Below are 72089 nucleotides of genomic sequence, written 5' to 3'. Positions count from 1 at the left end.
ATGCCTTTTATTTTGGCCTTCTTTGTGTGTGGAAAATTGTAATATTTAATAAGATGTAACCACTAGAGGGAGCTCATATTTTGCATGTTGTCAGCAGATGATCTTTTTTGATTTAAATATGCGCATATCTCTTTAGTAATTAACAATATTCATATTCAGCTTCCTGTTCATTAGACCTAATGAGAAGTTATGAGATGCAACATATTTCTGAATGATACTGTATAATACTGTATACTGAGGAAGGTTGAAACAGACAAGATTATTAATTGAATAAAAACAGAATCAAAGAAGACATTGAAAATTAATCAACTTGGTTTTTACTGAATGCAGTAGAATTTTTCCTGTCGAGTTCCATGAGATCAGATTTTTTTTTTCTGAGCCTTTTAATGACAACATGCATGAAAATTAATTTCTGATGATTTTTATTCAAGGGCTGACATAGAGAATGGAGTAACTGCTCTTTGAAAAGAGCTTCATAAGCTAGAACTTAAATGGTCACTCCGAGAAGGGTACCATTTAACATCTGCCAAAAGAAAGGTACATACTGATGGTGAAAGTGAGCTCAGTGATGATCCATCTGATAATGCAGAGAGCTTGCTCTTTACTTTTGCAGGTGATGACAAACTGAGAAGCTATGCCAGGGCTTTGGCAGTAAGGATTAAATAATTAACTAAAGCATTTATCAGCAGTATCATGCTGCTGCAAAAATGGCAAAGAGTAAAGAGACAGTTATGACATCATGACTTGAAATCTCAAAGCTGCTAATACTTATCATTGTGATGGAAAATGTATCACAAAACTGGACAAAAATTAGTGTTGTGGGCTGATACTTCATATGCAAATGTAGGAACATACACTTGTGTTTACACAGGTATATGATACGTATACACAGATAAATGATTTAATATGCTGTATTAACACACCAGAAAAAGGTAGTCTTTCCTGGGCATCAGCTGAATAAAGTGAACAAATTCCTCATCAGGAAATAAAAAATATCAAGTAAAAGCAAGTATCCTGCCAAAATAAATTGGAAGTCATATGAATTGTTAGTCTTATTAGTCTTCTTCAGAACATTACCCATGGCTGAATGCTCCCTAATGAGAACATTGTGTTGTACAGTATTTTTAAGACAAGGAATTACTAGGAAAAATTGATTTAATTTCTGCAGAAATTAATCTTCTGTGCAATTATTGTTTCATTATATGCACTTTTCTGTAAGTTTCATAACAGCTAATGGAAAAAAATCTGCTCTGCTAAAGGAGTTATAGGGTATATTTACTAGCATTTAATAGTTCTGTATTTAATAGCATTATTAACATTTGATTTTGCTGTTTGAGAAATGGCGTTTTACAAAATTTGGACTACATCTTCATTCAGGTATTTTGCCCATTTAATATAATGTTTTGGACTAAGTGCACTTCCATTGCTGGTAACAAAGCAGCTGGCATCTGGGGCAGAAATTTTCTTACTTTCTTTGTCATTTGTAGACTTTGAGTTTCAGCTGAAGTTTATATATGGTCCTCTTGCAAATGTTCTAACGGAAATATGAAGAATCTGGTTGCTCATCTTTTTAGTGACTAGTTCTTTCAGGTGCAGCGGAAACTGTGACACAGCTGTCACACCTTTTGAGCTGATATCAGACTTGAGCTTCTTGGATCCCTTCTCTTAACCCTACTCTTCAAGTGTGCTTATCCACTTGCATCTCATTGTCTTAGAGGACAGTAATAAGAAGGGTGAACAAGAATATAAATGGAAAATACTGAAAAGTAATACTACTGTTCCTGTCTTTAGCTTCAACCTTCAGTGGCAAAAACTACCAAAAGAAAAGAAGGTCTACAGCTAAAACTATCCAGTATATAACACAAAATGCTGTAAAGCAGGAATTTTCAGTAAAGTCACTGAAATTATGCTGTGGGAATTTCTGAGTCTGTCACAGACTGCTTGTGTTATTTCAATGAAAATTGTCAAGGAGAAATGACGACTCAAGAATTCCCATTTGCATTTCTTCATTTCAGAAAAATAAAACTTCATTTTTATTTATGAACTGAGGCTGATAAACATAATTTTGCTCTCAGAGATTGGTGAAAAGGTATGTTCATTATTTGGCAACTTCTCTCATAACGTTGCCATAGAAAATGAAAAAAATATTTTGGTACAGATGTGTAGAGGAAGAATTTTGGCTAGAAATTAGGAGGGCTGCTCCAAAATAATGCCTCCTATGTTGTTATTTTATCCCAAATTTCAGAGGAGGATGTTGGTGGGATGGCAGTAGAGGCTGAATCTTCCTACCAGTGTTTCATTACATATTTTTTGCTGTGTGACACATGGTTGTAGAGAGACTGTCCGACTAAAAGGTGTCTGACATGGAAGTGCACATGAAGCAATGGTGTGTCACTGAATTCTTCCATGCAGAATTTTTTTTACCTGTTGACAGTCATTGACTCTTACTGAATGCTTCTGGAGACCAGGAAGTGGATGTGAACACAGTGAGGCAATGGGTAGTGTATTTCAGCAATGGTGACAGTGATACTGGTCACACCCACTGGTGCATTACAGCTGTGGCACGCAAACTTTTGCTCATCATTGTTGAAAGTGCTCAGGTATTGATGGTGACCATGTTAAAAAATATTGCTTTGTAGCTGAGAATGTGTGTTATCAAATAGTGTTATTGTACTTTTTGTATCTATTGTAATTTCCATGGAAATAATTATGAGGCATTACTTTTGGAGTAACCTACATTTATATCATTTTAGATCTTATTATTATAATTGTCATGATAAATGTGAAAGTAAGAGGAAGATGATGCCTGTAATTTTTAACTAGAGCCCAATGAATCAATTCAATGGAAGAAATTCAATTCAAATATCCAATGATTTAGAGATGGCATAGGTGAACTGCTGATCAGTAATTGATTTTACAGTTATACTAAATGCAATAGAAGTCTGTTACACATTTTCTTTTGTAGGGAAATAACAGTAAATGCTTTATTGATTAGTATAGTGAGAGTATCCTGCAAGAATAAAAGTTTTTTTCTTCTAACTGACAATTCATGTTCTGTCTTACAAAAAAATGATTTGTGGCTCTGTGGTAAGGTTCTTGGCATTTACAATTGCTTTTGTGCTTGTGGAGTGAATATGTTCCAGAGCTGGATAGAGATAAATCAGTTTCCAAGGGGATAGAATGTCAAGTATAAAAAAACTACAGGGGATATCTGAATTGGAGGGGTAGCCACATAATACCTGGAAGCAGCTCTCAGGCTCTGACATTCAGTGGACTGTAACCAAGTGAGGAAAAAAAAAAAAAAAAGAAAAAAAAAAAGGGGGTTTACACAGGACTTGGGATTGCTTTGTAACAAGCGATTAGGGAGAGCTATCTAGTGTGATTACCAGCTGCAAACCCACATCTTTTTCAGAATGTACAGAACAGTTGAGGTCCCAAAGTCTTCAAGACACAGTAGTTTGGATAGGAGGTTTAACCATCAGAACAGGGCGTATGGTAGGTCTCAAACTCAGGCTGTGCCTGGCTTAATATATGTTGTAAATATACACTGGTTGTGTGTAAGAGTGAATTTGGAGAGGGCTCCCACAGTGAGTGCTAACCACAGATAAGATAGCAGTGAGCAACAGAGTAATAGCTCAGCATTTTTAGCCTTCTGCTACTGTAACTCCTGGGTAACCAAAAATATCAGCAAGTTACACATTTTGGTGTCTGTAAATAACTACCTGTAGTTACCATAATACCTACACTCCCACTTGTGAAAACACGAATTCCAAAGAGTTATGAAAAACAAGTAAAAAGAATATAAACAAAAAATTACTTATTTATTTAATAAAATAGTAGAATCAGAATAACTCAACTCAGAAGTGACCCATAAGAATCCTGGCTCCACAAAGGACCACCTAAACACTATGCCTGACAGTGCTGTCCAAACACTCTTTGAACTCTGGCACTTGGGGCCATGCCCACAGCACTGGGCAGCCTGTTCCATGCCCACAGCCCTGTGGTGCAGACCCTTTCCCTGACCCCCCCCCGCCCCTGCCCTGACACAGCTCCATGCCGTTCCCTCGGGCCCTGTCGCTGTCACACAGAGCAGAGCTCAGCGCTGCCCCTCCGCTCCCTGTGAGGAGCTGCTCACCATCAGGCCTCCCCCCAGCCTGCGCTGCTCTGGGCTGAACACACCCAAGGACCTCAGCTGCTCCTCACACACCTTCACCATTTTTGTAGCCCTCTCTAATAATTTCATCATCCTCTTAAACTGCAGTGCCCGTGTTCAGTCTTTTTAAAACAAAAATTTAAATGTATTTTAAAAGGAGGAAAAAATGTAGACATTTTTTAAAGCTTCATAATTGTAAATGGTGTTAAAGGTATAAGCTTTATCAGCTGCAATTAACCACATCAATAAACAGATAAAGTTTTGCTAATCTGGACCCTATTCATGCCTGCAAAAGTACTTATTTTATTTTATCCTGTATAAAAGCACATACCTATAAACATGCAGAGAAATAACCGTTAGTTTTTTGCACTTCAGTCTTGATGGTGTTTCTGCTATGGATTCCAGACTACAGATATCCCAGGTGAAGGGTATGGTGAAGAGTATGCTGTTCAAACTATGCTGTTACGCAGTGGTATTATGCAGCTGATGATGACAGCACAATTATTTTGGCCTCGTGTTATTAAGTTCTATAAACTCTGATGAGCTATTTTAATGAAAGGGGAAATAGAAAGTATATTTACACTGGAATGTGGCTATCTAATCTAACTTCCAAGGAAAAGTTTTCTATGCTTGCTTAGCAGAATTTTAAAGCAGTATCCTCTTTCTAATGATAACCTTCCTTTTTTAACAGTAGACTTGTGTCTTCTCTGTTATTCTACAATTCAGATTCACATGGTTATGCCAGAACTTTTAAATGTAAATTGAGTTCTGAAACTACCAGTAAGTGATGAGGTCTGTGTTTTCAGATGAGTGATAAGTCATCAAACCTTTAATTTTCCTGCTATCTGTTCTCTCTGGTAGTCCATTTACAACCCTTACTACGTGTACTTTAGCCGAAGAAAATTCTATGCTGTAGCAGTGCTAAGAAAACTGGCAGAGCAGAACTGAACACACAAATGGCTTATTGCCTAGCTTTACACAGTCTCAATTGGTTGATATGCTGTGTAACAATCTTAATATGAACCTATCTGAATCTGCTATTTGAGAATGTTTAAGAAGCATTAGATTTGAAAGATTAGCTAGAAAGTAAAATCGAGTCCTGTGGAAAGTATGAGTCTGTTTAAGAGCTGTTTTAGTGTATTTGGGAAAAAGTAATAAGATGCATGATAATGAGAGAAAACAAACTAATATTTTGCAATAATTTGGTGTTTAAATGCTGTTTATAATACATAAGTCTACGGATAGAATCATACAACCATAAAGTTATAGAATAGCTTAGGTTGAAAGGGACCTCAGAATTGTCTAGTTCCAACTCTCCTACCACAGGCAGGGTAGTTGACTGCTATATCAAGCATTTGATCAGGCTGCCCAGGGTCCCATACAAACTGGTCTTGAACACATCCTTGTATGAGACATTCACAACTTCTCTGGGCAACCCATTTCAGTTTTTTACCACTGTCTCAGTGAAAAACTTCCCCCTTGCAGAATCCCCCCTCCTTTAGTTTAAAACCAATCCCCCTTGTTCTTGCCTGTGTATGAAGTTGATTTCTCTCTTGTTTATAATCTCCCTTTAAAAATTGGAAGGCCACAATGAGGTTGCCCCAGAGTCTCCTCTTTTGTAGGTTGAACAAGTTGAGCTCCCCCAGCCTGCCTTTTTAGAAGAGGTGTTCCAATCCTCTGACCATCTCTCTAGCTTTCCTTTGAACTTGCATCAAAAGCTCCACATTTCTTCTGAGTTGGGGGCCCCAGACCTGGAGACATTACTCTAGCTGGGGTCTAATGAGGGCAGAGAAGATAGGGGCAATCGCTTCCCTTGCCCTGCCTGCCACTGCTCTTTTGACGTAGCCCAGGATACAGTTGACCTTTTGGGCTGCAAGTGCACATTACTGCTCATGTCCAGCTTTTTGTCCACAAGGATCCTTAAGTTCTTCTCTGCAGGGATGCTCTCAGTGAGTTCTTCTCCCAGTTTGTACGTGTATCTTGGATTATCTCTTCAAACTCATATCTCCCTGATTTAGAGATAATAATGTGTCATGGGACCATGTCAAAGGCCTTGCAGATGTCCAGGCTGGTGTCATAATAACTGTATGCACCAGTATAGATTGGGGAATGACCTGCTTGAGAGGATTTCTGCAGAGCGGAACTTGGGTGTTTTGATTAGCAACAGGTTGGCCGTGAGCCAGCAGTGTGCCCTAATGCCCAAGAAAGCCAATGGCTTCCTGGGGTGCATTAAAAGGAGCGCGGCCAGCAGGTCAAGAGAGGTGATCCTCCTCCCTCTACTCTGCCCTGTTGATGCCTCACCTGGAGTACTGTATCCAGTTCTGGGCTCCCAAAAAAGACAGGGATTTCTGGAAAGAGTCCAGCAGAGGGCCACGAAGATGGTAAAAGTCCTGGAACACCTCTCTTATGAGGAAAGGCTGACCAACCTGGATCTGTTCAGCCTTCAGAAAAGAAGACTCAGAAAGAGTACAGTGCCTATAAATATCTAAGATGTGGGAGACAAAGGGATGAGGTCAGACTCTTTTCAGTGGTGTGTGGCGATAGGACAAAAGGAAATGACCACAAATGGAAGCAAAGGAAGTTAAGCACAAATGTGACTTAGAACGTTTTCACACTAAGGGTGACAGAGCACTGCCCAGAGAGGTTGTGAAGTCTTCTTCTCTGGAAATGTTCAAGAACTACCTCTATGCCTACCTGTGCAACCTGGTCTAGGGAGTGTTCTTTGGCGTTCTAGGCATCATTCTTTGATGATCTGTAGAGATGCCTTCCAGACCCTACAGTTCTGTGATTCTGTGACAACAGTTGCCCTTACTTTGTCCTCCAATGCCGTCACTCCATCATAGAAAGCCACCAGACTGGTCAGGCCTCGTCTTACCTTGGTGAAGCGATACTGGCTGTCTTGGATCATGTGCTTATCCCTCATGTTTCTCAACATGTCTTCTAAGGGGATTTGTTCCGTAATCTCTGCAGGCCCAGAGATGAGGTTTATACACCTGTAGTTCCCTGGGTCTTCCTTTCCTTTCCTTTCCTAAAAATGGGAATATTCATTGATTTAGGACAGGGAAGATGCAGATAGAGCTCCTGCAGCAGGGGCCCTTAAAGCAGCTTTGAAGGAAAAGGGTCTAACCGTAGCAGTGACCAAAAGCACAGGACTTCTCTGCTACTGAGATGCTCCAGATCTGTGTGACTCACAGTTTCCACAAGAAATTCTTCACAATGATTTGCAGCATGTCTTGTGGGCATATCTGTACTGGCTTTTAACTAATTCAGCTAAGTACAGGAATGGATCACTATAGAGAGAAATGCTGTTCAGTCATTACCAGTTCTGGCCCAAGTTATATTCAGTTGTGGTGCAGCTTTGTAGCTGTGTGAGTTCAGTGCAAGCTCAGGCATAGCTTTCAAGCTGTGATCGGAGTGGTAACTGTGTACACATTCTGAGCACTTGACTATCAAGTGTTGGTTCCATTTCCTATATGTCTGTTGCTACATGACAGGCTGAAAGCAGGTGGTTGCCAAGTGCAACAAAATATTTAGACACATGCAAGCCAGCCAGGATCCATATCCTGTAATTAACGTTCCACTGCAGTTCCTGACAGTTCTTCCCTAATTCTCTTTAACCACTTTCAAAAGAACACCTGTTCATCTGCTTACATATTGATCTTATATTAAATATTAAGCCCCTCTTACCTCAGTACCTCAAGATCACATTTTACAAGTTGAGAGTGACCATAATTATCTGCAAAATGTGAAAACAAATGGAACAGATTATATAATACATGAAGAGATAAATTGCTCTGCTGTTGAAGTCTAGAAAAATTTAGAAGGAGGTGAACTGGGAGCAAAAGTAACTGATTTTATCTCTTTTCTTCCTATGACAGAATAAAACATTGGGAAAGGGAAAATAATCATGATTTCATATTATGTAGGACTGTTGGGTTTCTAAAAATAGATCTTATGTTATTAGAGAGAAGAAAAGATGTTAAAGGAAAATGCTAATAAGAACAAAGAATAAATTAAAAAATATCAGAAGAAAATGGAGTAAGATAAAGTCCTGCTTGGGAGGACTGATCTTTCTTATTCTATTAAATTCATGAAAAGAATAGTAAAGAAAAGAAAAGAATTGTAGATTCAAATTTTTTACAAGAAATAAGAACAGATACTTTCTTATCTGAGTGCATATTTGTCATGTGAAAGCAGCTATGAAATCTACTACTGTGAGTACCTACCACAATGGTTGCTCTAAGGTCGATGAAAAATGGCATCAAACTGCAATCAGGCTTGTTTCCGAATACAAGTATGTGTCTAGTTAATAATTCCAGTTAGCTACTAACGTTCTCTGTATTTTCAATAAAGTTTGATCAGAATGAATCTTGATTTTAAAGTTCAACTTCAAAGTCTTAGGTAGCTGCTGCTACTCAGCAATTGATTTAATATTGGAACATTCTATAGAAGCGAGTAAGGAGTCGAGACTAAATAAATGTGAAGTTTTTTGTTTTTATTCTCTTTGATTAAAATACTCTGACCTTTGGCAAGTCACTTTTTCCTAAAAAGCGTAAGATGATATATTTAGTTAGCTTTCTGAGGAATAATAAAGGAATTTTAAGTTGCATTTCATTAAATATTTTATTAATATAATATAATATTTTAAGATTTATGGAGAAGAAGACAATGCCATACATTTGTTATAGGTCCACTTCTTGCTTACAGTTGTGGGTCTTAGTATTGTTTGTATTAAATTGGAACTTTTTAATGAAAGAACTATTTACATTTAAAAAGAAGACCACCTTCTCTGATGGAGTTATTGTCTGCCACGGATTTCAAAGCTTTGAATTGAAAGTAGCACGCATTATGAATATACCCTCTTTTCATCATGAAATCCATCTTTTAAGAAGCTAAGAGCCTTCTAAGTAAGATACAAAGAACAGAATAGGTAAAAGAGTAAAAAAGCCTCTGAGTGCATTTTCAATTTCCTATCCTGAATCACAGTGTATTAGGATTCTGTTCTGTGTTTCCCACATTGCTATAGTAATGTGTTTCTTACTGCATTTATGTTTCTTTAATAGAGTTCAGTGTTATAAGATTAACCATTTTATTCCTGTTGTTGCCCATGAATAGCTTATGTGAATGGTTAATGTTCACTTAATCCTGAACATCATTTTTCCTGCGATGAAAATGAATTAAATTTTGTGCTAACTACATATGTTTTTGCTAATTAGACTTTGCTTACTGCTGTGCCTAATAAATTATATTACTATTATATTAATGGACTTTTATGCCTAGGAGTACCTTTTATTTTGATGAAATGGCTCTCTGCTATTGGATTGTACATGGATGACTCTCTGCATTTGAAAAGATTAAACAAAAAGTGTTTCAATTTATGCTGTATTACTTATCAATTAGTTAGGTGATGTGAATATTCTAACTCAGGAATCATCAGTTTGTTTTCCAGGATTGACTGCTCTCTCCTGATATTTCAAAAAAGCTCTGTAAATGTTATTTATTTTAAATATTAAAATTATTTTTCCAATACTTTTTTAGGCTACACTAGCTATTCTAACCATTCAAGAGATTTCAGAAGAAAAAATGCTTAGCTCTGATCTTGTGCAGCTTGCATACTTATTTTTGGGAGCTGAATTTTTGTGAAACAACATTTACTGAAAGGAAGGTGGAATATACTTGCATTTAATTTGGCAAGGAACAAATGGAAAATTGTAGCTTTTCTACTGTTTCCCTCTCTCAGGATATCTGTGTCATCACATCATTATGTACTGGAGAAAGCAGATTCTCATCTTTCCATATCCATTCCACATACTTCCTTGTAGTCCTCTTGCTCTCCTTTGGAAGTCACTAAGGCAGAACTTCTCAGCTTTAATGTACTGTGATGAGTTGAGTATTTATGCAGTTCAAAGTGTTTTTATTATAGTTGTGTCTAGGAATGTTCACTTTTGAACTTATGGAGCTCAATATAAATGTCTTCTGGACGTTATCCTTATTACCTTTAAGGATCCCATGTGTCTTTTTAATATCTTTGATGGTGATGTGTACAATGGGATTGAGCGTTACTCAGCAAATCTGCTGATGACACCAAACTGAATGATGCAGTTGATATGCTGGAGGGAAAGTATGTCATTCAGAGGGAACTGGACAGGCTTGAGATGTGGGCCTGGCAAGCCTCATGAAGTTCTACAATGCCAAGTGCAAGATCCTTCACCTGAATTGCAGCAATCTAAAGTGCGAATATAGGCTTGGCAGAAAATAGATTGAGAGCTGCCCTGTGGAGATGGACTTGGGGGTATTGGTGAATAAAAACCTGAATTTGTGCTGGCAATGTGTGCTTGAAACCCAGAAAGCCAACTGTCTCCTGGACTGCATCAGAAGAGGGGTAGTCAATGGGAGGAGGGAGGTGATTGTTCTCCTCTGCTCTACTCTCACATGGAGTACTGCATCCAGGTCTGGGGCAGCCAGTACAAGAATAGACATGAAGCTATTGGAACAAATGCAGAGGAGGCCATAAAGTGGACCACATACAAAGATCTGTCAACAATTATTTGGAAATTGTTTTTTTAAAGAAGCTTCAAACTGTACGTATTTAGAATATTACTTTTGTTCTGCCTGAATGTAAAGAAGAAATTGCTGATTTAAAGACCTATAATTTCCCTATTAGTGTTACTTTTCAAGAATGATTCTCTTGATTTATGGCATTGTTATCATAGCTGAAGCAGTAGTCATGCAGACTAGAAAATTTATAACTTTTTGGCTGTCAAGGACCATTCTGTGGTGTTGTATGCATTCTCCTTTCTCTTAAGATCTTAAGCATCAAAACTATTCCAAAGAGTAAACAAGTTTTCTGCCTTTTTCTATTAAATTGTGAATTGTTTCCAAATTCTCTGCACTTAACCAATACAGCCAAAGGTTTATATGTGTGAACAGATTAACACACATTTTGCCTTTTAAAAACTTGGGGTTTTAAATCTTCCTATTTTCCACAAACAAAATAGAAAATAGGAAGATATACCCTTAAGCTAGCTATCAGTAGATAACATAACCAGAGCCAAATATTATCCCTGCAGCCAATGAAATTACCTGTCTTGTTTGGATTTTGTCAGCTCAGTAGACTTTTGGATCTTATAAACTTAAGTTGACCTTATTGATCTTGAATTTTTTTTTCTTCACTGAATGCTACCATAAGTGAGAAACTTTCAGTGCTAATTTAATTGAAGAAATCTTACAACAGAGTTTACCCAGTTAATAGCAACATTCTGTCAATTAAAAAAATCCACCAAATTAATGTCATCAAAATTAATTTTAATTTTTCTGTTGTTATTAGTTACTATTTTATATATATGCTTTCTGTGAATTTCCTTATACTTTACTTTCCTACTCTGTTGAAAAACAGGTACTTTTTTTAAAATTGGCAATAAACTGACACATTGCCAATTTTAATCTTATTCCTTGGATTGCAATAAAAGTATAAAATTCAGTACTTAGAGATAAATATGTATTTTGAAAATAAGCACTAATTATAAAAATCCTAATTGAAAAGAAGCTCTTACAGCTTACTGCTTGAGGCATATAATTAGTAGTATAGCATGTGCTCATGTTAAAATAGCACACTAATGAAAAAAGCCAACCTAAAATGAGAATTACAACCCCATTCCAAGCCTCAGGTAACACTTGAGACAGACCAGTAAATTCCTCATTGTCACTACTTTTCCTAAGTTCTCAGTTGCTGTGCATTGAATTACTACAATTACTCTCTGTTTTATTAAATTGTTTATATATATATACACATATATATATAAAACTTTTAGAAAAATACATTAGATAGAAAAATTGCTGTTTCTATCTGTAGCATGTAGTTGTATTTGAAGATGATAGAATACATTTTGTTTATTCCTGTTGATATGCCCTGTTTGCTTTTCACTTTTAACTATCTTTTCACTGTTTAAATGTTTCAAAGTATATAGCAAATTCTGATTTTTTAGGACATGTCAATTTAAATCAAGACTTCTCATGTTTTCTTTCAGGCTTGCTACTGCAAAAACCTGAGGTCTAAGATGTCATTTACTCAGATGTAATTAAAGAACATTCAAGCCACAGTTCAGAATGTACAGTACATCTTAAGGAGTGGGATTGCAGATTCCAAAGTGAACTAGCATATAAAAATTGTTCTGTGGGCAAGTTACAGAAATTTGCCAATTAGAAATTACAAAACTTTTTCATCTTTCACTTAATTAGTTCAATTAAAAGCTAGAAGAATGTTCTTTGTTGTTGTTGTTGTTTTGTTTGTTTGTTTATTTGTTACTTCATTTCTCTTGCTTTAACCTGACCCTGCTGAGGTAGTGGGAAAATTCTTGATGAACCTGGAAATCATCTTTCTTACATGTAGACAGATTCAAGTTCCATTACCTAACCTGCACAATTGCAATGGTGCAGCTATTAAAAATACTTACTTCTTCTTACCACTATGTAGAATGGGAACTGTGAAGGAAGAGGGACTTCTTTAGCTTAGTCAATATATTTTTATATTCATGGAATCAGAGAATAGCTTGGGTTGGAAGAGACTTTAAGACTATTCTGTTCCAACCCCCTGCCATGGCAAGGTTGTGAATCACTAGATTATACAGTCCACAGTCCTATCCAGACTGGCCTTAAATACCTACAGGGACAGGGCATCCACAACTTGTCTGGGAAGCCTGTGCCAGTGCCTCACCACCCTCTGAGTGAAGGATTTCTTCCAAACATCTAATCTAAATCTTCCCTCTTTTATTTTAAAAGCGTTCTTCCTTGTCTTATCACTGTCAGATAGCGTAAAAAGTCGGTTCCCCTCCTTTTTATAAGCCCTAAATCAGGTACTGGAACTGTAATAAGTTATTATCCTCAGAGTCTTCTCTTCTCTGGATTGAACAAACCCAGTACCCTCAATGTTTTTTCATAGAGGAGGTTCTGCAGCCCTCTGAATATACTCATGGCCTCCTCTGGACCTACTTTAAAAGCTCCGTATCTTTCTTTGCAGGCCTTCACAAAATACTCCAGATGAGTATTTTCATGAACTTCATGAACGCATAGTAGAGTAGGGAGATCTCCTCCCTCACCCTGCTCACCACTCCTCTTTGTATGCAGCCTGGGAGATAGTTGGCCTTCTGTTTTGCAAATGCAAATTGCTGATTCATGTCCAGCTTTTCATCCACCAGGATCCTTAAGTCCTACTCTGCATGGCTGCTTTTAATGAGTTCTTCTCCCAGTCTGTATACATATCTGGGATTGCGATAACCCAAGTGCAGCACCTAGCACTTGACCTTGTTTAATCTCATTAAGCTCACATGGGTCCAATTTTCAAGCATGTTTGGATCCCTCTGAAAGACATGCCTTCCTTTCTCTTCAACTACACCATTCATCTTGGTGTCATCAGTGTACTCAATCCCACTGTCTTTGTCATTTTGAAGAGCACTGGTCCCAAGACTAATCCCTGGGGAATACCTCTCATGACTTGTAGGTTATTTTCTAGAAAAGTACTGCTTGGCAATCATTCTCTAAAATTAATTGGCACCTGGTGTCCTGTGAAAACAACTGTATCTCAGTTTAGATAAGCTCAAAGGCTACATCCATACTAGTAAATACATGTATGTGCCTGGGGATATTCCTACGTGCTGCAGTGTCTGAGGTGCCAACTGCATGGTCATTCTGTTTTGGAAACTGTCCATTCTACCAACCTGAGCCATTCTAGCTGCAGAAAAGTTGCTCAGAGGGTGCTACTTAGAACAGGTCATGCCTGTGCCAAGAAATAGTCTAATATTCTCACTGTGGCAGCTACATAGTGTAAGAATTAGCACTGACATGTTGAGGGTGGAAAATATGTCTACTAACTTGTCTATGTGGATGAAGTCCCTTTTCCTAATCTTGAAAGTTACACATTAAAATTCATGTTTAATTAAGGATACTTACAAATCCAATGATTTCTAGAGATTTTTCCTTTATCTGTTTACATTTTATTTCCCTTTCTTTCCTTCAAATTTTTTAGAGCGTGGAAAATGAAATTCACACTTCATCAATATTGCTAGGATTTTGCATTCAATATTTATTCGTGGCTTTCAAAATATAAAAAGGGATCAGTCCTTGTGGTTTTGTTGTATGTAAGTCTTTCTGACCATAGAACCTCAAAGATGTTTGGCAAAACATGGTTAATTGTTTTTTGTTTGTCGGTCTCTAGGTTAGTTGTTGGTTGGCATTTGCCATCTCAGTGTAGAATTTGTGAAATGCTACTTCTGAAGAAATATCACTTTGGATGCAACCACAAAGCTCCACAGTAACAGCAGAAGTTAAAACTTCGATTTTTAAGAAAATGTATTCTTTAGTCCTTGGCTACAGTTCCAGTATTTTCTGACAAATCATTACATCTAATGTAAATATGGAATTAATTTCATTTTATGCAGATTATAATTTTGAAGTCATTCACTATTTGCTCCAATAAGCTAACTATTAAATTATAGCCAGTTTATATTATTATTTATGATCTTGTCTGCAAAACAGTGAATTAAGATCACATTATAGTAATTCACAAGATCTTATGTTAAATTATCTTCTTTTATAAGCTATATATTATTGTTTTCAAAGTCACAGGAGGGCGTGTATGACAGCATAATATTGTAGCTATTTAAAGTGATTTCTGTGTAGTACAGAATTTACTGATTTCTGTATAATACTGTGTAGTACAGAAATTCACCAAGAATAAATCAGTTTACAAAATATTGTGTTTTATTTAAAGCAATATGTTTAAGAAAGTTTCATATTAAAGGTAAATCAGTTGCTCTGGATTACCTGTAAAAAGTTTAACTCTTTTGTTTAAGCTAATCATTCAAGGAGATCACTCTTGAACTTGAAATTTAACAGCTTATGTTGTACACTTGAAATTAGAACTATCCTCACTTCTGCTTAAGTTAAGGTCAAGTAATATGATTTTGTTCCTTGATAAGAGTTTGATGACCCATTTGTGCTAAAAGAAGTGACTCAGCAGAATTCATTATGTTAACTGACAAACAGCTGTAATGTGGTAATGTATATCTGAATGTTTTTAGCTCAGCATGTCAACTAAAGCACACTGACCTCATCACAGGTAAATCCTAATCTAATGCAGCAAAATCAGCAGCAGCTTGCTATGCTGAGAAGCTGTTTTGGATGAAGCATAAGTCTGTCAACAAAAACACTTATTTTTACTTGATGAAGTAAAGAAGAATTCACTTTCCATGATATTAGTATTTAGTTTTTTGAGTGCATGAACATCAGTATATTTGTATAGCAAAAGATTTGTGTGCACAGTACAATTTTTGCAAGAATTTCTACCTGTAGAAATATTGGAAAAATTTTTTTTTGTAGTTTTCTGCAGTTGTGTAAATACTTAACATCTATGATTTGATACATGTATTTAAATACTTTATTAGGTCTGTTAATAGATTGAGGATCATAAAAATACTATTTTTATTTACGCCATGGACAACAGGTTGGCCATGAGCCAGCAGTGTGCCCTAATGCCCAAGAAAGCCAATGGCTTCCTGGGGTGCATTAAAAGGAGCACGGCCAGCAGGTCAAGAGAGGTGATCCCTCCTCCCTCTACTCTGCCCTGTTGATGCCTCATCTGGAGTACTGTATCCAGTTCTGGGCTCCTTGGTACAAAAAAGACAGGGATTTCTGGAAAGAGTCCAACAGAGGGCCACAAAGATGATAAAGGTCCTGGAACACCTCTTATGTTTCCATTTATGTGGAAATGTGACTGACCTGGATCTGTTCAGCCTTGAGAAAAGAAGACTGGGAGGGGATCTTATTAATGTTTATAAATATCTTAAGTGTGGGAGACAAAGGGATGTGACCAGATTCTTTTCAGCAGACTGTGGGGACAGAACAAGGGGGCAACGACCATAAACTGGAGCATAGGAAGTTCTGCACCAAGAACTTCTTTATGGTGAAGCTGATGGAGGACTGGAATGAGCTCCTTAGGGAAGTTGTGGAGTCTCCTTCTCTGGAGACAGTGAAGACCTGCCTGTATGCCTACCTGCGTACAGTATGCAACCTGGTCTAGGGAGCATTCTTCAGCAGGGAGGTTGGACCCGATGATTTCTGGAGGTCCCTTCCAAACCCTATAATTCTGTGATTCTGTGAATCATATGAAAAGGAGACCATTTTCAGCATGTTTTTAGAGCAGGAAACAACCAAATGAAATTTATTTTTACTGATTTTGTACTATGTTGCTGAGATGTATTGTCTTTTCTATAATTCGAACAATGAGAAAAGATTTCTTAGATTGGCACAAAATCTGGCAGAAGTTTTGTCAAGTTTTTGTCTGAGACTGAAATCCCATTCTTCTTCAAGGTTAATGAGCATAGTATTTTATCTTACATTCCAGAGCAATGAATGTGGCTTTATAACTCTGTACTTCCTTTTATTGTTTGTTTTACTTTTCAGCTGTGAGTCATGTAACCTTTCATCTACTTAGATATAAAAACACTGTGAATTTCTTTTAATATATTCCCACTTCTTCATGCCCAGTTGCTCTGTATTTTTTTTTTGCAATACTTTTTGAACATTGAAATATATATCATCCTATTTATTGATTTATTTATTCATTTTGCTTATTGTAATAAATAATTCTTTAGTATTTTTTAATACACCTATTTTTATTTTCCAAGCAGTATAGAATTCACCTTGCTTAGGTGGAGATAATTGAAATTAGTTGTGTTCAAATTTATTCAACACTTATGTCCTGTCTGTGGAATAACTATTTTCAAAGTGCTATGTATTCAGGGAGTAAATTCTCACGAGAGTATAATCTCAAATGCTACTCTCATCTTTTATAAATACAAATGTCTATGCATTTTCACTCTAGTACAGAACACCAGAATTCCTTTCTGACAATGACATCAACTAACTTACCTTCCAAAACATTCCTTCCACATTAAAACTGCCTTTTTCTGTCTCCCAAACTATGCCTGTTAGGACAGAGAAATTGTTTTGTTCTATGCTGAGGGATTGTTCTAAGTAATTTAGCAGTGTAGATAATGGAGTTCCAATACCTTTGCCTTAGATCTGGTGCTTTTAAAATGATTGGTTGCAGTCAAGGAATTTGAGAAACACCTTCACCTGCCTTCAGAGGAGCATTGATTCTTTCTATCTTACCCAATGAAATTGCACAGATGCTTGAAATTCAAGGCAATACCCAGAATTTGTCTAGTATGAACAGGAGAAGATTTTGCACAATGAAAGATTGGCTGTCACTCTTATCCAACATAGAGTAGAAATTGATTTTGTTTTCTTCACAGAGCAACCTAAAGTTAACAGCATCATGCACAACCTTGAAGATTGATTCAACATTCTTTGTTTAAATGGATTCAAATATTTCTTCCTTCATAAACAGAATTATGTCCTTTAGGTTGTTTTACAGTCAAGTAATGTAATGTATAACATTTAGCAAGAATTTATGAAAATGGTGAAATATTTTTTTGTGTCAGATACAAAAAAAAGAAGAATGGATGACTGACCCACTGGCAAAGGGAAAGGTGACATCCAGTATACTCTCCAAAGACCATTAGATCTAGTTATAAAGCAGACAAATGGTACTTTGAGCAGTGGATTTGAACGGTTGTATGCTTCTCAACATCATTATTGTCCAGAATAGATTTTGGGTTACGGCATTTTACTGAGGAAAATGAAAGGTAACTTTAAATTGCTTTAAATTAGGCAGTGAGTTAAATTTGGTTCTCCAACTTTAAGGGAAATATTCCACATATTGAGCAATAAACAGGAGGAAGATGAAACAGCTATCTCTCTGCAATGAAAATGTGCTCCATGTAATGTTTTTGAAAGAGCTATGGCAATGTTCTGCAGGAAAAAGAAAAAAAAAGGATAAAACCAATCCTACTGGGAAGGAGATATGCCCAATATATGAACACCTTGTCCTCAAAAGAGCACATCTATATTCATTGTTAATTTGAATGCATGTAGAGAATTACATTTTTGAGATGTCAACTTCAAGAATAGAGAAAGCTTTGAACAGATGATTTTTTTTCTTGCAAGTTTTTCCAACACAGCAAGCAAAAAAATAAAAGATACTACTGAAAACTAAAAAGCTTGTTTTGCTCATGTCTTTAGACTATTCTTAATGGCACTACTAGTGACTCTCTTCTTGCCTTCTGTAGGAAACACAGCATCCTGATTTGTAGGAATTTCATCATCCACGCACAAATGAGCATAGGCAGCTTAACAGCATGCCTTTTGAATAGTCCTTTTCTGCCATCCCTAGGTTTGCAATATTCTTGTTAGAGCAATTTGAGGATGTCTGCTATTGCCTCCACTCTAGGCTCAGCAGTCATCGTTGATCATTTCAGTATCTTCCTAGCTATTCAGTAGATTATAGAGACAAGCACTTTTAAAAAGACTCACTTGAATTTTGCTGCCAGTACTTGATCTTTCTGCAAATGCACTTTGGGTACTTCACTATTCTTTTATTATAGAATCATAGAATCCATGAAGTTAGAAGAGACTTTTAAAGGTCATCTAGTCCAAATCTCTGCAATGAACAGAGACATCCACAGCTTGATTATGTTGCTCAGAGCCTGGTCTAGCCTGGTCTTGAAAGTCTCTAGGGATGAGGCATCCACACCTTTCTGGGCAACTGTGCCAGGGTCTCACCACCCTCACTGTAAAAGACTTTCTTTATATCTAACCGGAATCTTCCCTCTTTAATCCTGAAACCATTTCCCCTTGTCCTATCAAAACATGTTCTTCAAGGACCCTGTTAGCACCCTGTCCCTCTAATATATCTATGCTATCACACACCTTATCATGGGAAGGCTCAGTATCCCCCTAATTGCCTTATTAATGGTCAATTCATTCTCTTACAGAGTAGAGATGCTTGATCTCTGTGTTTTCTGCAGTCTTGATCTGGTGTCTGTTAAAGAAGTCAATAAAACCACAAATGTTTTTTTGTGATCACACTGTCCCAAATGCTAAGAGATCAGCTGAATGAAAAATTCTATGTATACTGAAAGATTTTCGGCTTTTAATGCAGCAGCACTTTGAAAAAAAGTCCTTATTATATTTTCTTTTTCTCTTTTTCTCTTTTTCCCTCCCCTCCCCTCCCTCCCGTTCCCTTCCCTTCCCTTCCCTCCCCTCCCCTCCCGTTCCCTTCCCTTCCCTTCCTTCCCTTCCTTCCCTTCCCTTCCCTTCCCTTCCTTCCCTTCCCTTCCCTTCCCTTCCCTTCCCTTCCCTTCCCTTCCCTTCCCTTCCCTTCCCTTCCCTTCCCTTCCCTTCCCTTCCCTTCCCTTCCCTTCCCTTCCCTTCCTTCCCTTCCCTTCCCTTCCCTTCCCTCCTTCCCTTCCCTTCCCTTCCCTTCCCTTCCCTTCCCTTCCCTTCCCTCCCTTCCCTTCCCTTCCCTTCCCTTCCCTTCCCTTCCCTTCCCTTCCCTTCCCTTCCCTCCCTCCCTTCCCTCCCTGCCCTCCCTGCCTCTCCCTGCCTTCCCTTCCTGCCTTCCCTCCCTTCCTGCCCTCCCCTCCCCTCCCCTCCTCTTGCTTTGCTTTTCAAAATCTAAGCCTAAGAATTTGTTCCCTTGCAATACCATGTAAGTAACTTATCCTTAGTTCTTAATAGAAGAGAATAAGAGTGAGTTACATTCAGTAGTACTACAGTTTGTAAGTGGACAATGAGAGTATATAGCAGTGTCAATAATCTGCCCATGTTTGGGATTTAAGTATGTACTCTCTGGGGTCCACATGAAGTGTATCCCTGAATAAAACTAATTTAAGGGTTCTAAATAATTGAAGATAAATTCTAAATAATTTAAAAGTTCTCTAGCTTATCTTGCTCTGTCCTTTTGCCTTTCTTTATACATACATATATATATATATATATATATATTATTTTTTTTTTTTTCCTTCCCTGGAACAGTGATTTCATGTGATGCCACATTTCTTGTTTCTGGTTTCCATGTCTTTTTCACTTTTAATTTTAATTTTAATTTAACCTCTGTACCCACAACCACATCAAAACACACTTTTTCCCTTCTGCACATTAGGACACTTTCATAGTGATACATTGTGTAATCTTAGGCCTCCTGGACATTCCTGACCATGGTTTCACGACTTTTTTAATGCTGCTTCAGCCAAGAAGCTCTGAATCTGCTTGGTGTGTTCACTGACATAATAAAATGAAATAGACTGAAATTACATATGAGGTGTATTTGTACCAGTAGTCTTGGTATCTTGCCTATGCATTTGGAATTCTCCTGTACCATATCTGTTCTAGTAGGGCACTAAAAATAAATACTTGGCTTTTATGTAGTCATTTAATTTAGAGATCGGTTAAAGGAAAAAATCCCAGGAGAAAACACATAACTTCAGAAGAAAGCACTCTCTTGTCATTGCCTGATGGGAATCTTGCCTTCAGTACTCAATCTTAGACCTCAACAAATGAAAAATATTTTCTTTGATGTCTCTGTTCTGGCATGTTGGGACATTCTAACTAAACCAAATCTGCCTAGCAAGAACTGTTATCTGGCATTGTGCAATACTGAAGGCACCATCTGTTTTGCAGATTATATCTATTCCATGTCAGTGCTAAATGGCACAATGTACTTCATCCTTGTACCTGATATACCAAAATTCTGGTAACGGTAAAAACGAAAGAGCAAATTCTCTTTTACAATGTTGTGGTTTACTTCTGATAGCTCAGCACCACAGGTGATTTCTCATGTCCTTTCTTCTGCAGAATAGGAGAACATAAAATGAAAATGTTCCCCCTGTCATCCCAGCTGGCTAGACTTTGCCATATAAAGTCAGTGTAGTTATTCACTGAATTCGCAAGTGACTGTCTGCTTATGAAGGCAGAAATCTGGAACAAGTAGATGTTGCATTGACAAATACTGCAATACATTTTTATCTCTTGATTCAAATCTGAACACTAATGTGAAGATTTCCATTTGTTTTTTACTTGTGTCACATAGGTAGAAAGATCGAGCTGCTTAAGAAAAGAAAAATGCAGAGTTTTTCAGTAGGAAGGTAAATAGAATTGCAGACTCACAGAATACTCATCAATACAGTTGCATCAATACAGGTTAGGGGCTGATTTGCTGGAGAGAAGGTCTGTTGAGAAGGAGCTGGGGTCCTGGTGGAGACAGCAGTGTGCCCTGGTGGCCAAGAAGGCCAGTGGTATTCTGGGGTGCATTGAAAAGAGTGGACAGCAGGTTGAGGCAGGTGATGCTCTGCCTCTATTCTGCCCTGGTGAGACCACATTTAGAATACTGTGTCCAGTTCTGGGCTTCCCTGTTCAAAAAGTTAGGGATCTCCTAGAAGGAGTTTGGTAGAGGGCCACAAAGATGATTAAGGGCCTGTAGCATCTCCCCTACGAGGAAAGACTGAGTAACCTGGGTGTGCTCAACCTGAGTAAAAGAAGACTGAGGGAATATCTAATTAATGTTTTTAAATATCTAAAGGGAGGTGGGAGGCAAATGGATGAGGCCAGGCTCTTCTCAGTGGTGTGTAGTGATAGGATAAGGAATAATGGCCTAAAACTTGAACAATGGAAGTTCTGTATTAGCATGTGGAAGAACTTCTTTACGGTAAGGGTGACAGAGCACTGGAACAGGTTGCCATGGATGTTGTGGAGTCTCCTGCCAAGGAGATATTTGGGACCCATTTGGATGCCTACCTGTGTGACCTGTTGTATGGTACCTGCTTTAGCAGGGGGGTTGGACTCAATGAACTCTTCCAACCTCTGCAATTCTCTGATTCTGTGAAAGGGACCCAGAAGGATCATCAAATACAACCCCTGGCTCCACATGGGACCAGCCAAAATGCAAACCCTATGTCTGAGAGGATTATTCTAATGCTCCTTGAACAGCATTACATAGAAAGTTTTTATGATGTTAAAATGTTAGATGTCAGAGAAAAAAATTGGGTGCAATATGTCCAAAGTGTATGTCCTCTACTTGGTAGCCAAAGTAAGCACTAGCACAAGAACTATGCACAATGGAGTGAGTAAAAGAGTGGCTAGGGTACAGGACAAACATCACCTCATAAGCCTGCAGCCAGAAGAGCATATAAGGTTAGCAAATAAGTTTGACTGGGAACTATTTGTCCAGTGAAACTCATTCCACCCTTGATGATACAGGCTTGTTGACACTGAAAGCAAACTGTCAGTCTATTACAGAAGGCTGGTGGGTGTGAACAGGATAAATGTCTTATGTGTTGGCTGAACAATAGCATCATCAGCCCTGTAAGGACTCTATGATATACTCGGTTAATTCTTTGAGTATAAAATGTTCTTTGCCAGGTAAGAAAATACAAACAGAAAGAACTCTTAACTCTGGTTTACTCCATATTTTGCTGTGATATAAGAATCCAAGGGTGATATTGCTTTGCTACACTTACTAGTTTTATAATTGTAACAGAAAAGTTACAAAAATAAATCATATAAAAACCCTTCAGATTTTCTGCTATCTTTAAAATTTGTATTTAAGATTACTAAATGGCTGCATTTATTTAGACTGCAAGTGAAAGCTTTGTATACCTTATCATTGACTAGAGATAGGTTGATGGCAGAATTTTAAGCTGACTCTGTCTAACTCTAACAAAAAAATAAATTAAAAAAATAAAAAATAAATAAAAAGTAAAAAAATTATAATTTGCTTCTAGGACATTCCACACCTCTTAGGCAGAGAAGCACTTTATACTTCATTTACCATATGTGATTTATTGAAATGAGAGGTCAGCTAAATGGTTTGTACTCTTCTGGATCACGTCCTTGCCCTGGGGCTGTACTTCAGTCAATAAGGAAACATGGTTTTGTTAGCAGGTAGATTTGCATTCTGTTTAACTCTATCACAGCTTTGGCATATGCAGTTTACATCTGCAGTTAGACACAGAAATAAGTGCAGGCAAATAAAAAACATTGTGTTAAGAATTTAAACGAATCACAGAATATCCCAATCTGGGAGGGACCCACAAGGACCGATGAATCCAACTCCTGACTCCACACAGGACCACCCAAAATGCAAACCCTGTGCCTGAGAGCATTATTCATATGCTCCTCAAACTTGGCCAGCTTGAGGCTGTGCCCACTGCCCTGGGGAACCTGTTCCATGTCACTGCCTTCTGGTGAAAAGCCTGTCCCTAATCTCCATCCTGACTCTCCTCTGAGGTTCCAGTGAAACATGAACTTTTACCAAAGACTTAAAGAAAGTGAATGGTTTTGACTTGTCAAGACATGCAGTGTAATACAGAATTCTTCTAAACAAAGCACTAAAATATGGGTCCTTTGGTTTACTGATTTGCACCCAGCTTTTTGCTCGCTATTTTGATGACGTACTTGTCTGAATTACAGGTGATGAGATAGTAGCATGCACTTTCTCTGCAATGTAGATATTAAACTCTGAGATTACAGCTCAGGATATTCTGTGATTTTACATGCAACTCCAAAGTGGCCAGAAAGAATCTGTATATGGAAACCTGGAGGCTCATTGCCGTGCTGTTTTTGCACTGCTGGAAGATAGGACTGAGGTTTAAGACTATGGCATCTGCACAGCGTTGACATTCCCATTCAGATATTATAGGTGAACCGTCCATCTGCGTTGCTACCGCAGTGACTGTGAGCTGCCGATGCCGTCAGCACCGCCGGGAGCACCAGCCCAGGGCAGCCGAGGCCCGGCACTCGCCGGCTCCTGCCTCGAGACCTTTCCGGCTCCGGCGGGGCCGCGAAGAGAGCCGAGCTGCGCGTCGGGGCCGAAGGAGCCCGTGTCCCGCAGTAACCCCCGCTCAACCGTATTTCTCGCCCGGGGCCACCGCCGCGCTCGCGGCCGCCGACAGCCACCGCCCGCGGCCCGCCTCCCTTCGGCTCGACGGGCACCGGGGCGGAGCGGGGAGCGGGGCCGGCCCGCCCCGCCCCGCCGAACGCCCGGCGGAGTGGTGCCGTCGGCTCGAGCCGCCGCCTCTCGCCCCGTCCCGGCCGCGGGCGCAGGAGCCGCGCGGCAACGCTGCCAGCGGGGGCGATGGACGCCGAGGCGGCGGCGGACGAGCAGTCTCGCCTGCGCGCGCTCTTCCTGGCCTGCGACGCCAACGGCTCGGGCCGCATCGAGCGCGAGGACTTCGCGGCACTTTGCGCCGAGCTGCGGGTGCGGCCGGCCGAGGCCGAGGCCATCTTCCAGCGCCTCGACAGCGACCGTGACGGGGCCATCACTTTCAGGGAGTTCGCCCGCGGCTTCCGCGGCGCTTCCCGGCGGCGGTCCAGCGGCGGCCCTGGGGAACCGGAGCCAGAGGACGAGGAGGCGGCGGCGACGTGGAGCACCTCGGGGCTGGAGCAGCCCTGGAGAGACTTCGAGGTGCGGCTAGGAGACGAGGCCAGGTACATCCCCAGGTAAGTCTGGGAGCACAAAGACCGCGCGCTGCTGCTGACGCTGCTAGGACCCCGGGCCGTGTGTGCCCGGTGGCTGCGGAGCCCCGAGGGCAGCCCAGCGCCGTTGGCGCGCTGTCCTCCGGGAGCGGCCCTGAGAAAAAGGCTTCGCGCTCTGGTTCTGGGATTTCCAGCTCATGTGCCTTTTCTCTTTCTCTTTCTCTTTTCATTTTTCTCTTTTCTTTTCTTTTCTTTTCTTTTCTTTTCTTTTCTTTTCTTTTCTTTTCTTTTCTTTTCTTTTCTTTTCTTTTCTTTTCTTTTCTTTTCTTTTCTTTTCTTTTCTTTTCTTTTCTTTTCTTTTCTTTTCTTTTCTTTTTCTTTTCTTTTCTTTTTCTTTTTCTTTTCTCTTCTTTTCTTTTCCTTTTTTCTTTTTCGTTTGCCTTTTCGTTTTCATTTTTTTTTTTTCTTCCTCTTTTTCGTTTTCTTCTTATTTTTCTCTGTGCACAACTTCTCCCTCTCACTGCTCTCCGATCAATCCACGCGGAACACTCGGGCATGCACATCGCGGCATCCCTGCACTCTGGCAACACGCTGCGCCCCAAGAGCCTCCGCCTCCGGTGCGGGTGGGATGAAGGGCGCTGTCGGGGAGTGAGGGTGAATCACCTCTGCCGGCATAGAGCCCCACGGCCGCGTTTCGCTGCAGGGCGTCGGCAGTAACCTACCTGAAACTAGAGGTGCTTTAAGTTGTTGCTAAATGTTGTCCGTAAGAATACCGGGTCATTCTACTGCACATAAAAGTTGCAATTTAAACTGAAGAACAGGCAATGGGGGTTTAGGGTCTTGGCGGGAGACCAGTTAGTTAGCCTGGATGTGTGGATATAAGCAAAGGAACTTAAGTAGAGCCGACGTGTGGGACACACAGGAGACAAGTCTTTAAGTTTTCTGCCACTCAAATCGAATTACAATTTGCTGCTTTACACATTCCAAATCAGGGGCAAGTATAAAATCCTGGTCCTCATACAGTGCTCTTCAAATTACTTCCTAGTCCAGTAATACGGTTTTAGCTGTTTCTAAAAGGCTGTTTATCTCTTCAGAGAACTTCTCAAAGAGTTACAGAATCCTCATGTCCACAAACTGAGGAGACTTTCCTTCTCTCTTTTCCTCCCTCCTTCCCTCCTTCCCTTTTCTTTCTTCCTTCCTCCCTTCCTCCCTCTCTCTCACTTTCTCACTTTCTCTCTCTTTCTTTTCCTGAAAGGAGCATGTAAGTAACACTGCTTATACTGGAATGTTCCACGCATATCAGTGACTTCTGAATGACCTGATCTTTTATACCAAGTTTCTGATGCCTTCCCTGCTGTAAATGGAGACAAAGAAAAGTAAAGCCTTTTGTTAGAGAGTCTGCAGCAGGAATTCAGAACTTAGCCTGAAGCCAGACAGTAGCTCAGTAGGTGATGTAAAATGTGACTCAGGACCAGTGATGGCGTGTGAAAGCCTTTCTTTAGGCACTAAGTCCATATCTGTGCAGCTGCAGCAGTGCAAGTGCAGCTGGACTCTTGCGGGAGTGGATAGCCGGAGATGAGAGCATCCCTCTGACACCTCACTGTATAAACATGTCATTTCATTATACTGCTTTGGGATTCTAATGTGTTAGATTGCAAACAGAGCTGAGCATCAATAATTAAGTATGTGTGTCAGGTGGGCTGTTGCTTGATGTAAATGTTTCCCATTCATGCTCAGCTTTGTGAATACCTTGGAACACCCTTCACAGTTGGCTGTGCTTATTAGGTTGTGCCAACGTCAGCCCAAGAACAGTGTGCCCTTTGTTTTCCTTTTTTTTCTCTCTCCTATCCTGAAGGTGTGGAAGCAGACTTTGTTGCAGCTCAGCTTTTTTCCATTTATGGCACACTTTTTGTTGTTGTTGTTGAAACATCTGTATACATTTTGCTTTATGTGAATAGTCCCACTGAAAATATTTGGATCAAGTATGTGAATAATAGTGAATATACTAAAACTATCAGAGGAGTTTAAGCATGGAAGGGTTTTAAATGGAAGAATATAACAAAATCATGAAAAGTACTTGCTTATTGTTTTACTTATTTATTTTTAGTTGCTTGTCAGTTCAATTTTTTCTTTATCTGTTTTCAAAAAAAAAAAAAACAGACTTACATTAGTGCGTAAAGCAGTCAGTGTTATCACACTTTATATTTGCAGTTACATGTGTTGGAAAATCATGAGGAAAAGTAACTACAAGGAAGATGCTCCTCCATTGGAGATGAGCAAAGTCTACTTTTTCTGATCTCAACCATGTAGGAATTGGGGGGTTTGTTCTCTCCAGGTACTGTGTGTTCTGGCCGCACTCTAGCACAGTACAGGCATATGCTTTCATACTGCTATGGTTTCTATTAACAAAAAGCAAGACATGGGAGATAGAGTGGGAGAGATGGAAATCAGAAAGGAATCTGTCTCTAGTACACATGGTTCATATTCTTTCTCTGAAAATGAGCTTTCAGATACCAAGAATAACCCATCGTAAAGGCACGTGTGCAAACCCCAGTAACACTGATTAATTTCTTAACTTAGCCCTTAATGGAAAAGTAGTCTTCAGATAGGCATTATTTAGTGTTAGGTACTGCCTAGTTCCAGAATATTTTGAATTCAGTAATATTTTAAAAATATTGTTACTGTGGGATGAATCATGCCCATCTGTAGTTTGGTGTATGCATTGCACAGTTCTGTGAGTTTATACCGTGATCTCTTGTAGTTAAATAAAGGTGAATGACATAAAAAAGTTTGTTTTCAGTCTAGCTTTTTCGCTCTCCATCTGAGGAGATCTTCAGGGCTGGGTTCAGTTATATGTCTTGGTGAGGGGTACACTGTGAGACAAATTACTGTTGTTCATCATCTTCGTGCGTACTTAGCAGACAATTGTGCCTCAAGCGCAAAAAATGTCAGTATAATGCGTGAAGCCAGATTTGAGTGGAATTGCATATAGAAGATTGCTTTTCTTTCTTTCTTTTTAAGGGGGGCATTCCTTTCATTTAAAATACAATTTCTTCTTCTTTGCTGTTTAACACAAATGATGGCAGTGCTTTTGGTTTCTATGATGTGAATTCCCAAATAGAGTATACCTGTGTGAGCTGCAGGAGATGTTTTTTGTTGTAAATTCAGACCTGTTTGCTGGTTTATTTCTCTAAAAAGTGTTTGCAGTGACACAGCAGCAGAAAAGGCATTAAGAAATGTATCTATCTGGTGCTCCAGGCAGGAGTACTCCAGTGTACTGCTTGTGCTGAAAGGCTTTAGCCCTTGGCTGTGTTAACTAGTGTTCCATTGCATTTTAATATGTGATCATCCTCAGATCTGTTTGGATTTCAGTGGTAATATGAAAAGGTTCCCTGTACTCCCTTACCTCCTTTAAGCATGTGTAATTGTCTCCTGATGGCACTGCTTTTCCATTCCTTATCATCATTGGAGCAGAGAATAATCCAACACCATCTGGCACTTCAAAAGAATTCTAATGAGCTCTATGACACATATATGTCAGTAAATCATAGTCAAAATCTTCTCAGGAAACAAGTTCTGAACTTTTTATTTTGAAGATCTTAAATCAGAAAGAAGTAGGATTTTGAACTGCTGCATATTGTGTACATTCTTGTGTATTATAGGAATAGATGGAATCCTTTTCAACAATAGCAGGTGATATTTGTGTGATATTTGGCAAATTGGATCTGTATAGAAAATGTGGATTTGAGGCTGTGATAAAATGAGAAAAGAGTTTTGTTTTTAACATTAACTGCTTAAAGTGTGAGGGCAGGAGGTACTCATGGCAGATACTGCTGGCCTGCATGAGAGGAGAGAAGCTGCAGAAAAACCAGTCCAAAATCTGTTCCACTTGTGCTCTCATGAGCCATGATGGATTTTTGATAAAGCCAATACAGAGCACAGCTCAGGTCTTGCTGTCAGATTGCATTTCCTTCCAAGAGATGGAGAACGCTGGAGATTTCCTTGAAAGTAGATATGGTTTCTCAGGAAGGCAATAGAGGCAAAGCCTGAGGAAAAGCAGCTGCTTGGAACTCCTTTACCACAACACTGGAAAAAGGATCTTTGCTGCAATAATCACATCTCATGACAAGGGACTGGCAAATGCAGTCTTGCTGAAAGTGTGACTGATGCCTTTCTATGAGCTAGAAGTCTTTCAGAGCCACCTTAGGCTTTCCTGCTTTTTTTTTTTTTTTTTTTTTTTTTTTTTTTCCTTTAACCAAAATAGTTTCTGTGTGAAAGAACTTAGGCTCTACAGCATTTGTTTTTCTGAAATTTTTGTAACTCAAGATCCTGAGCCATAAGTCCATCCTTCGGGATGTACTCCTTTTCCATAGACTTCATCTTTTCTTTCTGTCCCATGGGCTTTTTCTACTCCAGCTCCACTACCTGTTCCAAGCTACACCTTTGCCTTCAGGCAGAGAACAATGCTTATTCCATGGAAATATTAAAGTTTATTTCCCTGAGAATCAGCTGAGGCTCTCTTGCCTAGACTATCAAATGGATCTTGTAGATTTGTTCTTCTTTTGATACAATCCAATCTGTGAAAGGACAGGTTAAGTTGGTAGTGAAAAATGCTACTGTTTCAGGTTGAGAAACACCTGGAAGTTTACTCTGTATGAAAATTTCATGGAATTATGTGTTTTCTCAAGGCACTTAATCAAGAAGAAAGTATTAGGCCAGACTTGTTCAACTCACACCCTTGGGGCTGCATGCAGCCTAGCCAGCTCACCTTGCATCTGTCTCCCACCCCATGCAATCATAGTGGTGGCTCTGAATGGCTTGGCCCAGCCCTGAGTGGACTTCCATCCCTCAGAATAAGCAAACATTGATGTGTAATGTGCACCATCTGGGCTGAAACCAGGGCATGGGGAGGGTGCGGTGCAGTGCAGTGCCGACTTAAGTGATGGCAAATAACTGCACGCATTTTGATACGCTGGCTGAAAGTCCTGTGAACAGCAAAAAGTATGCAGCTGTGCTTTCCATTGCTGTAAGGGAATTTGAAAATAGGTTTCAAGAGCTCCAAAAAAGTAGTCAATTTTTTAATGTATTTGTGACTTCTTTTTAATTCAACATAAATATATTTTTAAAATTGAATCAGATATTCAACTGAAAAATCTGATCATGTCTCTCTACTAGACTTCTATGAGAGAGAAAGATATCCCTCACTTCATGATCACACTGTACTCGTGTCATAACTTTTGGCACCATGCACCTTTTTTGAAAAATTGTTTTCAAGGATGAAACACTGAAACAAGTAGGAATAATATTAAAAACATCTGGAAAATACCTTGAGAGGTCCCTAAGAACTGCAAACACTGCCACTGAACCAGACTAATGCAATAATTTCAGAAAAACAAGGTCAAATATCCCACTTGTTTTATGTTTTCCTTTCCTTCCTTTTATTGTTCTTTCCATTTTTTAAATAAAAATATTAAAAATTAAAATAGGTTTTGTTACTTATATGCACCAACTATACTATATAATTTACAAAAGCTGCTCTGAAAAGAATGCTGTTTATCTATGTTATTCTTTTGACCCATCACAACAGAGGTGGAGGTATGGCAATTGAGGTTAAACTTTCCCATCAATATTCCATTGCATTTTGTTGCTGAGTGACAGATGGCAGCAGAGGGGCAATCTGACAGAATAGTCTCTGACATGGAAGTGCATATGAAGTGAAGGAGTGTCACTAAATTCCTCCATGTGGAAAAAAAGGCACTCATTGACATTCATTGATTCTTGACAAGCATCTCTGACAACAAAACAGTGAATGTGAACACAGTGAGGTGGTGGGTAGTGTGTTTCAGCAGTGACAATGGGTCACTTCTGCTGTGTAGGTTTTTACGAATACAACATTTAGGCTCTTGTTCATTGCTGATGAAAATGCATAGCTAATAGTGCTGACTATATTGAAAAATATTGTTTTGTAGCTGTGAATTTGCTCTATCAAATAGTGTCATTGTACTCATTGTATCAGTTGTAGTTTCCATGGAAATAAATAAGAGGCACTACTTTCATAGCAACCTACCTTTATGTGACCAGCTACGTATCCAGCATGTTTGCATTTCTGAACAAGCTATTTCTTTATCCATGGTAGCTAACAGAGGTTATTATCTCCAGTGTAAGGACAATTGCCAGACTGTAATACCCCTTTCTCTTCCTCTTACTCAGGCTTTTCTGGCTCAGGTCACATTACATTTAATCCCTTCTTATCCATGTTAGATATGAGGTTCTACAGACAATGAGTGGCTTTATAAGCTACACTGGGAAGTGTGTTGCAATAGAGACCATTCTAAAGCTTAGAAACAGGAGCACATTCTGCACCTATAAAAATAAAAACCATATTTTTCCAGTGCCTGAAAGACTGTAACAGTATGGATAAGGAAGAGGACAGAAGTGAAGGCAAATGTCAGAAAACTGTCAAGAGATTCTTTGGAGTCAGTGTAAGGATTTTTGTTGGAGGACAAAAGAATAGGACCTGAAGGAATGTCATGAAGATTTGATGGGAGGGTCTGATTGGATATCAAGAAAAGGTTCTTCACCGTATGTTGGTAGGCATGGAACAGGCTCCTCAAGGCAGTGGTCATGGCCCAATCTTCTGAAGTTCAAGAAGCATTTGGATGCCACTCTCAGTCATATGCTCTGCTTCTTGTGTGGTCCTGTTTGGAGCCAGGAGTTGGACTCAATGATCCTTGTGGATGCTTTGCAACTTTGGATATTCTGACTCTGTGATTTGGTCAAGTTTTCTTACCTCTTGTTAAAATCTCAGCCCAGAGGGACACCTCTAGTCCCAGTGAGCTTATAGCTTATCTTTCTAAGTTGCTGTTTGTAAGTCACTACAGTTAAATTAGTGAGGAACTTAAGGGCACCCTTGAGCATTTCACATGAATTTTGTTGAAACTGAATCAAGAATTTCTGAATTTCCTTGTAGTACTGCAAAGACTACTGAACGTTTAACAGTCATCACAGTAAAATCTGTTTGTGAAATCTTCCTCAATAAATAATATGAATAACTAACAAACATGCAAAAAGAAATAGTATGTATTCAGTGTATTCCAGTGGGAGCTGGAAACATGCAAATACTTTTGGCAATGTCCATTGCAACCATTTTGCCCTGCTGCAGTGGCATTACTAATAATTAGTAAAGCATGTGAAAATAGAAGTGATTTAAAATATAGGAAGAAATGATTAACAACGATTTCTCTTAGAATCATAGAATCATATAACGGTTTGTGTTGGAAGGGACCTTTAAGATCATCTACTTCTAACCCCCTACTATAGCACCTCCCACTAGATCAGGTTGTTCAGAGCCCCATCCAGCCTGCCTTGAATGCCTCCGGGGACTGGGTATCTACAACCTCACTGAGCAGCCTGTCCCAGTGTCTCACTGCCCTCACAGTAAAGAATTTCTTCCTAACATCTAGTCTATATCTATCCTCTTCCAGTTTAAAACCATCTCCCCTTAATCTGTTAGTACATGCGCTAATAAAAAGTCCCTCCTCAGCTTTTCTGTAAGCCCCATTCAGGTACTGGAAGGCATAAGCATTTAAGTAGCATTCCATCAATTTTGTTGCATGACTAATTTCTCCTGTTTTTCTGTTGCTTACATCAGTTTTGAGTCATGTTTTTAACTAAGATTTCCTGTAAAGTTGCAATAGAAGTACTCAGGTGAGTATCACTGGGGGGTTTCATTGGCCAATTTGAGACTAAAAGAGTCTTGCAGGTGCTTTCCAGGATTCTGCATGGTTGTATTTCAACGGGCTTTGTTATGTTTTCTAACCGTCATAAAACAAGGTCACAGATATTTTGAGTCCATCTGCATGGTAGTCAGTCAATGGACCGAGGAGGAATAATAAATATACAAGATTTTTCTTTCATCACACAGAATTAACTCTCTTAGTAACTATTTTTTGCTTCCTACTACTGCATCTTAAAGCAAGCAGACAGTGGTATGGCAGGGGCACAGCAGTGTGGAGAGACTAATTTTTATCTTCAGTTCTAGTGTGTGTATTTGCATAAGCTTTTAAAAAAAGCTGCAAGGAAGAGTGACAGACATTCTTATAAGGAGAATAAAAATTGCATAACTTCTTTACAGTATTCCTTACAAAACAGATGTTTTTGATTCTAGAACAAAGAAGGCCAAACGAATGGTTGTTTCTCCAGTTCCTCAGTGTAAGACACTGCATCTTCTCTTGTGCTACTGCCAGTACAGTCCATGAGGCAAGAGATTTCTGGTGATAGATGTGTGCTGTTTTTTATCCCTGCACTCTTAGTACAGACTGAGATATGTGTAGTTTTATGGATATAGCTTCATTTTTATGTGAAGGCAGCAAATGACTAACTCTGCATAAGATGAGGTGAGAAAGATAAAGTGCTTTTGAAAAAGTTGATATATGTCCTTAAATATCCAACAACAATTTAGTAACTTGTGATTTGGAAAATGCTCAGGTAAACATTTGCTCAGGTAACAAATTGTCTTAGTATCAGGAAAAATGAGTTTTGCCACTGTTAGCTTTCTAGAAAATAAAGTCGTTAGTAGACATCTCCTTGCCAACACTGAAATTGAAGGTAAAAATATAACTTTATAACACAGATCTTGTGTTTATGTTTTTATTCCTTAAATTCGTATATAGAACCATAGAATTGTTTGAGTTGGCAGAAACTCTTAAAGGTCATCTAGTCCAACTCCCCTGCACTGATCACTACAGCTACGTGAGGCTGCTTGGAGCGCTGTCCAGCCTGACTTTACATGTCTCCAGAGACCATCCACCATCTCTCTGGGCAACCTGTTCCAGTGGCTCAGATTGTGCTGAGGGTATCTGCCATATAAGATAGATAACTTCTAATTGAGACTAGATATTAGGAAGAAATTTTGATATAAGAGAGATGAGACAGTGGAACAAGTTGCCCAGAAAGGCTGTGAATTCCCTCTCCCTGGAGGTGTTCAAGACTAGGCTGGATGGGGCTTTGATCGATTTGATCTAGAGGGAAGTGTTGATGCCTATAGAAGTGGAGGGGTGAAACTGGATAATCTTAAAAGGTCCGTTCCAGCCCAAACCATTCTATGATTCTTCAACTCTGCCCATCTTGCTGTGACTACTGTCGTTTCTGTTTAACACACCACACTGTTAAACAAATCTGTGAACACCCACACTGTGAGAAGTGGCATTGTTTAGTGGCTAGTTCCAAATATGCACAGCAACTGCTTCTATGTAAAATCTGAAATTATACTGGAATAGTTTGTTAGCTGTTTTAGTGATGTGTTTGCAGCTTTGAAGGACAACTGCTGAAGTGCTAAGAATTCATGAAATGCAGCATATGTTACCATACCCAGCTATCTAAATAAATGGAATTTCAAATAGAGGGATTATGAGAGATTGCGTTTTGTAATGTTTAAAGTACAGTCATGCTCCAGCTTCAAGGCTAATCAACAGTAATGGAAGTATGGTAAGAATGCTATAAATGGTATCACCTTGAGACACTAAACTTACTGTTTGTCCAGCTGCTTGTACTTGGAAGTCATTGTTTAAATACTACAAGTCTGCTATATACTTGCATTTTAACTGAGATATGTTGAACATGAATCACCAACGTATTTTGTGGTATTTACTGTCATCAGAACCATGCTGAAATTCTCTTTTGTGCAGCAGTCCTTCAGCACAGAAATCTCAAGTACCTCTGAATGTAGTACTGAGAAAAAAGAGTGTATATTTGAAGAGATAAGACTTTTTTTTTTTTTTTTTTTTTTAATCCTGGAGTGAGTATTTATCTTGGAATTTTAATGACTGTGATTGAAAAAGGAAAATGTCTGTGACTGTTTTTCTAAAGGTGAAATATCGAGTAAAAATACAGTGTACCTACCTGTGAATCTTAATATTACTCTGTTTAAGTATGTTATGAAAATGAAATTTTATGCATACATAGTCAGAGTACTGTGTTGAGTTTAAATTAACTTCTGGAGATGCTAAGTACACCTAAAACAAAGCCTTTTTTTTTTTTGCAAGAGAGAAACTGGCATGCACACACAAATTTCCCTGGCCTCAGAAAATCTATATTTTTATGAGCTATTGTTATGTTTCTGTGTATTAAAATAAACATCTGCATTTCAGCTACAAACAGATTTTATGGTTTCTTGAAATATTTCAGTTGTTTAAAATAGGACTCTGAGCTAAAACAATTATACTGCTGTTGTAATAAAAGAAGTTACTTTCAGTGGGAAAATCATATAGAATATACAAAGTTCTGGAATGCTGGTAATCTGAACTGTAAAAGTGCTTCAGGTGTGAAATCACAGTGATTGTTGATATCATGGTTGTAGTTAATGGGTTAATCATCACTACCTTTATGGAAGATAGGAAAATGTTAGCTGTCTAACAAGGAATATCTTTAAATCAAAGGTTAAGCTTTCCCATAACAATAAAAAGTGGGATCAGTAATTGCAAAACATTGTTTTTGTTTGCCTTTCTGCATCTGGTATGCTGTGGTTTCCTCATTACAGATCTGCTTCCTGCACATTTGTAGATCTGCTCTCTTTTTGCTTTTATTCCCACTTTGTTTTGTCTGTAAACTCTTGAATACTTGCTCATGTTTTAGTATATTGTCTGCATGGCAGCCAGCTTTGCTTGTCCTTGGGATTACTAAATTCTGTTGTAGAAGTTTCTCTTAGAAATTGCCTTATGGAAGTGCCACGTAATGCAAGCTGTGATATGGTATACTGTTTTGTGACCAGAAATCTGAGCTGTTTATCTAATAATATATGTTACAGTATTTTGGTGCTTATGCTATTATTTATCTCTCAATCTTGTCAACAATCAAATTGTAATTGACAATTAAAACTGTATACACTCACTTGAAATGAGTCCTGATCAAATAGGAATCAGAATATTTTATTCTTGCATTGGAGCAGCCTTTAAGAAGCAGTATAAATTTCAAGACAGCTTTTAATTACTCAAGGATCTACAAGGACTTTTTTCTTTTTCCCTACTGTGATGAGTCTTCTACACATGAGTCATACATGGAATTAACTTTTTACCGAAAATAATTTTTTTTTGTGATGTAAAACAAGGTTGTCATTAATAAACTTGTAGACAGGACCAAAATAATTTGTTTTAAATGAGAGAGCTATTTTCTCTGTTCTGCTACAACTCCCATCAGGTTATTCATACAAGAATTGTGAAGAACATCCAGTAGCTAATGGAGCACTGAGCTTTATGTGAGTAGCTGTATTTTCTTTCAAGCTTCCATGGGTAGCTTTTACATCTGTCAGGTGAGTTCGTAGAATCATAGTATCGCTGATGTTGGAAAAGACCTACAAGATCATTCAGTACAACCATTCACCTATCATCAACAGTTCTCACTAAACCGTATTCCTCAACATCTAAACATTCCTTAAACACCTCCAGGGTCAGTGACTGCACCACCTCCCTGGTCAGCCTGTTCAAGCACTTGACCACTCTTTTGGAAAAGTAGTATTTCTTAGCGTCCAGTTTTGCAGGTCATGCTTATTTATTTCCACATTATTGTGGGGTTGTTTTTCTCTGTTCATTTTACTCCCTGTAGTGATGTCACTGTCTTTTTTCTTTTTTTTTCACTTAGGTAGTTGGTATTCTTATCCCCTTTCATTTTTTTTTTAATTCAGTTTCTTATAACATAAAGCTCTCCACAGTGTGTAGTTTATCATTATAGCCACCAACAATCTTGATTTACATTATGGTTTGCTCCAGTGGCATACTCTTCAGTGTATCACAAATATAAGTAAAAAAAAATTACTTAAGCTAAAAAAAGTTTTTCTGCAGTAGCTATGTTAAAGAAATAGAAGGAGTAAAAATCATTTAGAAGAATTCAGATGTATCTTTGTTTTATATTCAAAGTCTATACTTATTAAATTTAAAAAATAGGCAATAAAGAGGTACACTTCAGTTTATAGCATTTTTCAAACCTCTACAGAGCATTGTTCAAAGTAAGTATGTTAAGAAACTATCTATCTTTTTAGACAGGAGCAAGTCAGTGTTCTGTATCAGAACATACACATAGTGGAACCAAGATTAATCCAGCCGTATGAGCATGTCATTAAGAACTTCATCCGAGAGATCAAACTTCAAAGCACAGAGATGGAAACCTTGGCCATTGCTGTAAAAAGGTATTTTGAGTTTGCTTCTAGTTCATTTACGCAGTTACTTTTCTGTTTATTCTATCTTGCTGGATTAAACTGCTGTTCGTTAGTGCCCAAATATGCCAAACAGAATTTCCATAAACAGAGATCAGAAGTTGTTTACATGCACACACATTTATGTGAGTATTCCCTGTTCATGTTTTGGGTAGGTCCTGGCTTTGTTCTTACATCTAATGCCTTAAGCATTTTGACTACTCTTCACATCTGTAACTTTCTGGTTTAGCATCCACTCCCATTCCAATTTTATTTTAAAAAACATAGTTTTTCTTTTACAGCTACAAGGAGATTAGCTCAGGACAGGATAGATGGTGCAAGTTGCTGTTGTTGTTGTCTTACAGCCTACCATAGGATAACCAGAGGGGCCTTTTATTTTTGTAATTTAATTTTCAATGAGATATCTTTCACAGTAATCATCTGCTATCAGCTATAATTTACAATCTAATTTGCATGTATTTTCAAATTGATTTGTGATTTTTGTTCCCAACCACATCAGTTTCAAGGTCTGGTCATTGTTAAACATTGTTTAAAATTGTTTTCATTGTTAAATGTCTTTCGTATGTTTGTCTATCTTATCCATTTCAGCAAACATATTTCACACAATTTTCTGTCAGGAACAGGGCAATTTCTAAAACAATATTTACTTTTGAATTTTAGAGTTCAGGATAAAGCAGCAGTTCAGCTCAGTGAGCTGGAAGAAGAGATGGAACAACGGATACAGGCTGCTGAGCAAAAAGTTAAAAAGGAAGTGAGTATTTTTTGTTTGCACAATTTCATAGTGACCAAGCTCTCTGTGGGTTTGTATAGGATTAATGGCCAGGTGAGTCTTTGATGCTGGTAGAGTAACCTAAAGACACTGTAAACAGGGCCTGGACGAAAAGAAACTAGCCATGAAGTGGGAAATATATTCTCATAATGCTTACCCAAAGGGGAATGACTGCTCAGAAATAAAGCATGAAAAGAAACTAACCTCTTTTGTAAGAAAATTTTCATGCAAAGGAGTTTATTCCTGAGAACAGTTTTGGTAAATGATTAGAAAAAAAAAAAAGTAACATTCCACCAGAAAATGATGGAATCTGCTTCTAATAATGGAAGAATTTAAGTAATTAATGCTCATATCATTTATTCCTCATTTTTTCATCTGACTGAAGGAATAATCTTTCTTTCCCCTGCTGATTCATTCTGATCCTGCAGTTGTGGTTTGGAGAATTCTAGAGGAGAGAGAGTGTTTGTGATAATGGAGTGTGAGGGCCTGGACCTCTCAGTTGATGGGGAGTTCACTTGTTTCAGCGTGCTCAGTTTTTAGGTGTTGTTTCAGCTCACTTGCAGTCTTCATGCAAAGTACAAGAATCCTTTTCCCCTCTCATATTGAAAACTTGAGTAGAACCACAAGTGTCTGTCTAATTCTAAGCAGAAAGCAGTATAAGATAATTGCTCTGCCTGTCTTGCCTGCTTCCTGTCGAAGTGTTCCTAAATTTATGTGATATACTACCTAGCTTTGTAGTAAGTGTACGAGCAACAGTTCATGCAAAATATTCTAATCTGGATGAAAGAAGTTCACTAGTTAAAATGTGTATTCTAGCCATGATCATTAGTTTGGTAGCAAAAACTATCTACTGAACCTTTACATATTTGGTATGTGTTCTTTCACAAAAGCATTTGCAAAATAGGAAGCAATGAAGTGCAGCCCAATGGGGCGAACTTAAATATCTCTTAGCAATTGAGCTGTGAAAGAAAATGGAATTCTGACAGATTTGCTTCAAATGTTTTTTTTCTGTACAAGAGGAAACATTCCTCCTGTCAAAGTCTGTTGTTTTCCTAGTAACAAAATACAAAGCATAAAAAAGATCCCATCCCAGCAAAATAGCATATGTATATTTAACTAATTACAATGAAACTTTCAGAACAGAAAAACTTACTATGGAGAATATGCATTTTTATTAGAAAACATAGGCATATGCTTTGGAAAATTTCTGTTCTGCATGAAGTGGTTAATCACTGGAAAACGCACTGTAAATCTTATTCCCTACTGTAAAAGGATGACCTGGATGTGTGCATTTGTTGAGTTTGAGAACATCTGCAATTAGGTGTGATCCTTACATAAAACCTGCTATCTATTATCTGTACATAGTTTATGCTTTAGATTCTAAAAAGAACCCTCATGATTCAATAAAATGCCTTGTAGTTTGCAGTGATTAAGCTAGATCTAGTCTTTGGATTGAAGCGTAAAGAAATGGTAGGGCAGCAGATTTTATCAGTGTTAGTTTTCAGATTGTCACTGAACTGGGATGGAGTTTTCACACCCAGATATCAAAGATGGGCTGTGACTTGTTTCCCACAGTGCTTTTCTCATTTTCACTCATGTACATTTTCTGTAGCTCATAGCTCCTCGTACTCCACCTCCTAAAACGCCCTGAGAGTAAATGTAAGATATTTACTTTGTGGGATTGTGCTCAGCCGTTAATCTTACAGCCTGTACTCATGACCATTGTTTGCTAGAGTGATCTCACGCCACGGTGACACCTGCCTCTGTGTGATGGTATCTTCGGCATGAGCCTATCCCCTGTTTTATTTCTTCAGGGAAGCAAATAGTTACCAACAATACATAAAAGTCTGGTACAGGGACCAGCAGTCAGAGAATCTAGCTTAAGCTGATTACTTTGACTGATAATCATTTTAACACACGGATGTCAGCATCTGACTGCATTCCGAACAAAGTCCACACTTGCCATCTCTTGTTTGGAAGCATAGCCTGCCAGTCTCTTAGCACGTCCTGCTGCTGCCATCTGTCCCCCTGACCTGTGAACTATACACCTCTGCACCCAGGAGTGCTAGGCAGAGCTGGGTGCATGCTTTTCCTATCAGTCCCAAAGTCTTCTTTGTCCCAGTTCCATGTCTCTTTGAATTAAAATGATTTCCCCAATAGTGCAGCTGGTTTAAGATCAACTGCTGTGTGAAACTCTCACAACTAAGAATGCTGCCATCATCATATCTTTCACCAAACATGGGCCTGTAATAGTGAAATGCTTGCAAGCAAAAAAAAATTGAAGAAAATGAGTAACTAACTAATGGTTGCACAGTAGTGCTGTTACTAGCATGTTGTATCCCACACCACAAAAGACCGCTTTGAAAATAAGGGTGCAATGCTCTGACCTGCATGTCTTTCTGTACAGACATCTGTATATATAATACACACCTACATAAGTGTGAAAATGAAAACTGAACATTTTTCTTTCGGGTTTGTTTAAGACGTTTAAAATGGTTAAGTGCAGGACACTGATATGAAAGCAAACACTGAATTCAAGGCTGAACCCATATCTTTGCTTTTACCTCAATGTTTTGTTTCTCTAAGTATTTTATAAGTGGACTGCAATATTAGAACCAGTGCCTGTGGATCTAAGGAAAGGGTGATTGACTTAGTGTGCAGACAAAATTATGCGCATTAATCTACTGGGAAAAACCAGTTTGGCTTTAAGTTGGTAGATGCATCTTTTAAGAAACATTTGAAACTTCTCTGAACATTTAATAAAAAAAGAAATATTATAGGAGAAACGAAAAGCTGAAGAAGCACTAAATGAGCTGAAGCGCCAGTATGATACTGAAGTTGGAGATCTTCAGGTGACTATAAAAAAACTTAGAAAGGTAAGTGGCTTGAACTCATGACTTGAATTTTTAGTGTAAGAGATTCTTACCTTATGAAGGGCCTTCTCCAAGATGGATATGCAAAATGTAGTCCTCTAAGTTTATGTGCCTAGATAAATTGCAACTAAAAATATGTTTTTTTGATTTATGTTGTAGTTCTGTGCTGTTGTATACATTTTGTATAATCTACTGAAATACATAGTGAAGAGACCTGATAGCCAAATTCTCTTACTAAATAATCCATCAAGATATTTCTACTGAAGTTAACTAGTCTTGTATGTGATACGTTAGAAACATTTAATATATTGCCCCTGATTGTATTTAATAGAATTAGAAACAGACTTGAAAGGTGGGCCTGAATCTAATGAGGTTCAACACAGCAAAATGCAAGGTTTTACACTTGGGCTGGAGGAATCCTCGGCATATATAGACTGGGAGGAGCAGTCCTTGAGAGTAGTCCTGGAGAGAAGGACCTGAGGGTCCTGATGGATGAAAAACTGAACATGAGTCATCAGTGTGCTCTTACAGCTTGGAAAGCAAATGATATCCTGGGCTCCATCAGAAGAGGGATGGCCAGCAGGGCCCAGGAGGTGATTGTCCCTCTCTACTCTGCTCTTGTGGGGTCTCATCTAGAGTACTATGTCCAGGTCTGGAGCCCCAAATACAAGAAGGACAGGGAGCTCTTGGAGAGGGTCCAGAGGAGAGCCACAAAGGTGATCAGGGGACTGGAGCACCTCCCCTATGAAGACAGGCTGAGGGAGCTGGGCTTGTTCAGCCTGGAGAAGAGAAGGCTGCAGGGTGACCTCATTGCAGCCTTTCAGTACCTAAAGAGAGCCTATAAACAAGAGGGGAGTCAACTCTTTGAAAGGGTAGATAATGGAAGGACAGGGGGAAATGGTTTTAAGTTGAAGGAGGGAAGATTTATGTTGGATGTCAGGAGAATATTTACTGTGAGTACTATGGTAAGGTGCTGGAACAGGCTTCCCAGAGAGGTTGTGGATGCCCCGCCCCTGGAAGTGTTCAAGACCACACTGGATGGGGCCCTGGGCTGCTTGGTCTAGTATTAAATGTGGAAGTTGGTGGCCCTGGCTGTAGCAGGGGTGCTGGAGTTTGATTGTCCCTTCCAACCCAGGCCATTCTGTGATTCTCTGGTAGATGAAGTTGGCAATACAAATGCAGTATATTGATCTAATACAGTGTTTTTGTCAGTGAGCACATTTCTTTCAGTTCTTATGGTTGAGATAATTTTGAGCTCTAATTTTAAACAGAAATTACTATTGGAATTAGTTATTACTAGTCTAAATCTAATTCCAATCTTATTAATTCAAAGCGCAATTGAAAGGTAAATTGACATCTTAGATATGAATATAAATTTGACCAGAATTTTTGCAACCGTTGAGGATTTATTTTTATTTTTTCACATTGAATTGAACTTAAAAGAGCACTGATAGAAATGGAAATTTCTCATGAGAAACATGAAAGATTTTAATAAATACACTATACAGAATTGACAGTACATGAAGTAATATATACTTATATATTTATGTTAGTGGGGATACACTTGTTACAGACTTCTCAATTGCTGGGTTTTGCGTTCCAAATTGTACACATTCAATACCTGTAGCTAATTCCAGAGTGCAAAGTAGAAATTAAATATTTGTAATGCATTAATGTAAAAAATCATACAGAAGACCAGAAGTTTTCAGAATAATGCACCCTACTCATAAAGCTGGGAATACTGTTGACTTTTAAATCTTTACTACCTGTAACACATTCTTGGAGTTATTTGATATGATTTTAATTACGTTTTATGTATTTTAAATGACAGTAATCAAGTATGTATGTTAATTGGGTGATTTTACAATCCTTGTAGGTTGAGGAGCAATCCAAAAACATAAATAGCAGGGAAGATGTGATTGAACTGAAAAAGAGAATACATGATATGTTGCTGGTAAGAAGTGTTTATCATTAATACATTAATTTAGCTTCAGTTTTATTCTTCTTTCAATACAGATTTTTTTTTCATATTTAATATTATTTAATAAATAATTAAATTTAAGTTAAATGCATAATTTAACAAATAAGAAAAGAGATAAACTTCTAAAGTTATTGATAGCTATATGAGGATCTCTAACGAAAAAACAGTTCTATGTAATGTTTATGCACATTCTAGGTATCACATTTAAAAATGGCTTAGAATGGTACAATCCCATTTTTGTGGGACTGCGAAGTCCAAAAGTCAAATTTCAGTGAATCTTGCCTACTGGTTCACTGAATTCTCTGATGTTTAATTCTCTTTTCCCACCTCTGCTGAGCTTTCCTAGTGTTTCATTTTTATGTATTATGTTGGTTTTTATTTAAGTGTCACAATATGCCAGCATTTTATGGAGATGATTGTGACGGCTAATATTTAATATCTTTCTTTTATACAGGAAAATCAGAAACTTAAGAAAGACCTCTTAGAAGCACAAACAAATATTGCTTTTCTCCAGAGTGAGTTAGATAGCTTGAAAAGTGAATATGCAGATCAGACTTTAAACACAGAAAGGTAAGTGCTTTTACTTGATTACCTTCACCAGGAAAAGAATCTTTTGTTTCATGTAGTTATAGTGTATTATGCCAGTAACTTACTCTCTAAATTTGCCATAGGCAGGTGAATATTTGACACCATATAAATTCTACCATGACTACTGTTCATTGTCTTGTCAAATATCTGAAAGAACTAGGTCTAGACGTAATGCAAACACTCACAATTGTTCAAGGAAATCTAATGGGGACTTCAGTTAGGAGTACAAGTTTTTTCCTCCATGATTTTCAGCCTGAAGAGTATCTCTACTAATATTAGCAAAAGTAGTTTGGGAAGCTGTCCACATCCATCTCAGCTAGTTCATCTAGAACAAATAAGTGCTGCTTCTAGACATTCAGGTTGATTTAGAAGAGTCTTCATGACAATGTTACTAAGCTATTGTCTTCATATAACATAAAAGGTATTTCAAGAGGCATTGTATCCTTTAATGTGATTATTTCACTGATCATAGAATCACAGAACTGTTTGAGTTTAAAAGGACCTTTAGAGGCCATCTAGTCTAACTCCCTTGCACTAAACAGGGACACCCACAGCTAGATCAGGCTGCTAAGAGCCCCATCCAGCCTTACCTTGAAGTCTTCAGGGGATGGGGCATCCACTACATCTCTGGGCAACCTGTTCCAGTGCTTCACCACCATTATTATAACAAACTTTTCTTACACCCATTCTAAATCTCCCCTCTTTTAGTGTGAAATCATCTCACAGGTCTCCATCTCAGCTGAAACCATGACATCCTCTTGAACCAAGGCATGCTGTGACAAGGCAGAAGCAGCTGACTCTTAGCTTGCTGAACTTGGGATGCTGCCCCTCATCTTGTGGGCCCATGGGATGCCCAAGACCTATCTGTCCAGCCCAACTCAACCCAATAACTCCACGCTGCACCCCTCACCTTTACTTTTCATCAACAGTTTTTGTTGAGATGTATTGGCAACGTTCAATGAAGTTAGAAAATGATTTTATTTTATGTAAAAATGCTTTTACTGCATTCTAGAAAGCAGAGATCTATACACTGAAAAATTTAATTCAGAAATACTTTGAAAAAGTCTATTGTGTCTAACACCAAATAAATTGAAAAAAAAAATCTTCTATGAAATGTAACTTTATTATTTATTTATTTATTTATTTATTTATTTATTTATTTATTTATTTATTTTGTAGAGACCTAGAAATGATTCGGGAGTATACTGAAGACAGAGATAATCTGGAAAGACAAATTGAAATCCTTCAGTAAGTTCTTAGCTGTTCCGATGTACTTTTAACAAACATAATCTCTACATAGGCACAGGTAAACATTTCTATAGTTATGCAAAAGACTGGGATGAGATTTGGGAAAAATTATCGAGTACTAAAATGGCTTCAGTTCTCACGGAAGGTAGTCTGCTGATCTATATAATTTCATCTTACATTTGCATTCTCTTTACTTGAGACTGATAGAATCAGAGAATCATAGAAACACCAAGGTTGGAAAAGACCTCCAAGATCATCTAGTCCATCTGCCCACCTATCACCAATAGGCCTTGGATTAGTAGAAAATGGTGCTTGTCTCAGCTGTGTTGGCACACCAGTGTGACTGCAATGGAAAGCTGTGGTTTCCTTTTATTGTGGATGAAGCAAGAAATACAGCCATTGAAATGACTTGGAAAAATATGGGCAAATTGCTAGGAGTCATTTAGAATGCATATTCCCAATAAAAGATGAAAAATACATTGGTGCAATGGGGATGGATCATTAGCACTGACAAACCCACTGCTTGGGACGGAGCACCTGCTGAGGTCAGCTCTGTCCACTGCTGCTGCCGATAGCTGAGCCCTTTGCTGCCCAGACAGCAGACTCCAACACCACAGAGCTAGGCTGTCTCCCATCTGAGTTGTGTTTCTCTCAAATGTTTTTATTTAAGCTTCTCATTTCTTCAGACAAAAAAAAAGATGTATGAGATTCCACTTCTACAAATACTTTTGGAATGGTATTAGTTGCCTTTCTGATTTTTCCTTTTAGCCTAACATAGTTGTGCGCCAGGCAACTACTATACACTCCAATTTTTGATAGCCTATTCGTGTACTGTTCATGCCTTCTAAAACCATATCTATTTTTTCTGCCCTGCATGTTACAGAAAGACTTGGGAAGACTTTACGGCACTTTTTTTTTTACATTCAGTCATCTGTTTAAGCAAAATTTCTTATCCCACATTAATCCTTAGTATTCATCTACAGCAGAATAAAACATTTTCTGTTAAAATGCATTTTTTTTTTTAAATTTTATTTGCTTATGTTGTATAGTTTTTAAGTTTAATTTGTTATAGTTTTATAAGTTAAACTATATTTCCTTGTTAGATCGGCTAATAGAAAACTACATGACAGCAATGATGGTTTAAGGACTGCACTTGAAAACAGTTTCAGCAAGTTCAACAGATCATTGGTATGTAATTCTAATTTTGCTAGGCATTAGGAGTAGCTATACTAAGCAAACTGAGCTGTATTCAGTGGTCTTTCTATGGGATTACATTTGTATGGTTGGATTTCAGTAGATTTTAAGGTGCAACAACACAGCTTTTGCTCCAGCAAAGTTTTAGGTGCTTTGGAAAATAATGAATTTGTAGCCAAATGTATCTGATGAGATGAACAAGTTAGCAGTTTCTTTCACAGCAAAGGAAATGTGTCTGAATTGTCTATATGGGAGCTCTTTAGCACTGAAAACATACATTTCTAGAAAACTACTTCTTTGTAATTGATCTGAACCTAACTTCAGCTTCTGTCCAGGCAACTCAGTGGGCTAACAACTAACAGAGACTGTTGATAATGGGGACCTTTCTCAGACCTTTTGGGCTTTTTTGGATTTTTTGGGCCTTTTTGGAACTATTAGAAATTATTAGAAATCAGTATTAGAAAGCTTTCTAAACTTTAAAACTATTAATTGGCAAACTCCTGCATCACTGGAAGTGCAAATAACTGTTGAAAAATAATTTAGAGAGAATAATGGTCCTACAGTAACAATACTGGACAGAAAGATTGAAGATAGAATTTTCTTCTGACATGCCCCAAAGCATACACAAGGAAAACAAATTCTGTCTCAGCTAGTGACATAATCAATGTAATAATCCTTTTGGAAATTCCTTTTATATATATCTAATGGTTGAATGCGGCCAGCAAGTCCAGCATTAAGGCAACAATGGAACCTAAATGGGGTACGTAGTAGCCTTTGGACATCTAATCCTATTTAAAGAATTAAGCTTATTTAAAAATAAGTGGTTGGATATACACGAAAATACACAGTAGTCATTTTGTTGATAAACACTTTAATCATGATGAAGTTGATGCTTATATTATGTTCATCAAACTTATTGTGCATTTATTATTTATCTATTGCAGCGGTTAGCAAATACCTCACCAGGAAGTACTGTTTCTAGAAGCAGTCCCAAATGTAGTGGTGGACAGTCTCCTCTGAACCTGCGTTATGACAGGTAAGCCAGATTTGCTTCTATTAACTTTAAAAAGACTAGGTCATCACAGATGTCTTAGAAGATCAAATATTGTCAAATAAAAGAGAAAATAATTCTTCCTGATTTAGAAGAAATATGTAGCAATAGCATAAGATCCATAGTATGGTGAATTCAACAGCAATGTTTTCAATGACATCAGGAAGTTCAGAAAAAATTTATTTAGTGGTAATGGTGAATGGTGAATGGAGAATTCAGACAACCTCTTGATGTTTTTAGTTTAAGTCTAAATGTCCTCTCCTTCCTCCATTACCTATATAACAAATATTGTTACTGGTCAGAGCACCTGTGGGTTCACACCTACTGAATGAAAGTCCTTGAATCATAGAATCATAGAATCGCTAAGGTTGGAAAAGACCATCAAGATCATCAAGTCTAACCGCAGCCTAACCAAACTACCCTACCTCTAACAAATCATCTACCTAAATCATGTCCCTGAGCACCACATCCAGACAATTTTAAAAGACATCCAGGAGTGGATCAACTACCTTCCTGGGGAGCCTCTTTCAGTGCTTAACAACCCTTTCTGTAAAGAAGTTCTTCCTGATATCCAAACTAAACCTCCCCTGATGCAACATGAGGCCTTTTCCCTTTGTCCTGTCACCTGCCACCAGTGAGAGGAGACCAACCGTGCTCTCACTGCAATCACCTTTTAGGTATTTGAAGAGAGCAAGAGGGTCTCCCCTCAGCCTCCTTTTAGCCCCAGTTCCTTCAGTCGCACCTCGTAGGGCATATTCTCCAAGCCCTTCATCAGCTTTGTTGCCTTTTGATGAGATCATGTTCAGGTCTTGCAGAAGCTCTCACTGATATCGCAAAGCTCTGGATTCAACTTTGAGTGCTTTAGATAATGCTATTTTGTGAAATTTTTATTTCATTTTTGTTATTTGAAATAACTGGAAATGCCATTAAGAATTTGTGTCCATATTCAATTCATAAATTCTTTTACCTTATTCTTTTTGTGTTACTTCAAACCCTACATTGATATTATATTTTTCCACTGAGAAAAAAATCTTTAGTAGGGATTAAGTTGGCTTCTGCTTTGCTCTAATAGTATCCACATTTGTTCAGAAATGTATTCTACTATCTGGTGTGGTTGCAGGCTATAAAATTTTGCTTGTAACAAACTGATTTCTTCTGCTATATGCAGATAATACCTGTTTCCCTCTATTGAGAAATTTTGAGAGATGCGATCATATCAAAGTTGTATATTAGACTGAATAATTTTCTGATGTTGGGGAAAAATTAACTAAAATCTCTCTGGATATTTAGAATATACAATCATAGAATATCCCAACTTGGAAGGGACCCACAAGAATCATCAGTTCCAACCCCAAGCTCCATAGAGGACCATTCAGACACCAATGATCTTTCAGCTCGGGTCCGTGCCCATTGCCCTGGGCAGGCTGTTCCATGCCTGCTTCCTTGTGGTGCAGAACCTGTTCCTAACCCGCAGCTGCCCCTCCCCTGGCATAGTTACATGCTGTTCCTTCAGGCCCTGTCACTGTCACACAGAGCTGCCCTTCTGCTCCCTGTGAGGAGCTGCAACCACCATCAGGCTGCCCCTCAGCCTGCCCTGATCTGGGCTGAACACACCCAGAGACCTCAGCTGCTCAGAATGATGGAATCACAGAATTGTAGGGGTTAGAAAGGGCCTCTGGTGATAATCTAGTCCAAATAATATGATGCTAACTTAAATAAACCAATATGGAATAGGAATTTCCCCCCTTTCTGGACAACCAAAGTACATAGCTCCTCACACAGTGTGCCATCAGACCTTTCCCCATTTCTGTGGCCCTCCTTTGGACCGTCTCTAATAGCATCTTATGTTGTGGCACCCAAAGCTGCACCCAATGCTGGAGGTGAGCTATACAGCAGAGTGGGACAACCACTTCCCTCACTCGACAATGTTGGTCCTGATGTACTGCAGGATGCAGTTGGCTCTTCTGGCTACTAGGGCGCACTGTTGGCTCACATTCAAGTTGCCACCAACCAGGAGACAATAATCCCTTTTTGCAGGGCTGTTCTCCAGCCCCTCACCCCACAGTCCGCACGTAGAGCCAAGGCTGCCTCATTCCGGATACAGAACCTGACACTTGTTCTTTCTCATGCCAAGGGTGACCACCCTCAAATTTGTCCAGATCTTCCTGTAAGGCCTTTCAACCCCTAAAGGGAGTCAACGCTCCTACCAGCTTAGCATCATCCACAAATTTACTTAGAACAGCTTCCATATCCTTATTGGAATCAACAGTGAAAACATTAAAGAGAAATGCCCTTAAAATGGAGCCCTGCAGAATCCCATTGGTGACAAGCAGGGCAACTCTTAGGCCATAGCCTCCCTTCGCCCAATACAGCCAAGTTCTGGTTCTCATGGGAGAGGTGGCATTGCCATGGCCTGCCAATTGCTAGAAATACAGGGATCCTGACAACAGAACACCACTTGCTGACAAACTTGTGGTCAGGAAGCACAGGCTTGAGACTAGGAGCTTCTTAGATTGACCCTTCCCTCCCACTGTGGGAACTTCGGCTTCTAGAGAGCTGCAGCGAGCCCGAACCAAGGGAAGTAGACTCACCAGAAAGTGATGTTAAGCCCATAGAGGTGGACCTACCTCCAGAGGATGAACCGATAGATCCACCTCTATCAGGCCCGGGCAAGCACTATAGCATTATGCTTGTCTGAAGACGTTGCTATATCCATTGGCGGCGCAGCAGGCGTTCTCAAATTCCATCTCAACGTTGAAGAGTCACCATTCACCAGAGAGCCCCTGGGCCCCTGCTGCTCTCTAGAACCCCTTCTTTCCCAGCCCCCATTCTCATCCTTCTTCAAGACCTTTCACTTAGTTTAGTGGTGTCCTTCCAAGTACTTTAGAAGAGAGTTTATGTGGTAGGAATAAAACTTAATAGGCATGATTAGGCATGTTATTAGAAATGATTTAGTAGTGTCAAAAGACAAAAAGAAATATGTCTCAAAATCTGCTAGTTTTCATTAGTTTGTCACCTGATAGCAGATTATCATTTTGAAATATCGATTTGTATTCAAACATGTTATAAGCAATTTACATTAGTAATTACCTTTTTTCTTCTTCAGCTGTGCAATGCACATAAATCTAACTTGCTTGAAGTGCATATGAAGTTCCTAGTAATGAATCCCTGCTTCAGGAAGGCTGAAAATTCACTAATAAAGGCTTTTATTTAGTGAATGCCTAACAAGCTTGACTTTTTATAGCATGAGACCTTCATTTGTATTTCACTGATTTGCTATAGGCTAGCAGATATGGGAATACAAAGAGCATGAATACTGTGATATTCCACAACAAAGATAGCACTTGTTCCTTTCATTATTCAGTAGCCTGCAAAGATGAAAATTAGACAGTTCTACATGTTATTGCATGGTACAATGAAGTCCCTAAAAACCATATATTTTGGCTCTTCTGTGGCATGCACTGGAAGGACCCAGCCTCTCTGGCAGAAATTTTTATAGACTTTTACTGATATTGTCTTTTCTAGCAGGGAAGTACTTCACATCTATTCTCATAGGACAGAGCGAAACTGATTTTTTTTGCCATATAAATTAACAAACATTACTACAGAGATTTATGCATTAAGTTTGTAATCTGGGTACCCAAGAACTATGTTTTTTAAAAAATTTATAAACGCAAAATAAGGTAGTACCGTATGTGTTAAATGTTATGGTTAGCATTTATAGGTATTCAACATTCTAGAATGGTATAGATTTTGTTGGAAAAAAAAACAAAGCAAAACCAAAACAATTGTGAAAGAAAATTTATTTGTTCTGTTGTTTTTATTTAATACTTGCTTTTTAGGTCATCTCCATCTTGTGTGGATGAAGATTACGATTCTTTAGCCCTTTGTGACCCCATGCAAAGAATAAACTGTGAAGTTGACAGCTTACCTGAGAGCTGTTTTGACAGTGGTTTGTCCACCCTGAGAGATTCAAATGAGTATGATTCAGAGGTGGAATACAGGCATCAAAGAATTTTTCAAAGACCACAGTGTATGCAAGAAAGCTATGGCGGTGATGCTTCTGATACAGACGTAAGTACAAGACTTAACTGCCTCACTAGCACCTTTGGTTGGAGGCAAGAATGAGATGGATTTTTGCTGATTGACCATATAGAACTGAGTATGTGGATTATATGTGCTTTTTTTTTGTTTGTTTAATAAGCTTTGAAATTATTGCCTTTTTTTCATCAAGAGAGGCCTTGAACACCTCCAGGGTAGGGTCATCCAGAACTTTTTTGGGCAGGCTGTTCCAGTGCCTCACATCTTTTCTCCAAGTGAAGAATTTCTTCCTAACATCTAACCTAAACTTCCCTTTTCTCAGTTTAAATTCCTTCCCCCTGTCCTGTCACTATATACCTGTGCGAAAAGCTGGTTCCCCTCCTGTTTCTAAGCTCCTTTCAAGAACTGAAAAATCTCAATGAGATCTTCCTGGAGTTTTCTCCAAGTGAAACAATCCCGGCTCCTGCAGCCTTTCATAGCAGAGGCACACCAGTCCTCTGATTATCTTCGTGGCCTTCCTCTGGACCCTCTCCACATTCTTCCTGTGCTGGGGGCCCCAGGCCTGGACACAGTATTCCAGATAGGGCCTCACAAGGGCAGAACAGAGGTGGACAATCACCTCCCTCTCCAGGCTGGCCACCCTTCTTTTGATGCAGCTCAGGATACCATTGGCCTCCCAGGCTGAAAGTGCACACTGCTTGTGCATTTTAAATTTTTCATCTACCAGGACCCTTAAATCCTTCTTGGCAGGGCTGCTGTCAAGGAGTTCATCTCCCATTCTGTACTCGTATCTAAGATTGCCCCAATTCTAGCACTTGGCTTTATTGAACATCATTAGATTCTCGAGGTCCCACTTTTCAAGCCTGTCTACATCCCTCTGAATGGCATCCCCTTTTTCTGTTTATTGGCTGCACCACTCATCTTAGTGTCATCAGCAAAATTACTGAGGATACACAATCTCATGGTCTAAGTCATTGATAAAAATCTTGAAGAGTGCTGGTCCCAAGACAGACCCAGAGGGGTGCTGCTTGTGACTAGTTTCCAACTGGATATACATCAATTGATAACAACTCTGCCTACAAGCATGCAGCCAATTCTTTATCCGCTTAGTAGTCCACCCTTCAAATCCATCACTCTCCAATCTAGAGACAAGGACTTGATGTAGGACTGTGTCAAAGGGCTTGCATAAATTCAGATAGTCTACATCAGTTGCCTTTCCTTTGTCCACCAATGCCATCACTCCATCATAGAAGGCCAAAGAAGTTCGTAGAACCAAGAAGTTCATATTCAGAATTTGCTAGTGTTTTCACAGTACAAAAAGGAACATGTAGAACAATACTGAAATACATCCTCTATTAGAGTTATCCTTTGAACTTGCTGTAGAAGTGGTTATTAGTGTTATTTATTTGGTTTAGAGAGTATATGACTTAAGAAAGGTGTTTAAATTCTCACAACAAAGAAGAGAAAAATCAAAGAGTTTCAGCCGGGATTGCACAGTTGATTAATCCAGTTGATTAATTGCACAGTTATTAAATCCAAACCGTTAAAAAAAGAGATTTCAATCAGTTTTAGCTGTATCATTGCAAGCAGAAAGCGTATTTTTGCACTGAACTGAACATGTTGACTTATACTTTCAGGTTCCTGAGATCAGGGATGAAGAAGCATACAGTCCTGATAACAGCAGTACAATATTAGACTGGAAATCCTCAAGACCAGTAAGTCGAAGCAGCTCAGTTGCTTCAACAAGGAAATACATATCTGCTCTGACTCCTCAGGTAACCAGTTCTCTAGGAAAAAAACAAAACACAACAACAAAACAAAAAAAAAAACAAGCAAACAAAAAATGAACTGCATTTTAATTAGTTTTATATGAGATTAATCAGGTGGTTTTTTTTTTTTCTTTTCCTTTTTTTTCAGTCAGATGCAACAGAATGTACTCCAAAATACCCAAGTTCAGAGAAGGCTTACAAGATTGTTCTTGCTGGAGATGCAGCAGTGGGAAAATCTAGTTTCCTTATGAGGCTTTGCAAGAATGAATTTAGAGGCAATACCAGTGCAACCCTCGGTACTGTTGTTGTTCTTCTTAAATACTAAAGTGAATATTACTGTTGTTATGCAAAGGTAGTGGATGAAAAGATTACCTCCTATGATTGCTAGGTTTTCTGAGTATACTTGCAGTCTTCAGATGGTGAGCCGTATTTGAGCACTGAAGCGTAGAACTGAGTAACTGGTATTTGGAGTGGATAATGGGATAAAACTCTGATCTAGTTATTCTTTGTTAAGCCCAAATTCTGTTGCTGAATAAATCAAAGTACCAATAAAGGGAGTTTCAATGTAATGAACTTAGAATTTATGTCCAGGCTTTGTCACAGTATTTATGGCCATCTGGTCTTCTCATTCTTTAGTCTTGCACAATAGCCTTTGTTGTATTTTTATATTGTTCTTTATATATATATTTATTATATATATATTTATATATTGTTCTCTCTACATATTGTTCTTTATCTCGATTTCTTCAAAGTGTCATTGGAGTTGGAGAGATTTCTGACTGGCTTATTGTGCATATTGCTTTCCAATCAAGTAATAGTTATGTATTTGTTTTATTGGCTCAAACTTAGGAATTTGTTATATTTTTGTTATAATTTATTTTTCCCTTTGCTGGGATTTGAAATAAAGTCTCTCTTACAAAACATTTTCACCTATAGGAGAGTTTTGCAAAATGAAGCTCAGGTGGATCTTGTTTGTTGATCATAATGCTAAGTTTGTATCAATGTTTCGGGGAAAATATCTGGTTCTAATATTCCTTTAAACATTTTTCTAAAGACAAATTAAATATGTATTTCCATATTCAGGGGATTATTGCAGTTCAGCGCTATATGAGTGGATCTCTCTATCTAGTACAAGCAATGTATTTTGAGATAACTGCTATATCCTCTTATATGCAGCATAACATTCAACTTTCTGTGGATTTTTTAAGGTTGTTAATGTGTTTTCTTAGACTATATGAATTCTTCTTTTCAGGTGTTGATTTTCAAATGAAAAGGTTAATTGTTGATGGAGAACCTACAGTGCTGCAACTGTGGGACACAGCTGGGCAAGAGAGGTTGGTGACTGCCTGCAACTTAAGTCATTTTAGTGTTTCGTTTTTTTTCTAAATTAAATTTGGATTTTTTCATCTAGATTTTTATCCTGTTGCTGTCTTTGTTCTTACAGATCTGCATTTCTGACAATTTATATTTGAGATACTTTTTACTTATATTTTCCTTGAAATTCCTGATCCTGATTTGCCTTGAATTTAGTATATGAAAAATCTTTCTTCTCCCAGAAACTCAAAAAATGCACAGGGGAATTGTGTAGATAACTAAGTATGTAAATAAAGTTCTTTGATTTTTTTATGTAGAATTTTCACAAAATTCTATGTCACTTACTTGCAGAGCCATTACTTTACTGATATCTTGTAGGGCTCATTACAAGTTTAATCTAACATTCTGGAAGTCATAGAATCATAGAATCACCAGGGTTGGAAAAGACCTCTCTGATCATCGAGTCCAACTGTCTACATATCACCAATATTTTCCACTAAACCATGTCCCTCAATGCAACCTCTAAATATTTCTTGGAAACCTTCTGGGTCAGTGACTCCACTGCCTCCCTGGGCTGACCTGGGAGTGCCTGACCACTCTCAGAGAAGAAGTACTTCTTAATATCCCACCTGAACCACCTCTGGTGTAACTTGAGTCCATTCCCTCTAGTCCTATCACTAGTTACATGGGAGAAGAGGCCAACTTCCACCTCACTATAACCTCCCTTCAAGTAGTTGTAGAGGGCAATAAGATCACCCCTGAGTCTCCTCTTCTACAGTCTAAATAATCCCATCTCCCTGAGCTGCTCCACGTCAGGCTTGTACTCCAGACTCTTCTCTGGTGTCACTGCTCTTTGAACACGCTCCAGGGCCTCAGTGCCTTTCCTGTAGTGAGGGGCCCAAAACTGAACACAGTACTTGAAGTGTGACCTCACCAGTGCTGAGTTCAGAGGGATGATCACTTCCCTGCTCCTGCTGGTAATGTTCTTTCTTATACAAGCCAGGATGCCATTGACCTTCTTAACCAACTAGGCACACTGCTGGCTCATGTTCAGCTGAGCATCAAACAATACCCCTAGGTCCATTTCCTTTACATAGTCTTCCAGCCACTCTGCCCCAAGCCTGTAGCATAGCCTGGGGTTGTTGTGGCTAAAGTGCAAGACCTGCACTTGATTTTGTTGAGCTTTATTTCGCTGTCCTCAGCCCAGCAGTCCATCCTGTTCAGATCCCTCATTAGGGCCTTCCTGCCTGAGGCAGATCAACACTTCCTGCTGACTTGATGTCATCTGCAAACTTACTGAGGGCGTACTCAGTGCCCTCATCCAGGTCATCAGTGAGATACTGAACAGGACAAATCCAAATCAGTTTTATCTATTCAGTGGCTCTGTACTAGTCTGTGTATATTTACTTTTACCTAAAAGAGTGCTTATGAGACATAGGAAGTTGGAGACACATTCATTCTCCTCCCACATAATAATTTTGTGAAGAATATTTTTATGTGTAATGTAATTACCCAGTTGTTGTAAAGTTGCTAAGTAGACTGCGCTATGTTAAAAGACGATTATAACTGGTGAATTAATTCCTGGAGTTATTTCCTGGAAGTTTATTGCTTCATATTTTTTTCAAATGTAGCAGAGTAATCCACTCTGCTACACTCTGCAGTGTAATTCCTTAGCCTTACACAAGTCTTTTTGTTTCCTTAAAAGATTCCGAAGTATTGCTAAATCATACTTCAGAAGAGCAGATGGTGTCTTACTCTTATATGATGTAACATGTGAAAAAAGCTTTCTTAATGTGCGAGAATGGGTTGATATGATTGGGGTAAGTATCTTAAATATCTGCAACTTTAAAACTATGTTTTGTTGTTCTAATGTCTGACTGTCTGAAGAAAGAAAGGATGGAAATCTTATTCTTTGCTTTAGAACCTTTTAGATTGTTTTGTTTAATAGGTAAAACTTGTGTAACTCAGGAATTAGCCAAACTGCAGTCTCTTGTGTAAGTGCAAACTAAATGGAAGTTCTATTGTTATTAAAGTATATTCTGATATATTTAGTGTTAAAATGAATGCATTTTTAATATGAAAGGTCATCACTGTTCCCGTTCACTTCCTTTTGGAAGAAACATGAGAGCCCATTTCAGATACCTTCCTGTGGATGGCTTGTCTATTCCTTGAAGCTCCCACATTTTAAATCAATATATTAAATTCTTTAAACTAGCCATTCTCCAGCTGAAATTTTCAGTATTTCTATCTGCTACTACTTGCTTATTTTAATACAAATTTGAATTTGATGAAAAGAATTTTTCTATTGTGCCACAGTTGTTTAATTGGAGGGAAAACGTAAGCAAAATTCCTCTTCTTAAGGCATTTTTTTTTAATAGTAAAATAGAAGTTGATTACTCTTCCCACAGTAGTTTTATCATAAAGCATTTAGATAGTAACTATTTCTGCTAGAACATTAAATTCATGGTTGTGTAACAGAGTTTATGAGTATGGATGCATATCTCTGCAGGCTGATGTTTAAACTGGCTTCTTGAAATATGTACTCTCTCTGAACAGTTATGTAACATATAAAATTATGTGTTTTTTGATAGTGCATAGGAATTTTTGTGGGAAGGAAGTCACTATGACATGATGCTAGTTAACTTTTTTTATTCTGAGAATTTTAGCAGTAAGGAAAAGAAATTTTTTTACAGGATGCAACTCATGAGAATATTCCAATTATGATGGTAGGAAACAAAGCAGATCTTCGCCAAGCATTTACAGAACAAGGGCAAAAATGTGTACCTTTAAGCTATGGAGAAAAGCTGGCTATGGTAAGATCAATGGCTATCTTTTCAGTATAAAATGGTTTTAATAACTTAATCTGGAAACTCTGTGAATAACTTGTAAACAAAAGTCATTTACTAGTCACTTGTTCAGATCTAGTTATTAGGATTCATGATTAATTTTCATGAAAGCTTTTTTTTTATTTTGATGCTGCTTGCTGAGCTAAATTTTGCCTCAGTGCAGCTAAGCTGAACTTTTTTATTTTCTGGGATATTCTTCTCAGCTTTCATGTTTCTAAGGTGAATGGATCAGGAGACAAAGTTTTTTAACCTCCAATAAGAAATTGGCAATAGAATTTTGCCACTGAAATGAAGCATGCTGGTAGGCAGATGATAATCTTAACCTGGCTTTGAATCATATAATATGTTAAGTTCTAAGGTCCTACAAGGATTATCAAATTCATCTCCTGTCTCCACATCTAATCATCCAAAATTCAAACCGTATTTCTGAGGGCACTGTCCAAATTCTTCTAGAACTCTGGCAGGATTGGTGCCATGACCACTGTAAATGGGAATCTTTTCCAGTTGCTATGGTTTCATCCAGATGGACAGGTGAATTCACAACGACTCTTAAAGGAAGTGGGAAGGAGAAAATATGATGGAAAAAGAAGGCTTATGTGTTGAGATAAGGATAATTTAACTAAAGGGAAAATAAGGAAAAAAAAAACAACCAACCATATAAAAGCCGTGCAGAAGCAGAGATGGAGAGTGAGCATTTCTTCTGTGTTTCCCATTAGTAAGCAGTTTCTGGCTATGTCATGGGAAGCAGGGCCTCCATATACATAGCAGTTTTTTGGGAGGACTCATTTTTTCATAACGAGAAGTCCCCTCTGACCTGCCCTCCTTTCTTTCCCCCCTTTTCCTCATTTTATTGCCGAATATGACATATGGTATGGTATGACATGTCCTTTTACTTTGTTTGGGTCAGCTGTCCTCAACCTACTGGTTTTGCTTGGAGTCATTTGGAGATAGTCTTTATGCTGTGCCAGTGTTGTTCAGCAATAATAAAACATTGATGTGATATCAACACTCTTCTTGCTACAAATGTAGAGCGCAATGCTATTTGGGCTGCTGTGGGGAAGGTTAACTCCATCTCATCCAGACCAAATACACCAATATGAACTTCTTGTGATGTAACTCCATCTCATTCCCTTGGATTCTGTCACTGTCACAGAGAGCAGAGCTCGATGCTGCCCTCCACTCCCTGTGAGGAGCTGCCATCAGGCCTTCTGTCAGCCTGCCCTGCTCTGGGCTGAACACACACAGGGACCTCAGCCACTCCAAATAGTTCTTCTCCTCTAGATTCTTTGCCATCTTCTCTTCTTCTAAATTGCTTGTACAATTTATTATATCAGGACAGGGAGCATGGCTGATAATTATGGAATTATGTTTCTGGTTAAGCTGTTGGTTGAGCTAGAATACTGGAATGATGCAGATTATGAGTGGATAACAGGCTGAATTCAGTAACCTGTCCTAGCAACTCTTTCTGTTTTGCTCACAGACTTACAATGCTCTATTCTGTGAAACAAGTGCTAAAGATGGATCTAATATTGTAGAAGCAGTTCTTCATCTTGCTCGGTAAGTAGTCATGTTTCTATTTTCAAAGAAGCACAGCTGAACATATTTTATAAAATAGACATTATATATAGATTTACATACAAAGACATGCATGTACATATTTAAAATTGTCCCAACATCAAGTTCAACAAATTAAATTAGAAAATGAATGCCATGTTGAATCTATAGAGACGTGTGAAGCAGGTTTTATTCTCAGTGTAGTCAGTGGTTTTGCTTACAAATGTTACATAGTTGTCTTATTTATCGATATTTAAATTAGAACTTAGTTATGGACCTAACAGTTTTAAAACTTGGTGAATGAATGATATGTTTAATGGTACATGGATTTACTTTCGTAATTCTTTCATATACATAGATCAATTTCTAATACTTACAATTATGCATATAATTAACTCTTAATTCTGTCACATCTATTAATACATGTTCAGTTTTGTTCCTGATCATTCTAGTCTCACATATTTTCTTTGATGTCATGTCACTTTCTCTAAGTTATTTAAAAGACAGAACTCTGCATTACATCCATTTAGCAAAATGGTGTTTCTGTGAAGAATGTGAATCAAACATTACACTTTTACAACTTTTCCAAACTGTTCTGTACTGCAGTGTTTTGAAAGGCTGGAAGTAAGAAATCCTCAAGCTCAGATTTCTCAGTTCTAGTCATCAAACTCAAGGCTACAATTACGACTATATTAATTAATTTTTTTTTTTACTTACTCATGCAATAATCAAACTTTATGACATTTGGCCAGTATTTGTTTATTCAGTGTTAAAACATGGCCTGAATAAAAATACTGGCTCTTTGGAGAGCATCATTGCTTCTTCACATTTGGTCTTCAAGAACACATGTATTTCCAAGAAAACAACTCAACTGGAGATGCTACATGAGCACAGGTGTTTTGTTTTTCTGTTAGTGTCAACATTAGTTGCTGATTGAAATGACTCATTTCCAGGAATCTGTGACTTAATAAATTAGAGAGCTTACTTAACAGTTACATAACATTAATCACAGTTGGAAAATTCTCTCTAATATTTAAACATGATAGATTTGTTTAACTGCCTCAAGGATAAAAATGGCAGTTTGGCAGTTGCAGCATTTCGTTTCAGAACCTCCAATTTTTTTTTCCTTTGGTAGGTTCATAGTTCCTTAAATGCTCTAGACATTACCTAGAGCCTTGGTCTGGAATGGTTGCTTGCAATTTCTTGAGTTTAGTAATACTTATTCTTTGAAAGAAACGTTTTATTTTGAAGCAAAAAAAAAAATTTTTTTTAAAAGTATCATTAGGGCAGATAGTCTTTCAGACTAACCTGTTACTTCTTTGTAGGATTCCTTTCTCCTGTTTGTTTTGTTGAATAATATGATGCTCTGAATTTAAAATTCTCCCAACTTCATGAATTTATTCTATTGATACAAGGAGGATTTATATATATATATATATATATATATATATATATATAATATTACACACACACACATATATATTTTATATATATATAAATATATATAATACGTATACATATACTAGTTAGCAAGAAATTCAAGAACTTGCTTTTGAGTTTCTAGGAGGCCTTATCACAGAGGCCCTGTAAAGATACAGAATTTCTCATACGTACACGACTTTTAAGTCTGTATACAAGACATCCAGTTTGTGTTTTTCTTCTGAGGATGAATTCATACTTGAAATTTAGTTTTTTGTTTTTTTATTTTCAGCTTTGAATATAACCTATTATAGTAATATACTGAAGCAAAAACATTAAAGAAAAATGAGCAAAAGAAAATAAAAGGGAAAAAAGAACATTGTGGAGTTCTTACATATCAGGAACCATATGTACAGTGATTTGTATGGAAATATTGATTCAATTTCCTGAACAAAATCTTAGAAGGCATGTTGATTCTGTGGACTAAAAATTCGGAAAGTATTTCCTGGGAGTTAGGTGATGTTGAACTGTGTAAGATATACTGGAAGAAACAAAATAGTAAATTTGAACTTCAATAAGAATACATTAATTGACTGCAATACATTAATTAAACTACATTTTTATTGTGTGGCTGTTTTTCTCTCTTGTTTTTTTTTTCACAGTGAAGTGAGAAAACGAAGTGATAATCAAGATGATACAAGGTCGGTAACCAACCTGGCTGGGACGCCCGTCAAAAAATCAGCACTCATGAAAAACTGCTGCAATGTTTAAGTCACAGACACTTTTCCTGGCATAAGCAATTTGTATTTAAAAAAAAAAAAAAAAAAAAAAAAAGGGAAAAAGAAGAAGAGAAGAGAAAAGAAAAGAAAAAAGAGAAGAAAAGAGAAGAAAAGAGAAGAAAAGAAAAATGAAGAATTTCAATTATGTATTCTTTTTACTATGGTTTTATACATTTGTGTATTTAGGAGTTGGACATCATGGAAAAAATCCAGACACTACTTTCTAGTAATCCATGTTTATACACTTGCTTTGACCCTTAGTCTCTGTTTTCACTCTTCTTAAGCAATGAAATCAATGAAGAGAGCTCAGAATCAATGCTACAGTAGTCAGTGCACTGTAACATACTTTATCTCTGAAAATATAACACTGTAACACTGTAATATATTTTATCTCCTTTACGTGGTTTCTTTTTGGGTTTCTTTTTGGGCTCATTATTTCTTACAGAATATGGTAGGACAGTATCATGTATCAGTCATAGGAACAGAAAAAAAGTTCTGCCAAGAATGTGAATTAATTTAATCTTTTTGCTGATATTTGTGTATCTAGTTTTTTGAAGGTCTTGACCTACACATTCATGAAAAATTTCCCAGGAAAACCCAAAGCCATTAAAATATCGCCCACTTACAGGTAAATCAAGTTCAGGACAAAAGGTGGAATGTTTTTTTAGGAGAAGACAGTGGCAGATTTGTAGGCTACTGGAGTAATTTTACAGCAGTGAGTTAGAATTTATTTAAATTATTTAAAGAGTTGAGTTCAGTTGGGAACTGAAAAGTAGACTTTATTTCTAATACTACACAGCTCAATAGCGAAAGAAACATTTGCATGGACTATTACAGTTCCAAATTCTAGAGAGACCTATAATACTTGTGATAAGCAGGATGAGATGAAATAATGTTTCAGTACCCTTCTGTTTGTTGAGACTAGATCATTGACAGTGTAATAAATAGAGAGACGTGGATTGTAATTTTCCTGTGTTTTTCAAAAGCTTTTCATTCAGACATTAATTGAGGGATTGTAATGGTACAGAGGAGTCTGTTCTAATGTAAATTCTTTATGCATTTTTCAAGTTTTAGGTGAAAGAATTATTGCACACACACAAGCATCTGTATGAACCATTCATTGAAAGAAACTGCTGGAATGAATGGCAGCTACCCATGTTAATGAGAATATTGTTGCCTGACTGTAAGAAATTTCCAAGATACTGAGCAATAAATGGTAGTTTTAGATGCAAGGGTTTCTAAGATCTGAGTTATTATTGCTTGTCTTAGTTCCCAAAATTCATATAATGTAGTAGAAATTGTAGATATTTCTATCATCATCAGTCATGGAATTGTAGACTCGTGGAATGGCTTGGATTGAAGGGGACCTTCTGCCCTAGGCAGGGTTGCCACCCGCACCAGATCAGGCTTCTCAGGGTCCCATCCAACCTGGTCTTGAATACTTCCAAGGGTGGGGCATCCAGACCTACTCAGGGCAGTGTGTTCCAGTGCGTCACCACTCTCTTAGTAAAATATTTCCCCCTAACAATGATTTTGAATCTCCCATTATTTATTTTAAAAATAAACCACTATGTAAAAATACGAATCTGTTTCCCCTTTTTGATACCATCTGCTGCTGCCAAGAACAATTTGGCTGTGGTAACTATCAGTAGCTGAATAGATCATATAATTTCAGTCGCTGTAGGCTGCTGAAAGATCACTGTCTACCTTCTTCTCTTCAATAGTGTAATTCATTTCAGAGCGCCCCTGACAAATGTGGCTTTCAGATCTTTGAAGTTAGCAATGTGTGTGCGTGTGCAGTAATTCCTTTCACAGCCAAGGTTCTTTTCACACAGAATGGTGTGTGAAGGTTCATACCCTGTGGAGAACCAGGTTGAAGGACATGAGTTCATAGATTTACTTTTTCTCTCTCCTGGATTTGGCCATCGGTATTTTGGATGCTTTTTCTCATTTATTATAATGAGCAAAATCTATCTTGTGTTGTTTGGCCAAGCTATATAAACTGAATCACTTTGTAAGCTACGTAATTTTAATGTGTATTGTGTAAAGCAACAGTGTTTTATTTTTAAATAAGATTCAGGGTTGGAAACTGATAACAGAAGTAGTTTTTTGATCAGTGTGCAATTGATTACTGGAAAAAGCACTACTAAATGGGGATATAGCTATAGCTCAGTTTGAACTGTTTTTAGAAATTCTGTGATGATCAGCTCCATCAAGTCTGAATCTTCACATACTACCAGGTAGAATGAATTTGTGTTAAAGCGAAAGAATTTGGAATAAAAATATTTATTTCAATGTAGAAACAAAAGCATTTATTTATAGATGGAAATAACAAATATTTAAGGTTTTCCATTGTTCTGCTTTAAAAAGTTACCTTGCCTTCTACCTGAAATGTAAAGTGAAAAGTATCAGCTTTATGCTCTGACATAGTTGCACTATTGTACTTTAAATGTTTTTATTGTTTTACACCATACTTGAGAACTATTCATTTAACGATACAAAGCTATTTTTTTAGTTAGTGGATGTATTCCCTTAATACATGTATTTATTCAGAAAGGAGAGGCTTTTCATGTCTTTCCTCACAATTTGTAAATATATATATATTTTTTCAGTTGATATGGAAGTATTATTTTGTCCTGTATTGTTTCTGACCTTTTCTAATTGTGGCATAGTGCACATTTCTGAGGCAAGAATTTCTGTTAAGACACTCTGGAAATATTGGGATCAAATGAGTGTTCTAACCACCCTGTGAATTACATTAGTGCCTTAATGCTGCACGTTTGGTTAATTATTCTTAAATATGTAATTATAGCCTAACATGGATTGGAGGTTTCAGTGTATCTATTTTTATACTGACTGCAAAATCCTCTTTTGTTTTAGGAAAAATAAGTAACAGTTTTGTATCTGCATGCGTGTTCCAAGGAAAATACAGGCCGCTCCTTCAAGGAGCATTATGCAGACGTGCACCGCTGCAGATGCCCAGTTCCTAATAGAGTCTGTGCCAGAGCAGACAATCTGTTGCAATATATGTCCCTGTACAAAAGTTTCCTTTTTTTTTTTTTCTTTTCTTTTTCTTTTTTTTTTTCCCCCGCCTACTGCTGTTCAACAGTGCAACAGTGCTAGGTAAACTTTCTAGGAAAAAAGACTTCAGTGAAAGATCCTGATTCATAAACAAAAGGGAGTTATTTCCTCATATAGTTTTCATAGACTTTACAGTCTTTATTATTATAAGAAGAAACTTCCAAGATGTTCCTTACTGTAATAAGTAATGAAAAAAATAAATGCAATATCTCATCTTCAGTTCAGATGTCCTTTACCACTGTTTTTTTCCACCTTTGGTGTAGCATGATGCTGTCCCTCTGATCATGTTCAGGCTTCTTATGGGTTGAAGAAACTTTTTTACAGCACTAAAGCCTATAGTACTTTTCTCCTGCTGTGTCAGTATCTGGCCAAATCCTTTCTTACTGACCTCCCTAGGACTGGTAACATTGTTATTGATCATTGCCTGTTTTTTTTTGTTTTCTCCCACGTTTTTTGTTTTGTGAGAAAATCTTCCCTGTGGTTAAAGAGAATTTGGCTCAGACGTATCCAGAATGCAGGTGAAAATGCATTATATTGTTTGTAAAATGGAGTCAATTTCCTACTGTTTCTGCCCTTTGAGTTAGAGCTATAAGGGAGTGTATATGAAATGAATCATATTAATCAAGTGGCTGAGTAGCCAATAAACACAAGCTGTTGAGGTTACTGCAGTGAAGTGTTTAAAACAGCAATGTATTTTCTTACTAGTATGGGGAAGAAATTCAGTGCCAATTGCACATGCCAGCTTTTAATTAAGCCAATATATGTAAATAAGGCTCTAAATTGTTAAAACTTTAAAAACTTTATACTGTTTACAATCAGAACTGTGGTGTGCATCTGCTGTAATTTTGTATATGTTTGAAAAGAGCTGCATTCTCTGTGTTGAAAATTACTGTACAATAAAGTATACTTCAGTTGCTTATGTTCTGTGTTGTATTTTCTTTTGTTGCTGCTCATGGGCAGTAGCCTAACATAGCATCTGTGACTAGTCAGCTTTATGCAAGAGTGATGCAAACACCAGTACCTATGTCTGCCCTAACTCTTGATCTCACTGAGCAGTTATCAGTTTGTATCTCTGCAGAGAGATGTTCCTGGCTGTGAATCTCTAACAAGGCTGGATCTTCATTCTTCTTGGGGGTTGGACTCCATGATCTCTGGAGGTCCTTTCCAACCCCTGTGATTCTGATTCTGTGATTCACAGGGATACTTTAACACCTCAGTCTTCACTAGTATGTGATAATAGTATCATTCAAAAGAAAAAGGTAATAAAAAAATAGGCCCATTGCAAATATTATCTATGTTGGACTCTGGATTTCAATTGGAAAATGCTTAGGGGTCCATAAATCAAAGAAAAAAAGGCCCCCCAAATATAAATAAAATGCTTCTTCAGATAACTGACAACTTTAAATGTTGATACAATTGGGACTTCAGAGAAAATTATTGTCTGCTATCTTCTTACAAATTAATAGGTACAATACTCCATAAGCATGGTTCTTATTAATTAAAAAACAGAGAATAACCTACAAGAAATATTGTAGACTTTTAAGTTCTCAGATTTACTGGCAGAACTGCTCTGATTTAGCCTGGAAACAGCAGCTGCCATTCTTTCAAGGCTAAATCAGAGTAACTTTCAGGGTTTCATCACCTTGAGTTCCTTGAGGTGAGTTTAGAGCAGCATTGGCTAGCAGTACACTGTGTACTGAGTATCATTCTTTGACCTTCCTGTCAGTTCTTGAAGAGTTTTAGATTTGTGATGTTTTCCTACTTACTCTGAAGTACATTAAGGCATTATGTTCTCATTCACATCAGTTTCTAGTTTAAATGGAATTAGAACAAGAGAGTGTGGATAGGGACAGTTTGTATAGGGTGAGACCAAGTCCCATCCTTCTAAAATCATGCACAGCTTTGCTGGTGGCTGGATCTGGAGCTGAAGCATAAATGTATTGTCTCTGATGGGCTTTGGAAGAATAAAGTAGGGATCTGTGTGGAAGGTTTGTCACTGCCAAAATGCTCTTTGCAATTGTTGGAATCCCATTCTTCAGAACAGAGAGCCAAAAATTATGACATCAAATTTAATTTTTTTTCTCCTGTATTACTGTAATATATTCTTCCAGTGGCCATGAAAGTTGTAAGAATTAAAATGTAATTTTCCCTTCTGTAAAATTTGCACAAATTAAAAATGGTTCTTGAAATGGAAATGTTTTGCTATGTATAATGCCTGATACTATCATTATATAATCAGAAACAATTTTTACATTCCTATATTAAAGGCCTATATCTTACTGATTCTGTTATCAGTAGGAATTTCTAGTTCATTAAATAATAATAGAAGGAAAATGAGATGTGCAGCATCAAAAGCTGTTTGTCTTATTACAAATAATAATACTCACCTGGCAAATTTCTGTTTACAGTTTTCTATTTCTTTGTGCAGATAACCACTGACTTTGCTAAAAACTGTTGCTTCCCTTTCACAAAAGGTCTTAAAAAAAGCATGAAAATAGGAAAAAAAATTGACGACAATCATGAACAGAGACCTCTAAAGAATGGAGGAAGTTCTCCTGACAGAGTTTTTGTTACCTCTGCTTTCCAGGTCCAATTCTATGTGTCTGTGAGGGAAAATATTGTTTCCACCAGAATAAAGGAGTTATGTGAGCATTTAAGAGCGAGGAAAAATGAAAAAAAGACCAAAGCTACAACACTGAGAACAGAATATTGACTACTTTATAGCTTTTTTTTTTTTTTAAATGTATTTATTTATTTTTTTTAATGCAGAAAGTGATTGTCTTTCTCCTTTGGTCTATAGCCATTTCTACATACTCGACATCATTCTTAGGGAATCTTTCTGTTCATATCAGAAGCATATCTTTACAGATTTTTATGGGGGTAGTTAGAGAAAATTCTTGGGCATTTTTCAATAAATTTATGAGAAATTTCCTCTTACAAGGTGCCTGAGGTTTTGAATGATTTTACTGAATAAGCCAACCCTCCAAATGTAAGCTCCAATAAGTTTGTGAAGTGGTTGCTATTTTTGAAAATACTTTTGTTGGTCTTTATTTTACCCCAAACTCGGTACGTTATTCTGATGATATCAGAGCGGTAGCATTAAACTCGTCCTCAGCCAGAGCTAAGGGCCACAAACTTCCCATCTCAAACATAATCCATCCCTTCCAGCTCTGTAGCTCTTCCCATTCCTAACCATAATCACTGATAAAACTTTTGGAAATGGGAACAAAAATGCACAAGTGAATTCTACTCTGAGAAAAGAATACATTAACATACATTTCCACATTAATTTTTGAGTCACTTGAAGTGATCAAACCTGAGTGGTAGTATAAAGCAAAGCAGTGACTCACATCCTCTTTTTTGGAGGAACAATACATCAGAAAATCATGTTTACTTACATATATGTATGCTTTATGTATACTACATATTCTTTTACATACATATACATAGTATTTATACTCTCATTTTACATACAGACATACATGCATTTATATAATATGCGTCCATATAGGTATGTGAAACAAGAACTAGTATCTTTCCTTTTAATATTAAAATCCTAGATCACAAGAGCCAGCAGTTTTCATAAAAAGTAACATTGATGTGTTTGTCATCTTTTCCTCTTAGTGGAAATTCTGCGCTGAGTTCAAGGTTCTATCTTGCTGAGTACATACTGGTAAATACTTTTGCCTTTGAAACCTACAGTGTATTTTTAGTATCTTACTACAGGACCTTTGGGCTACCCTAGTCATGAAAGATGTTATAACGTATTTAATATTCTACTCCATAATTTCTTGGGAATGTGCATCAAAGTTTGAGTATAGAAAGGCCTCAAAATGATACTTTTTAAAGGTTTTTGTAGACACTTTAGGTAGCGAGGTGGTCCCAAGGAAAAAATTGTGTCTTTCCTAAAGACTTCACAGACCATAACTGCTTCAACAGGCAGTTATCACTGAATAACTACTTGTTGAAGTGCAACATGAATAATTGGAGCAGTGGAGTGTTGTGATGGGCATGAAATCTGTCCTTCTTAAATGAAGAACGTGCACATATCATTCCATGTGTGTGTAGAGGAGAGTTTTTCAGTGAATGGAACAAACAGGTGGAGCAAGTGATGTGGAGTGTGAAATATCCATAGTGATTAGATATTGATAGGATTTTGTTGAATAAATGTGTTAAAATTATTCTTTCAAATAATACATTTGAAATGAGACGGTAAGTTTTATAATCCCTACCAGCAAAGCACAGGAATATGAATGTAATAACTGTGCAAATGAATACTGACAGAGGTACATGCAGATTTAAACTGAATCTTTTTATTTAAAAATGAGTCCTGTAAATATTTTTTTAAGACATAGTATTTTGTTAAATCCAATCTTTCCCTTACTTTTGTCTTCGCTTTGAGATTTATGACACAAACAACCAAGTAATCAGGACATATTTTAAATATTCACTAGTTTGTTAGTTTTATGTCTTAGAATCAGAATCATAGTACTGCAGAATCAGTACTGTAGAATAGATTGCGTTGGAAGGGACCTCAGAGATGATTTTGTTTCAACCTCCTGATGATGTCAAGGTGCTGACAGCTAGATCAAGCCCCATCCAGCCTGGTCTTGAACATCTCCGGGAACAGGGCATCCACAGCCCCTCTGGGAAGCTCGTTCCAGTGCCTCACCACCCTCTCAGTGAAAAATTTCCCTGTGGCAGCTAATGAAAGACTACTTTCCTTTAGTCAAACCATTCTCACTTGTATTTTAACTATCTAGACATGTATAAAGTCGATTTCCCTCCTGTTTATAATCCCCCTTTAAATACTGGAAGGCCACAATAAGGTCTCCCCAGAGCCTTCTCTTCTCCAGATTAGACAAGCCCGGCTCCCTCAGTCTGTCTTCATAGGAGTGGTACTCCAGCCCTTTGATCACTTTTGTGGCCCTTCTCTAGAACCACCCCAAAAGCTCCACATCCCTCCTATACTGGGACCCAAGACTTGGTCATGGTATACCAGATGGGACCTCACAAGGGCAGAGCAGTGGGGGACAATCACCTTCCTTGCCCTGCCTGCCATCTTTCTTAATACAACCCAGAATACTGTTGGCATTTGGAACTGCTGTGGCTCATGTTAAGTTTTTCATCTACCAGAACCTCTAAGTCCTTCTTGGCAGGGCTGCTCTCGTGAGTCCTCCTAGCCTGTACTCATATCTGGAATTGCCTCAGCCCAAAAGCAACACCTTGTACTTGGCTTGGTTGAACCTCATTAGATTTACATGAGCCCACCTTCCAAGTTTTTCAGTGTTCCTCTGGACAACATCCCTTCATATTGATGCATCAACTGCACCACTCAGCTTGGTGTCAATGGCAAACTTTCTGAGGGTGCACTCAATCCTATCTAGATCACTGATAGATTCTAAGAACCAGTCCCAAAACAGACCCCCAGGGAATGCCATGTGCCTCCATGTGCACACAGAATCATTTACCACAACCCTCTGGCTGTGACCTTCTAACCAATTCCTTATCCACCAAGTAGTCCACCCTTTCAACAGTATCTTTCCAATTTAGATTTAAGGATGTGGCATGGGATAAAATCAAAGGCCTTTCACTACATCAGTTGCCATTCTTTTGACTGCCAATGCCAAAACTCCATCATAGAAAGCCACCAGATTGGTCAGGCATGATTGACCCAAATATTCAGAAGACCTAAGGTTGGTGTGCACAGCACATCCAGAAAGCCTTAATTTTTTTTTTCTTTATTTTTTTTTGCTTCCAAGCCCTGAAGTTTTCTACTTCTATTTTTAGTTCTTTTAACTTTACCCTGTGTCTTTGTTTGTCTATCTGTACTATACTTCCACTGTTGTTGCCTCCCTGCTTTTCCACACCCTTTATTTATCTGCTTCCAATTACTACCTTCTTCAATTTCCCTTCACTGGTAACTATTCCTTTGCTACCTTTCATTACTTCTGCTTCACTATACTACCAGGGCATGAGCTCTGCATCCTGACATCCCCCAGCCTGTCTCTGCTCTGCCTCAGGGTAAATTTTCTCACAGAATCACAGAATGGCCAGGGTTGGAAGGGACCTCAAGGATCATGAATCTCTAACTCCTCTGCCACAGGCAGAGCCACAAACCTCCACGTTTAATACTAGATCAGGCTGCCCAGGGCCCCATCCAATCTGGCCTTGAACACTTGCAGGAAATGGGGCATCCACAACCTCTCTGCGCAGCCTGTTCCAGCACCTCACCACTCTCTCTGTAAAGAGCTTTCCCCTGACATTCAACCTAAATCTTCCCTCCCTCAACTTAAAACCATTTTCCCCTTGTCCTGTAGTTGTCAGCCCTTTCAAAGAGTTGATTCCCCTCCTGTTTGTAGGCTCCCTTTAGGTATTGAAAGGCTGCAATGAGGTCACCCTGCAGCCTTATTTTCTCCAGGCTGAACAAGCCCAACTCCCTCAGCCTGTCTTCACAGGGCAGGTGCTCCAGTCCCCTGATCCCCTGATCATCTTCGTGGCCCTCCTCTGGATCCTCTCCCTGTCTTTCTTGTATTTGGGGCTCCAGACCTGGACACAGTACTTCAAATGGGGCCTCACAAGAGCAGAGTAGAGAGGGATAATCATCTCCCTGTTCCTGCTGGCCACCCCTCTTCTGATGGAGCCCAGGATACCATTTGCTTTCTGACCTTGAAGTCCCTTTCAACCTGTGATTCTGTGTGATTCTGTGATTCTGTAATTGTGATAATTTATTGCACTACCTTAATAGAAATATTTTATTTACCTATTTATTTATTGTATTAAAGTGTTACACATAATTTCTTTTCCTTACATGAAAAATTAAAATTCAGATTTATATCCATAATTTGAAATGAATTCCAAATGCTTATCTGTCATGGCAATTTAAGCTGCAAATCAACCTCAATTACAATATTTGTAATGCTAATAGATGAAGCTGGATGGCTTATTTTTTTGGTCTTTAAGTATCTCTGGCAGTACACTTTTTTTTAACTTATTGTATTTGTTGGCTTATCTAGACTGTATTACAACCACACCGCATCAAAAAGTTCTTGTTCGATTTGAATAGTCTGTTTATTCAGATGATATTATAAGACTAAGATTTCACTTTCACTGATAGGTTCTATCATAGTTCATCAAGACACATTTGGTGATGGCCTGCTCTGAGGGCAAAGAAGCGTTTTGAAGCGCCCTCTTCCAATTGCTTGTTCCTTGTAGTCACTAGAGGGCAACATTACCCTATAAAACACTCTAAGTCTCTGTGGTTTGGTTTGTGTTGCAAAAATGAAAATAAAAATAAGAAAATCATACGTACAGTCAAAAAGTAGGCCTGTCTATTAGAACATTCGTTCTGTGTTAGTTAAATTCAGTACTTTTTTTTCAATAGAAAAAGTCTTCTGAATTCTTTTTAACTTCCTTGTGGAAATTACCACAAGGCCACGCTTCAAATTCAAAATCTTATTTCCAGAACTTATTTCCTTTACCATATGTTTGTTTGCTTTCATGTTTACATTCGTGATTCTGAAGGTATGTTGGTGCAATGGGTGCCTCCTGCTTAGTTGCAAAAATGCTTGGATTAGTTTATTAGATTGCTTTCATTAGTTTTTAAAATTATGAATATGAAAATAAAGCGCTCTAGGACAGTTACATATTGTTTCTTCACAGTTTTTGCATGGAAGAAAATAACACATTCTAAGTCCTCTGACTGACAGTGTTGCAGAAATTAGGAAAGCGTACCACATATTGTGTTCTGGAGTATCTCATGGGCTAAAGAGATTTCTTCTTCAAAGAGTCCCTTAATATATATATCTTGGCAGTCTCTGTTTGCTAAAATTGAATAAATAAATGATTAAAATGTAAGGAATAGAAGTCTCTCATACTGATACTGTTCAGATTAGATTTTTAGGTTATGTAGTGACATATATTAATTGACAATTAACTCAAGTTAACTAGAACAACTGTAAATGTTAAGACTTGCTTGTCCCAAGGTACTGATTAATTGTTCTTTTCTTGCTTCTCATCAATGCATCAGATGTTTGCTTTTTACCTTGCTGATCATCTTAGAGTAATGAACACGTTTGCAGTTGGAAACAAATGACCACCATGTCAGCCTTTCCATGTGCTGTGAAAAACACTTGCAATTGAGGAAAAAAATAATCATTGACTAGATAGCCTTTGACACTGAAAAAACGACCACTGTGGAAGATGTGGGCTCAGGTGAGACCTGGGCCCCTGTCACTCCCAACACCTAGCATCCCTGTTCCTGAGTCCTGTTCTAGCTGATGGGGCTGGGGAGCACGTGCAGTCTCTCTTATCACAGCAGACTTGAAACAAAAATTTCCATGTGTTGCACAATCACAAGAGAAAAAGAAAAATCTTTGCTGTGATGAGAGGAACTTCCAAATGTAAAGCCCACCTGGCCTTAAAAAAGGAAATGCAAGAAAGTACTAGCTCTGCTTGAGGGCTTGGTAACTGTAGTAGAGCAAATCTGCCCTTCCAAAGCCAGATGTGAAATGGTTAAAAACTGCTGGTGGAGGACAAGCAAGTATGCCAGAGTGCCTTGGGAACTGGTGGATAAGACTGAAATGGGATCCAGCTCCAATGGCTGACCTGAAAGTTTCCCCCTTGACTGGACTGTAGAATTGGAGTCGGAGGGTGTAAGGGGAGCTGCAAGGCTGCTCCCTCAGTAAGAAGTGATGGTAAGTAGGGGAGATGAAGTAAAATGTTGGGTCTGCGGTGAATGAGAACAGTGGGTACTGAGGTCTTATGTTGGCAGTATGTCTCAGAATGGATTTTTTGAGCCAAAAAAATGCTATATCATGTATGGAAACCTGATTTCATCTGAAATCCAGGAAGA

The 72089-nt window shown here is 38.0% G+C and overlaps 1 protein-coding gene across 1 annotated transcript; it reads left to right on the top strand.

Annotated features, from left to right (window-relative positions):
• Window positions 1–24040: 24040 nt before the first annotated feature.
• RASEF (RAS and EF-hand domain containing) lies at window positions 24041–64154 on the top strand. The gene is made up of 17 exons (XM_085213013.1): window positions 24041–24547; window positions 36555–36701; window positions 37389–37479; window positions 40278–40373; window positions 42247–42324; window positions 42806–42921; window positions 44119–44187; window positions 45291–45375; window positions 46326–46417; window positions 50275–50506; window positions 52111–52248; window positions 52391–52538; window positions 53495–53576; window positions 55262–55376; window positions 56250–56369; window positions 57883–57959; window positions 60038–64154. Exons 1-17 carry the CDS (start codon window positions 24183–24185, stop codon window positions 60144–60146), a joined length of 2160 nt encoding a protein of 719 aa, XP_085069139.1. The 5' UTR covers window positions 24041–24182; the 3' UTR covers window positions 60147–64154.
• Window positions 64155–72089: the final 7935 nt, after the last annotated feature.

The sequence above is a fragment of the Meleagris gallopavo genome, chromosome Z, assembly GCF_905368555.1.
Source record: "Meleagris gallopavo chromosome Z, MGAL_WU_HG_1.1, whole genome shotgun sequence".
Lineage (NCBI taxonomy): Eukaryota > Metazoa > Chordata > Aves > Galliformes > Phasianidae > Meleagris > Meleagris gallopavo.
Note: the sequence above shows the minus strand (reverse complement) of the source record. Positions and strands in the feature narration are given on the sequence as shown.

Coding starts and splice junctions, on each gene's coding strand:
- RASEF (XM_085213013.1), top strand. CDS start 24,183: ATGGACGCCGAGGCGGCGGCGGACGAGCAGTCTCGCCTGCGCGCGCTC. Junction 44,188..45,290: donor AGACAAATTGAAATCCTTCA/GTAAGTTCTTAG, acceptor TTTCCTTGTTAG/ATCGGCTAATAGAAAACTAC. Junction 52,539..53,494: donor CAATACCAGTGCAACCCTCG/GTACTGTTGTTG, acceptor TCTTCTTTTCAG/GTGTTGATTTTCAAATGAAA.